A 72,089-nucleotide genomic window follows, 5' to 3' on the forward strand; every position below is an offset into this window, starting at 1 on the left:
CTCTTAAATCTTCTTTTACAATCTCTAATTCATAGCAATGTTATAATTAAATAATGCAATGCACAAAAAGCCTTAGCTTCAATCTTTCATGTATTTCAAAAGTCTCTTTAGAATAATGTATATAGGGCACCTGGGTGACTGAATCAGTTGAGTGTCTTCTGACTCTTGATTTCTCCTCAAGTTGTGATCCCAGGGTGGTAGGGTCAAGCCCTATGTCAGGTTCCATGCTGAGCTTGGAGTCTGCTTGAGATTCTCTCTTTTCTTCTCCCTTTACCCACTCATGCATGCTCTCTCCTGCTCTTTCTCTCTCTTTCAAATAATAAAATAAAATAATAAAGTACAATAGTATTTAAATCAATAAAAAAGAATATAAACTATAGAATAATAGTTATTGATACAATTATTGTATAATTTTGGTATTCTTACTGTTTACTGAATAGAAGAATTAGAAAAGATTTTGAACTCTTCTCATTATCGAAAGAATCAAAACATTTATAAAGCTTTGTATGAATCTAATTAGGAATAACATCCTCTTTCTGTAGAAATATCTTACTTAAAATTGTTATCTACCATAAATTTAGGTACCCTGAAAGTTATATAGGCAAGATCTCCAATGAAAACCTAATAACCAAAATCCTGTTCTCAATCATCCCGCTTGCCATTTCTCTGAGGCATTTGGCACAATTGGGCTTTCTCTTTGGAAGTTTCATTTATATTTAGTTCTCAGAAGACTTTATTAGTCCATTTTCTACCTCGTTGATCATTCTTTCGTCTGATTCTTTTTCTGTCTCCTTTGATGAGAACTCTTCCTCCTCTCCTGCCTTCAGGGAGAAGTTTATTCAGTTTGTCCTAAACGTAAAATTTCTGTCCCTCTCTCTCTCCCTTTTCCCCCTCATGCCTCCCACACTTCCCTCCCTTTCTTCTTCCCTCTTTCTCTGTCATTTGGAACTTGCTGAGTGGTTTGTCATCCCTCTGGCTGTTATTCCTTTCATACAATCTCTAATTTGGAAGAATTTTAAAGAGAAATTAGAAAGAATATATGTATATTATAAAACCAGATTATATAATATGTGTGTATATATACACATATATTTAATATGTATGTATACATATATATACACATATATATATACACTTATATTTACAATCTTAGAAAACTCATTCCTTCCCATAGATTAAATTATCATGCCTACAGGAATAATTTCCAAATCTTATCTCCAGTTTTTACTTTTTCCTGAGTACCAGTATCTCATTTTTCTGAAGACACTTTCTACTGGCATCTCAAATTTAGCATGCCTAAAGGATAATGCATTGTCTTCCTCTGAAACAAAGCTTTTCTTGAAATTCTTTTGATTTATTGTTTTACCCTTTTTCTATTCTAATTCCAAAATAATATTCACCACCCATTTTTAATATTTTCAGATCACATCATGTAGACACTCTTTATTTGCATTGCAACTACCATAATTCAAAAGTCTGTCCCCGTGCACCTGAATATTTCCTTAACTCAATGAGTATTCTATCTAGTGTTTCTGTAAAATCATATTTGGTCAGGAATTTTTTTTCACACCTACCCCAATGTCAATCTTCTCTTTGATGCTTTTGGTGAATATCCTGGTCATAAAAAGCAAAAGTTGGGAATACACTAAATACAGTATTCTTCCTTGCTTTTAAAAACAAAAACAAAAATGGCTCTCCAAGGTAGAGCAGGCTGTGAAAACCATCACCTTTGTTGAAGGAGAGGTCTTACTTGATCTGGTGTAGAAGATGAAAAATCTAGCAGTTTTCAGTGAGTGATCTCAGTGAGAAGCAAACAGGGAAGGTCAGACACTTAAAAGATATGAGAGAGCCATTGAGGGGCTTGATAATCCCTCATGTATTCCAAGGGAACTGAAAAGGGCCCAATCTTTCCATGCATGCCTGACTTTCAGGAAGCTGACCATGTATGCAAAGGAAACAGGACAGTTTAGCAAAACCTAAAAGCCAAGGTAGATTCTAAAAATGCCCACATTTTGAAATGTGCTCTTAACCCACACTAAGATTTACTGGTAAAGGGTAGAAGCCTTGCCTTCCTGGTTTGAGATGTTTGAAGACAACATAAGCTCATCTGTAGGTGATCACTAAGTTATATAGAGACAGGGGAACCCCTAAGTAGCCAAACAAAAATGATTAAAATAGACGATTATGCAAAAATATTGAGCAGAAACATTAGTGGCCACATACCATGGGAGAGACAAATTCTTTAAGTTTAGTCCAAGCAATTTAGTAAACAAATAAATCAACAAAGAAATAAAAAGTAAATAAAAACAAACACCCTGAGGAAAAAAAATTCAGATTGCTATATTTTCAAAATGAGCAGTTTTTAAAAAGTTGTATATAGTTAGTCTTAAAGATGTCCTGCACAGTTCCCATGGAGCTATGAGAGCTGGAGAACAGGAGTCTCCAGAAGCAGTGATTTGGAAGGAAGGAAGTAGACTGCTGCAGGAAGTATGCTTAGATACATCAAATGTAAATATAAACTGATATCTGAAACTCCCTGAAATATAAGTCAGAATATTGTCATTTTGCATAAGAAATTAAATTGTGAGTATTGAACTAAGCAAAAACAGCACTTCCCGAACTCCCCAACTCGAGGAAGAGCATTAGCCACATATGTCTTGCTCCCAGACCACTTGATACAGATTCCTTTGCTTATTACTTAGGATAAAGTTCATTTGTGCCTTTCTTGCTGGAATTTAAACTTCAGCAAGGCAAGGACTGTATTTTAACCGTTTTTCTATTCCCATTGCCAGCACTAGTGTCCAAAAATAATGTTAGTTAAAACAAATAATCAAGGAGTACCTGCCACAATTTGACACTGCCATTGCAACTGCCATCTCGGTTCTGAAGTCACTAGAGGCTTGCGTAGGCCTGCGCTCTCTTGCATAACTCTTTTTATTGTGTTGATTTCATTTGTTTTTATATAAATTATATATATTTAAGATATACAACATGATGACTTAATATATCTATACATGATGAAATGATGACTAAAAACTGATTACATATCATCTCCTTACATAGTTAACTTGTGTGTGTGTGTGTGTGTTTAACGGCACATGAAATTTCCAGTATTCAATAAACTATTATTAACTAGAGCCATCACGAATACATCAGAGCAACTTTTCAAATAACCTAAACTAGGTAGAAACTGCTTTCTCAGTCTGTAAGAAGGAAAGTGAGATTTATATGTGTCTAAAATTGAAAACACTCTTGCCTCTAGTACTCTGTGAATGCAGAACCAAATATTATGGTGTTACTTCTTACAAAATTAATAAGGCAGCATGATAGATCGGTTAGAGGCATTAACAAATACTTCCAGCTTAGATGGTTAAGGATGAATCTCCTGAATTCAGATATTTATACGCAATCTATTTTAATCTATTTTGTCCTGTTTTAGTGCTTATGAGCCAGAAAACATTCCAAATTTTTCATATTCTAAATGATATTCTAATATTAAAGATGAACTCCTAATTTATCTATTGTCAAATATTTTACCTCATAATGAATTCAGAGAACCTATTATCCAAGTTCTCAAATCCACTTTGGCCTAATGGTGCTTGTAAATAATACATTTGCATAATGAGCAATATTTATAAAAGCCAATTAGTGCTAATATGGATGACCTTTTGGCATCAAGCAAGCTAATAACCTTTGAAATATGGACTAAATTACACAGTGCTAAAGCAAAACTTAGGTAAAATAGAAACCATGACCCCTTGTAAACACAAGAATGAAGGTTATTTTCTATTTTGGCTACACGTTTAAAGATGTGTTAATTAGATATGTGATTTGAATTAAAAAATTAATTCTAGCTCATTTTCAAATAGAGTATTAAAAAAGAATCAGGTACAAATGATTAAAACTCAATGCAAGAGGCTTATTCTTACAAAATAATTTCTAATGAAACAATTAACTTTAATTTTAAATACTATGATTCAGATATTTTTAAGATATTAATTTGCTAAAGGTAATATACATTTATATCTATAACCAGATACAAAATTTTTGGGTTGTTGTTGATTCACATAAACTTAATATTAGCAATAATGATTAATTAGGTTAAATTTTTACTTACCTCTTAAAATGGCCAAAATACAGCATCTGGAAATCTTAATTCACTATTTTCATATGCTATAAACTAATCTATTTCACCTAATGCTACTAGAACTATAGTTCATTTTATTAAGACATTTTCATATTTGTGCATTGCATTTTAAATTGTTTATTTACAATTATGTGTTATCAAATATGGCAGCTTAGCCATGGTGCAGTCATGTAATGGAACCACAGAACCACTTGTGTATTATAGCTGCAAAGTATTAATGCAAATTACACTGGAAACTCATTTTTGCTTCACTGCTATAATCTACTCTACTTGAATTATTTAGGAATCTAAATTCAATTATCCAAAATACAAATAACATTTAATTATATAGCAAATCATTTTCATCATCAATACTATTACTACAGACTTTCTTACTTCTATCAGGTCTAAGCCTAGTAAAATTGTTCAAGTAAAGTTAGTTATTTTTCAGTTATCCACCCACTTAGATTTTTTGCTTTATTTTCACTTTGTGACTTTGTACTTGAAGACCAGAATTTCACAATTATTCAGTTATTACTCAGGTCCACCCTTTGGCATGGTAGTAAAGCCATTATGCCACCCCCATCCATCATTCTGCTGTGCAATTTTCTTGTGTTGTGTTTTTTTTTTTTTCCCTAGAAAAATCACATATATCCAATTATCGCAACAATTTGCTTTGGTAACAAACATCTAATGTGGTGAATTAACTGCAGCCATTTAATTTTTAAAGTTATAGTTATGTACAAGCCCACTGGAAAACACGTAAATGAATTGGAATTTTACTTCTTTTAAAATTTAAATTCAAGTTAGTTAGTATATAGTGTACTGTTGGTTTCCAGAGTAGAATTTAGTGATTCATCATTTACATGTAACACTCAATGCTCATCACAAGTGCCCTCCTTAATATCCATTACCCAATTAGATCATCACCTATCCACTTTCCCTCCAGCAACCCACAGTTTGTTTCCTGAATTTAAGAGTCTCTTATGGTTTGTCTCCCTCTCTGTTTTTATCTTATTTGGCTTCCTTTCCCTTATGTTCATCTGTTTTATTTCTTAAGTTCCACATATGAGTGAAATCATATGATATTTCTCTTTCTCTGACTTATTTTGCTAAGCATAATACACTCTAGTTCCATCCACATTGTTGCAAGTGGTAAGATTTCATTCTTTTTGATCGCCAAGTAATATTCCATTGTATATGTATACCACACCTTCTTTATGCATTCATTAGTCAATGGATGTTTGGGGTCTTTCCATAATTTGGCTATTGTTGATAGTGCTGCTATAAACATTGTCGTGCATGTGTCCCTTCAAATAATCATTTTTGTATCCTTTGAATAAATACTGAGTAGTATAATTGCTGGATCATAAGGTAGTACTATTTTTAAATTTTTGAGAAACCTCCATACTGTTTTCCAGAGTGGTTGCAGCAGTCTGCACTCCCACCAACCTTGCAAAAATGTTCCCTTTCCTCCACATCCTCACCAACATCTGTTGTTTCCTGAGTTGTTAATTTAAGCCATTCTGACAGATGTAAGGTAGTATCTGATTGTAGCTTTGATTCATATTTCCCTGATGATGAGTGATGTTGTGCATCTTTTCATGTGTCTGTTAGCCATCTGGATGTCTTTTTTGGAAAAGTGTCTATTCATGTCTTCTTCCCATTTCTTCATTGGATTATTTGCTTTTTGGATGTTGAGTTTGATAAATTATTTTTATAGATTTTGGATATTGGCCCTTCATTCTATATATCATTTACAAATATGTTCTCCCATTCCTTTAGTTGTCTTTCAGTTTTGTTGATTATTTCCTTTGTGGAGAAATTTTTTATCCTGATAAAGGTACTTTGATGAGGTTCCAATAGTTCATTTTTGCTTTTGTTTCCCTTGCCTCTGAATAAGCAAAGTAATGTTACAAAAGAAAAGCAAAGTGGGAGACATCACAATTCGAGACTTCAAGCTGCCTTACAAAGCTGTAATCAAGACAGCATGTTATTGGCACAAAAACAGGCACATAGCTCAATGGAACAAATAGAGAACCCAGAAACAGACTCACAAGTATATGGTCAGCTGACCTTTGACAGAGCAGGAAGAGTATCCAATGGGAAAAATTCTCTTTAGCAAAAGATGTTGGGAAAACTGGACAGTGACATGAAGAAGGATGAAACTGGACCCCTTTCTTATACTATACACAAAAGTAAATTCAAAATGGATGGAAGACCTAAATGTAAGAGAGGAAACCATCAAAATCCTAGGGGAGAACACAGGCAGCAACCTCTTTGTTCTTGGCCACAGGAAACTTACTTTCTTAAAAGACATGAGTCCAGTAGCAGAGTCACAAGTATACAAAGCAAAAATACAGTAGGTGTTATCAGTATTAACGTTGATGGTGGTGATGATGCTAGGCCTTATTTATTGACTCCTGACTTAGTGATAATCACTGCTCAAATTTTAACATGGGAACAGTTATTAAAAAGTGAATTTTTTCTGACTCATCTCGAAAAGCATCATGAATAAATTGTCATTTACTCTGCTCTGAGGAAAGGCTAAGATTTCTACATAGGGAAATAAAATGTAAAAGATTTCAGGATAAGCTGGAAATATGTCAAAGAAGATTACTTGAAAACAGCAATTAATACAACAACAAAGAGATTTCTGATAAAACTATAAAATGTCTAAATTAGAAAATCATAAGTCCCCAAGACAAGCCCAAAACTATTCTGGACATTGAAACTTGTGAATGTGTAGTCAGGCAGAGCTCTAGCTGTGTCCATAGAGGGCAAGAGAAACTTATCATGAAAGAAATAATTCTGTAAGCATATAGTTATTGATGGAAATACTGTGTGATAAACTAGAATGATAACCATGACACAATCAATCAGAAGAAGAGAGGCATAGCAGTTAATGCCACACATTTACACAGAGTCATATGTATATTTAATGATCTAGGTCTTGTGTTTTAAAGGTAGAATTTAAATATTGCCATGGGCTTATTTCTTTACCAGGAGGAGAGGGAATTTGGGAAGAGAATTATAAAAGGAAGAAATTCAGGGCAAGACATGATGTCAGGTCAATAATTATTCAGGTAAACAGGCTTTTTCAACATTTTTTTAAAAGCCTTAAGTATCTATTTTTCATATAATACATCTATGCATAGTGTTAAACATAGTGTGGATTATTTTGTGGATTATTCTTCATGTCCTTACTTTTTCACAAGGCTTAGTTTTTTACTGTGGAAAAAAGAGCTTTGTAGAATGTGTTGAAAAATATACACTGTCTACATTGAATATAGTAGGTGATGATGTTACTAGTTTTATTTTTGCCCTGAACCTTTCTTTTTTGTTCATTTTTCAATTTTGTAACTTTTCAGAATGCCCAACTTTTTAAGCTTGAGGTCAGTAGGCTGAACTGCTGCAGAGACAGCTAACTTATAACTCAAAGCCTGAAGACTATATCATACTCTCAGAGAGATCAAACGTCTTTAAAAACCCTGCTAAAGGGAAAAGGGGAAAAATGGGTCAAAATTTTGTGTTTGTGCTATTTTCAGTGAAAACATCCCTATTATCTAAAACCTCTGAAGAGCAGTTAGCTATCAATTCAGCAAGAGTCACTCCATGACTAAGAGCAAAACATAAGGATCATCCCACGGCAAAGGAAGCTTTATACATTGGTGTTAGTGAACACTCATAGCTAGTATGACATTAGGCTCTAAAGGCCACATTCCGCACTGCAAACTCCTCCCTAGTCTCCTAGAGCTATATCCTCATTCTTTAAAGCTTCCTCCCACACACATCAACACAAAAAGTCTTTTCTCCACATTCTTGTTCTTCTTAAACTTATTTTTATGAAATCTAAGATAGAGAACTTAGAAGTAAACTTTGAAATACAACTTATAGGTAAATTGCTTGATCGATTTTCACAAACTGAACACACTCTTGTAACAGCATCTGGGTAAATAACTGAATATTACAACATTCTGGAAATGGAACATGTTGAAAATAAATTATTCTCCAACTTTGTGTCCATGAGTAATAAAGGTGATATTTGGGGAGCTGTTAGCTACATTTGGGTTTTTTTCCTAATTTGTTCAGAAATCAGTCTAGACAGAAAAATGGTATTTTTTGAGCCCTACTCAGAGATTCTAACATCTACATGTAGGAGAAACTACACAGATGCATCTGATTTCTAGTTTTTCTTGGAACCGGAATATATACATAACTGATGAAAACTGAGTAAACTCTGGGGACACCTGGATGGCTCAGTCAGTTAAGCAACAGACTCTTGGTTTTGTCATGGTCTCATAGTTCAAGACTTACATCGAACCCTGTGCTAACAGTGAGGAGCCTCCTTGGGATTCTCTCTCCCCTCTTTCTCTGCCTTTCCCCCTCTTGTGTGCTCTCTCTGTCTCAGAATAAATAAATAACTTAAAAAAAAAAAAACCTCTTAAAAAACCTGAGTAAACTCTGGATGTGTCAATGTCAATTTCCTGGTGTAGATAATGTATTGTACTGTGAGGAAACTGGATAAAGTGTGTATAAGACTTTCCAGTATATTCTTTGGCAACTTTCTATGAGTTTCTAATTATTTCAAGACAAAAAGTAAAAATAGCAATTCCAAATTTATGAACGTTATTTTAATGAAATTATTCTAATTCAGTTATTGACTGAATATGGTGATAATGTTAATAATATTTAAATTAATAACATAATAGTTACTATGTGCCAAGTATGCTAAGAGTTCTCTACAGATGATTGCGTTTCATACTCACATGACACTGAGTTAAGTATTCTTATAGAACTGAGGCAAAGAGACATTGAATAGCGTTCCTAAGATCACCAATGAGTAAATTGCAGAGCTGGATTTAAGTTCATTTAGATAAAGTACTGTCATGTTAGATAACATTTATCAAATCACAATTTCATCTGACACATCAGATAAACTGCTCTGAAGACAGGCAGTCATCCAAACAGTATGGCTTCTTGATCTTTGTTTTCCTTACTTATAGGAATGCAACTTGCTGATCATAACTTAAATGAACATTAAATGTTGGCTTTAGTGTGGCATATCAAATGATATTTATTATCATTAAATACTGATATCTATCAAGGTTTATGGCATTTTATACTCTATTATCTCTATAGGGAAAAACAAACAATTATAGTGAAAAACTATGTAGAATGAGATTAGTGGAAATTAGAAACTTGAAACAAAGCATTTCTGAAATACAGAAATAGTGATTTTAACATTGATGTATGTTTTATTATCATTTAAAATATAAGCAATAACTAAAATTTCTAAAATACATAGGAATTTTCTTATAAAATCTGTCTACTCTCTATTGCTCAAAATATTCCCATTTGACAATAGTATAGACACTATTTTAGCCATGTTCCTTAAAGTTTATGAATAATGAAACAAGTAACTATTTTTAATCTGTTTATTTGTCAAGGAAATGTTAAAAAATACTTTGAATGCTTACATATTCAAATATATACATTTTTATTATGAGAAGAATCCAAAAGCATAGTGTTTTTACTAAATCCTATATCTTACAGAATTGAAAAGATCACCAATAGTTACTATTATGTGTTTGTGTGTTTATGCACACATTTGTGTGTTTAACTGAGTAATTTTAGGAACTTTATAATTTTGGAAAAACTCATTTTGTTCATAAATATGACTGAGCATAGTAGAGATAAAGCTCAGTGGTTGATGTTCAGTAAAGATTTTTATAAACACAAGAACTACAGAGAAATAAACGGCAACATTTGAGACTACCAAGGAGATAAATGAACTACTACAATTTTATATCCACTGAAAGGAACAGTATTATAAACTAAGTTTTGTTTTTAATAACTGGAGAGAATTGATAACATTGTAGACTTTAGGATAAAACTTAAACCACTAATGCCACACTAAGCTACACATCAGCATAGTTTCTCCAAAGGTCCAAAATCACTTCAATTAAATTGCAACCATCTTTTAGGACCATGAAATTCCTATTGTAACGTCAACTATTATCAATTTCTTTTGCTTTATATAGAACATCTCACTATTTAGATGAAATTCATGAAATCCAGTATTTAGATAACTGTTTCCTAAAGAGAATGATAACCAACCTATGTATCCAATAAAGATGACTCTCTAGAGAGTGAATTTTGGAAAACTGATATCAAAATTAATGACCTAGTAATAGTATTCAAAGATTATTCCATGAACTATAAATTTACATGCTGACCCATGAATAAAATATCAGTTGGCAGTTCATGGTTCAATTGGCAGTTCATGGTGCATATTTGTATTTGGGAAAACTGAGATAGTTAAAAGAAGTCAAATTGGTTATAGTTTAGAGAAAAATCTTCATTAGCAGGCATAGACGTTCAGATTGGGCAGTGATTCAATATGCTTTTAATTAAAATTAATTTTAATTAACATTTGCTAGTGTTATTACCCACCAGGCTATACTTTCTCTAATAATTCAAGATACTTTATTATACACCATTGCCACCCTACCAACAAGTGATTTTTTTAAAATACTGTATCCCCATGTTCTGTTTCCTTTAAATGATGCTTTCAGTATTTTTCCATGCTTTTTCCTTTGTAATTTTTTTATTTGATTATAGTTGAAATGTTACATTACTTTCAGGTGTACAATATAGTGATTCAACTTCTCTATATGTTATGCTATTCTCATCACAAGGGTGGCTACCATATATCATCATATAATGTTATCACAATATCATGGATTATGTTCCTTATGCTGTACCTTTTAGTCCTGTGATTTATGCATTCTATAATTAGAAGCCTATATTTCTCACTTCCCTTCATACCCATCCACCCACCCCTCTTCCCTCTGACAGCCATCAGTTTGTTTCTGCTTTTTGCTCATTTATTCATTCATAATTTGAAATGTGGAATCAAAATGTGGAATTTTTTAGATTCCACATATCAATGAAATCACAAGGTATTTATCTTTCTCAGTCTGATTCATTTCACTTAGCAGAATACCTTCTAGGTGCATCCATGTTGTCCCACATGTCATCATCTTGTCTTTTTTATGGCTGCATGATATTCCAGTGTGTGTGTGTGTGTGTGTGTGTGTGTGTATGTGTGTGTGTGTACACCACACCTTCCTTATTCATTCGTCTGTCAATGGACACTTAGTCAGTGCAGTGATTTGGCTCAAAACATTCATTCTTCCCAGGACACCTTTCTTGCTTTGTTATATCAACAAAATATAACAAAATATCCCTATGCTTTAAAGTCTAACTCAACAGCAGCTCATAGATAAGATCACTTATGGGCAAGGCATTGAACCAAACATATATCCAAATTACCATTTATAAGTTTCCAGTGTGGTGAGTAAATTATTAACCTTACTTCACAGATGAAGAGATTTGGAGTTTGGAAATGTTAATAAATTTGCCCCAGCTCCTAATCAGTAGGAAGTTGTGAGGCTAGACTATGTAAGAATCCTGACCATCAACTCTGGAGGAAATGTGGAGAGGCCCTGCCACTCACTATAAGGAAAGAGAGCAGGTTTGGTCATCTTCACCAAAGCATCAGTTATGAAAATAAAAGCAACTTGGTTTTTCAAGACCAGAGCATCTGTGCCAAGTCAGCAAGTAACCACACTGAATGTCACACAGAGATGAGTAATTTTCTAGCTGAGCCCTTTCCAAATTCCTGACTCATAAAATTATGAAAGTGAAGAAAATATAAACGCAAAAGGAATTCAGACATCTAGCCAGTCATCTAAACTAATATTCTAGTATTTCATCACACTCAAGGCTGACATTCTTAACTCTTTAATTTACTCGTTTAACAAATTTAGCAAAAGGCAGCTCTGCTTTAGAAGCTGGGAATCTAATAATGAGTAGATAAAAATCCCTGCCCCCACAGAGCTTTCATGGGTGTGGTGGAGCAGGGATCAGACAATGAATAATAAACCTAAATAATAAATGGCTTTTTCTTTCAGTGAAGTATTTCAATATGTTGAATTGTTTTCTGTAATCCTATTTTTGTTATAGAGTGCACAATTCTGTATTTAAAAGTTTTAGTCCATCATTCTTTAAATGTTTATTTATTTTTTGAGATGTAGAGAGACACAGAGTGTGAGTGGGGGAAAGGCAGAGAGAGGAGACACAGAATCCGAAGCAGGCTCCAGGCTCTGAGCTGTCAGCACAGAGCGGGACTGGGGCTTGAATCCACCAACCATGAGATCGTGACCTGAGCCAGAGTTGGAGGCTTAACTGACTGAGCTACCCAGGCACCACTAGTCCATCATTCTTAAAGAATTTCATAACAAAGAGAGTAGAAACTCTTACTTAGTATTCCTAAAGGGAATTTTTAATATAATCTGCATTCTTTCATACTCTTGAGTTCCCCACGCCATATTGATTTCCCCAGTGGATTCTCTTATAAGTGATGGTATCTGGAGCACTAAAGGCATACACTTTGATAACCCCCAGATGCAAACTCTCATGGTAAAAGTCAAATTGAGAAGGCAGCAGTATTCCAAATTAGCACCTAGTTTATTTTTCATTTCTCTTTTCTGCATACATTTATTTTTAGATTTCTTTGCCCTCAGGAAAATGTCTTATTACACAGGTTTTCTTTTTTTAATGGCAACTTCTCTAATTAGCATGTATAATGTTCTTAAATAGGGAACTAAGAAAACCTACTTAAAATGAAAAAGGCGTTATATGCCAAACACATAGTATTATGGTGGTTTTAGGAATACAAAGAGTACCTAGTGCCAATGTAGAGATAATAGGCAAATGACAAATTGTCTTTAGTTCTGCCTATTGCAGAGCCTAAACTACTACTTTATGGAGTTTAGTTCTTAATTCTTGAAGGCCATTTAAACACCCACAATGTCCGAGTAAAATGTAAATAATGTTTCTTTCTCAGGATAAAAACATTTAATATTTCTGAATCCATCTGTTGGTATAAAAGAGAACGTTTTCTGAATTGAGAGATAGTATGAAGTAAGACTGAGAAATAGGGGTGGGGAGTTATTTGCTGCTTGTAGAACTTCTTTAACCACCAGAAATATTGATCCATATCTCAAGTTTTAGATAACTGGGAAAATAACTGCATACAGTTCAAGACCTACTTGTCATTCTAAATTTAAACATGAGAGAAGGTTGCCTAAACCATTGTTAATGGCAAGTCTGGCTAGCAGTTCAAAGCAGAGACTTTGAGATCAGACTTACGTTGTAATTCCATTTACGTTGTTACTCATTGTCCATAATTCAGAGCCTTAGTTTTCTCATTATACAAAGATAATTGAACCTATGTTTATTCTACTTTTTAAAAACCACATTTACTAAATAAGTGCTAGACATTATTGTTTGGCATGTGCTGAGGATCCAGCAGTAAACACAACAGACAAAACACATGGAACTGACATTCTTTTAAAACAAACAAACAATATAAAGAAGGCAAGTAGTGCTAGGGAGAAAAACAAGCAGAGACAAAAGATTAGAGATTTCTGGGAGTATAGAGTATTGAAATTAAGCAGAGACAAAAGAGTATTGAAATTTTAAGAGGTATTTAGGGAAGTCCATATTGAGAATGTGACATTTGAACAATGTATGAAAAGGAGGGAAGGCACCATCAGGTTCCTATTTTTAAGAAAGTGTGTGTGGGGGACTCTGGGTTAAGCACTCGACTTTGGCTCAGGTCATGATCTCAGGGTTTCTGAGTTCAAGCTGTGAAGGTTCTAGCCCCATGTCAGGCTCTGTGCTGACAGCTCAGAGCCTGGAGCCTGCTTCAGATTCTGTGTCTCCCTCTTTTTCTGCCCCTCCCCCCACTCTCTCTCAAAAATGAATAATAAACATTAAAATATTTTTTAATTTAAAAAAGGAAGAAAAAGCATTCTAGTGGAAAGATCCAGAGGTAGGATGTGTGAACACTGCACTACTGAGCACAGCTCCAGGTGAATAGTGAATAGAGGCAAGGAGAGCTGCACCCCCTTTTCTTAGAGTTCTCACACATTTTACTTTTCAAAATAAGAACAAATAATACATGGGTCTTAGGGAAAACAACTTGGAAAAAACTCAGGAATAATACAATGAAGTTTCAGAAAAATAATATATTTTATTTATCCTGATACACGTAATTTTGATATATTTTGACATGTTTGGAATTGAGATTCAGATAACAATGAGTGTGTTAAGAAATGTTATAATTTAATTAACTTTTTTTCTTCCTCATTCAAAAACAAAGTATCTTGTAATTGATGGCATTGTAGGAGCAATGAAATATGGTAGCTATGTAAATTACTTGAAAAAATAATGAGAATAATTAGAAGAAAAAATTGTATCCTTAGTTGAAGTCAAAAGTTCCCAATTTCTTGGTAACAAAAGAAACAGGCAAAAGGACATAACAGTCCAAGTTCAAAAAGATGAGAGAGTAACACAAACCAAGTTGAAAAGAAGGATGGAACATAATGTAATATAATGATCACATGAAAAACCATATTTCATTTTGAGAATTAAATGCTGCCCTGGAGATTGTAAAGACTGGAATGCCTATGGAGCAGTTATAAGGAAGATAAGCTTAAAGAAATTTTCCTTTTCCTATAACTAAGCAGAAAAGAGCAAAGGTATGAAATTAATGAGTGAGAAGGTGATAGGTGATAGATTTGCCTCCATAAAAAAATGGAGGCTTCATAATACGTATTCCTGAGGAAAAAAATGCAGACCAGGAACAAAAGCAGTATTTAAATATAAAACAAAATACATATTCTTGATTAGAAATGACACAAATATACAAACAGAATTATTTACCAGTTGCTGAGTGCATACAATATTTTTCGAAACAAAAACCTACATGCATTTGGTGAGAAAAAAAATGAAGAAAGTAAAACTAAATGTCTTATAGATGAACAGAAACCAGGATAAACTCTGGCTTTCTTCTGTGTTGGTAAATGCCTAAAATCAAGCATCAGTGAATACAAAAGTTGTTCTAAGAATTGTTTAAGAAAAATGGTTAATAAAAATTGTTCTAAGAATTTCACACTCAACCAAATTATGTTTCCAGTGTGAAAGCTACATACAGTAGCCCTCCTTACAGTTAGGTGATATCTGTGCTAGGTACACTGTTGCCACAAGGAGAGTTACTCTTAACTTTAGTCAAATAGCTACATTTGAAGAATTTGTCAGACTATAACCTGGAATTTGCTTCCGCTCAAGGAATTTGAAAAACTTGACTGTGAGACACAATATTTATGGAGGACTTTCTTTCAGATATACTGCCATCCAATTTTGTAGATTAGTATTCCTCAAATTGTGTTCATAGAAACATAAATATTCTCAGAGTTATTAGTAGAAAACCACAATGAAAATGTTGTTGATTAAATATGTCTGTCAGGAACTTTCTGAGCTAAACAAGTTAAACAGAATTCTCTACTACAGTACTCCTCAGAGCCTGTAAGAAATGAATATGCTTTGTAAATCTTCAGGACAAGTATAAAGTGTCACCATTCAAAAGTACTCATTTCATATTACATTCCCCAAACACACAGCAATCACTTATGATTATTTCACATAATACTAATATTCCACAGACCATACTTGGAAATGTCACTTGAGTTACCTTGGGAGATATTATAAGAGATCTACCTGTAGAACCCTTGATGATGGCAACTACTTTACATAGTAGTGTTGTCTTTATATGAACCATCAGAAGACACATTTCACTGGTCTCGACACCAAGAGTGGCTGCAATTCTCCCAAAAAACAAATTGGTTTCTTTTGGTTACTATGAACCTTATAACTTACTGTGTTTTCCCTTTCTCATTGCCTGCTAAAAATCTTACAGGAAAAAAAAATTGTAGTCAACTTCTGTATAAAAAATGCAAACAAGGAAGGAACAGCAGCACAGTGATGGGACATGACGTGTCTGTTCTTCCTCTCTGGTCTAGACTACACACTGGACTTCGCTCTGTGAGTCCTTCTGGAGTGGTGAGCAAAAACTTCAGAAATGGCTTTTCAAGAGAGATCTTGTGAGATTCTGGATACTAGTGCTGCTGCTCTGGCCCCTGGTGACATGACAGGAGAGTCTTTCTCTTCCCATTCATGCTCCAACATGATGAAGTAGGGCTGAGCTGATGTTCAGGCACAATGCAAGTTTTGCCATAGTGAGATGTCCCGGTAGAAAAGGGGATGGTCACACCTTTTTCAAACAGTATGGAGTACGATATGTACTTCTATATAATTGAAAGCACACTGCCTTAGGAGCTAGAGAAACATTCTGCTAGATTTAGCATTGCAATAGCCTTTTCAGTTAGGTTTCCTGAATTCTACAAAATGGGAAAAAATGGATTAGATCAATGGTTTCACACTATCTTCCCTAGAAACCCAGAGATTTTTTTTTTTATTTTTTTAATGTTTTTATTTATTTCTAGGAGAGAGAGAGAGAGAGAGACAGTGTGAGCAGGGGAGGGTCAGAGAGAGGGAGACACAGACTCTGAAACAGGCTCCAGGCTCTGAGCTGGCAGTCAGCACAGAGCCCGACGCGGGGCTCGAACCCACGAACCGTGAGATCATGACCCAAGCGAAAGTCGGACGCTCAACCGACTAAGGCACCCAGGCACCCCAAAAACCCAGAGATCTTTAGAAATCTAACAGAAGGAGTGCAACTCTGCAGACATCCTGAGTTTAGCACTGTAAAACCCATTGTGGGCTTCTGACCTCCAGGACTGTAAGATAATAAATGCTGTTATAAGCTATTAAATTTGTGGGAATATGTTACAGCAGTTATAAGAAGCTAATAAGTTTCAATGAGATACACTTTATTCCTATTCAAATAGGAATTATCTTTTTTTTAGTATAACACTTTTTTAATGTTTTATTTATTTTTGAGAGGAAGAACATGAGTGGAGAAGGGGCAGAAAGAGAGAAAGACAAAGGATGGAAGGAGGCTTTGTGCTAACAACTTTGAGCCTATTGTGGGGCTTGAATTCACAAACCATGAGATCATGACCTGAGCCAAAAATCCAATGCTCAACTGATTGAGCCACCCAGGTGCCCCAACCTGATTTTTTTTTTTAAGAGAGAGAGAGAGAGCACACATAGGAGCAGGGGAGAGGGGCAGCGAGAGAGAGAGAGAGAGAGTCAGAGAGAGAAAGAGAAACAGAGAGAAAGTGAGAGGGAGGGAGAGAGAGAGAGAGAGAGAGACAGAGAGAGAGAAGAGAGAGAATGAGAATCTTAAGCAGGCTTTATGCTTAGTATGGAACCTGACTTCAGGGCTTGATCTCATGACCCTGGGATCATGACCTGAGCTGAAATTAAGAGTTAGATACTCAGGTGACTGAGCCACCCAGGTGCCTCAAGGATAACACTAAATTTGTATAAGAGTAAATTTTGTGAATATAAAAACTCATACATCACGAATGAAACATAAATTGGTACAACATTCCCAGAAGGTAAGCTACATGGACCAAGTACTAACTCCTTAAGGTAATTTTAACATTTTGACCCACTAACTGAACTTTAGGAATTAATGAAGACAAAATTATCAGATATGTACACAAATAGTTTTGCACAATAATATGTATTCAAATATTATATATTCCCAAACCGGAACCAACTTAAATATCCAATAGTATGAAAGTGGCTTATACAAACTTCACTATATCCATGCAAAGACATATTATACAGTCAACAGCTCCAAAAATGCCAAGAAAAATAGGTACCAAAATTTGAACTACAGTCAGAATCTTAATGTCAGGCACTTATACTACCAGCTGATATGTCACAGTCGATCTGTGTGACATTTCTCTTATTAGGGATTTTCTTGTTTCCTATAACTGCACTATTACAGTATTTTTCTCCTAACCTTAACAAACAGGATCAACATGTTCTTTGTTATATTTTATTATACTTTGTTATATTTTATTTACATATTGTTGTTTTATTTTGTTCATAATAGATATAACTTAGATACTAATTTGGTGGATTTTTTTTCAGAGAAATAATTCTAAATGTTTAAATTCATTTTAAATTCATTTATCAAGTTTTTAATTTTAATTCCAGTAGAGAGTTAACATAGAGTGTTATATTAGTTTCAGATGTACAATATAGTGATTCAACACTTCTATAAATCACTCAGTGCTCATTATGATAAATGTAATCTTTAATCTTCATCACCTATTTCACCCATCTCACCCCTCAACTCCCCTCTGGTAACCATCAATTTGTTCTCTATAGTTAAGAGTGTTTCTTGGTTTGTCTCTCTTTTTACTTTTTCCTTTGCTCATCTGTTTCTGAAATTCCACGTATGAGTGAAATCTTACGATATTTGTCTTTCTCTGACTGACTTATTTTGCTTAGCATAATACTCTATAGCTCAATCCATGCCATTGCAAATGGCAAAATTTCATTCATTTTTTAATGGCTGAATAATAATCCATTGTATATATGTACCACATCTTCTTTATTCATCAGTTGATGGACACTTGAACTGCTTCCATAATTTGACTGTTGATAATGCTGCTATAAACATTGAGGTGCATGTATCTATTTGGATTAGTATTTTTGTATTTTTTGGGTACTCAGTGATGCAATTAAGGGATCATAGGGTAGTTCTATTTTAACTTTTTGAAAAGGTCCATACTGTTTTCTACAGGGGGTGGACTAGTTTTCATTCCCACCAACAGTGCATGAGTTTTCCCTTTTCTCACCAGCACCCATTGTTTCTTTTGTTGTTGATTTTAGCCATTCTGACAGATGTGAGATATCTCATTTTAGTTTTAAATAGTTCTAAATTTAAATGTATTCACATTAAATTTTCTCCTCCTTCATTAGTTCATTATTTCTAAATGTAGCAGCAGTTCACACTTTACTGAAAAACACATTTCATAACAATCTCAATTCTGTTTTAAATTATTCTGAACAATTTATATTGCACATGGAATATCGTGTGTGTGTGTGTGTGTGTGTGCACCCGCCTGTGCATGCACGCAGATTATCTTTTGCCATGTAACAAACCACCTAAATTAAAGGATTAAAAGCACCAAGATTCATCGGTTCAGGATTGTGTGAGATGGCAATTTGAACTAAATTCAGCTGAATAGTTTTTCTGCTAGTCTTGCTTGGGTTCACACATATGACTGCAGTCAGCTAGGGGTTCTGCTGGGGCCTTGGTCTAAGACAGCATCATTCTCATAACTGACAGTTGTAATGCAATTGGCTGAGCTGCCTTGGCTCTCTTCAAGGGATTTTTCTAACAGGCTAACGTGGGCTTGCTCAGCAATGATCTAGAACAAGAATAGAAGCTACAGGCCTCTTGAGGCTCAGGCACAAAATCGCCTTTGCTGCATCCTACTGATCAAAGCAAGTCACAGTTCCACTGCAGATTCAAGGGAAGGGGACGCAGACTCCCCCATTGATGGAAGGAATAGCAACAATTTGTGCCATTTGTAAGCATCCATAGATCCTTACATGTGGAGTTTCATAACTCTTGGAATTAAATTTAAATAATAATTATTTTAGGTATAATATCAAACACAGCAGAGTAAATATTCTGAAACCATAGGAACTCAGATAAGCATGACATAAAGAATTCTTTGTATTTTTATAAACAAATTTTATTTAAAACAGGATACCCTGTGTGTCAGACATAGAGGTGTGCTACCCAGATTTCCACTCAAGGGAGCACATGCTGCCTGGAGTGCAGTTAGCTAACAGCCTTCAGCTTCAGCCTCACTGAGATTTGCTGCTGCATTCATGCCAATGCTGTGTTTGCTGGGGGCAGTTCTCAGCCAGTAACAGAGTCTAGTGATACTATGGCCTGGCCATTTGTATCCCATGCAAGACTGTCTTTGCACCAGAGGCTGTTAGGATGGCTGCACACCTCTCAGAATTACCAGTAGTTGGAAACTGTTACTACCCAATCCTTTCTCTCTCGTCTCCTTTAGCAGATGTCACATCTGCATCACAGTCTAAAGGCTTTCTTTGCTCTTTCTACACCTCTTTCCCTTTTTCTTTTGTAAGACTTACCCCTGATTTATTTCTCGTGCACTGCAGTGTCTGCTTTCTTGAAGTCCCAAACTGACACACCTGCTCTATATTAGCAGAAAAATCTTGGTAATTCAGAGCAAATTCAATTACTCCACAGTATTCTCACTGTCACCACGACCACCACTTCTAAGAGTTTTTATGTTTCAGTACATTTATGAAACATTACAACATTAGTTTCTGGTTATCACCAGAATTTGGCATTTGCTGAGAGGTTCAGTATCATGAAGTCTTTGGACACACTCAACCCTACATACCAGTATCAACTCCACAGAGGGAAGGGAGTTTTCTTTCATATTCTGCCAACTATTACAAAGTTCCTTCCCTTTATACTGCAGTGTCCCTTCATCAGGATCATGAGACATCTTCAGATTTCTCAAGTCTTTTATAATACTTGATCTACTAAGGAACATGGAAAATCACCACTTCACTAGATCATACCATGTGCACATGGTAAACTACTACAAGATTTGCATCTTGCATCATGTCAGAAAGAGGTCAGGGACATCTCTTGAATTATCAGAATATTCTTATTCTTAGGGCTAATGTGAGTGGGAAGACAGGCAGGACAGAGGGACCTTTTTAATTACACAAACCAGACAAGCACCTAAATCTCTCAATTCCTGTATTGGTTCATTCGGGGTGCCATAAGAACTACCACATTCTGGGTGGCTTAATCAACAGAAATTGATTTTCTCAAAACCCTGGAGGCCAGAGGTCTGAGATCAAGGTGTTGTCAGGGTTGTTTCTTTCTGGCGACTTCTTTCCTTGGTTAACAGATAGCCGTCTTCTTTGTGTCTTCACATGGTCTAATCCCTGTGCCTGTCTGTGCCCTTATCTCTCCTTATAAGGACATTAGTCATGTTAGATTAAGCCCATTCATGTGACTCATTTTACCTTAATTGTTGCTTTAGAGTTCTTTCTATAAATACAGTCACATTCTGAGGTACTAGGGTTTACAACTGTGACATATGAATATTGAGGGTGCACGATTCAGCCTATAACACTTCCCTTCAGTATTTCTCTCTCCCCTTGTGGCAGAGGAATCTTCCCTTGGATGGGGAAGAAAGCATTTTTGTGATCACATATTTTTCCATGTTTATTGCTTAGACGAAAACTGTCACCCCTCAAAATTTGAGAGGTGATGAGTGGCTCAGTCAGTTAAGCATCCGACTTCAACTCAGATCATGATCTCACAGTTCCTGAGCTCAAGCCCCACATCAGACTCTGTGCTGACAACTCAGAGCCTGCTTCAGACTCTGTGTCTCCCTCTCTGCCCCTCTCCAGCTCATGCTCTCTCTCTCCCTCAAAAAATAAACAAACATTTTTTATAATTTTTAAAAATCAAAATCTGAGAAATTTTTTAAATTCATTTTGTTTCCTGCTACATCAATCTTTATCTAAAGGCAGTATGTTTCTGGTTCCTTCTGTTCAATATTGTCTTTGGGTCAAGACAGTATGACAGGTAGGAAAAAATGATGGAAAAAAATAACACTTAATACTTCATAATAACACCCCAAAGCTAAAGCATAACTTAGCATAATTTAAATTGTCTGTTATATTTGTTTTAATATGTTAATTATAATGTCAAAAATACCATAATCCAAAAACTTAGCAAAATCAACACATTATTAGCCTGTTACTTCCCCTATTTTGATGACAATTATGTCTGATAGATACTCTCCTCACAAAATTATATATCCTTGTTGCTCCATGTCATAAATTGGCTTTACATTTAATGTAGTTAGAACAGGTAGTTGACATTTCTTAAATAGATCACACCTTGTTCAGTTTGAATGTGAGTTTACTGCTATTTTCACACGTTCAAGAAATTTCTGCTTTCCTCATGTGTATTCCCTGATGAAGCAAATAGATCTATAATAGCTAACTAGTTTTTGAAGTACCAAAATGATTCTGAGTAGCAGAAGGAGCACAGAATAAGAAATTAGGATATCATTTTGCCAGTAGTTATTGTAGAGGTCTTTATCAGGTTATAAGTATGCTTGAATATAAACCATAGATGACTGAATTTTACTGCTAATTATATTCTATATTTCCATAATATAAGAAAATATTTATTTAAAATGTAAACTAAGTTGTCATTGTTATGTAATTTAAAAGATCAAACTAGGTGTTAAGAGTTATAAATAATCATTTCAGGGTTGCCAATAATAAGTTGTATGACCTTGAACTCTTTCACAAACTTTCTTGAATTCAATTTCCCATCTAAAAAACAAAGGTGCTAAACTAACATGATCAATTTATTAATTATCGTTCTCAAATGGTGACTCTTGTACTGATGCCACCCACCCCCTCCAAGATGAACCTATTGGTATAATAGTCCTGCCTAAATCTTTCTTTTTCAATGTTTATTTATTTGAGAGAGAGAGAGAGAGAGAGAGTGCACAAGTGTGGGAAGGGCAGAGAGAGAGGGGGACAAAGAATCCAATGTAGGCACAAACAGTCAGCCCAGAGCCCTATGTGGGGCTTGAACTTAAGAACCATGAGATCAGAACCTAAGCCACAGTTGAGAGTCAGACACTTAACCAACTAAGCTGCCCAGAGGCGCCTCCTGCCTAAATCTTGATCTTCTCAGCAAATTATCTAGAATATTGCCAATAATTCTTTATCACTTTATCACTGATTGCATGTCTTCATATCTCTTCTAGTAGATTAGATAAGAGTTAATTGTAAATTCTCCTATTCATTCACATTTATTCGGCAAGGGTCAGCTATGTGCCCAGTGATACATGGGAAAGATTTTGAATTATATGGAAGATATTCCCTTTATGTAGATTATAATATAGTATTTGAAAAAATTAATCAATGTATCCTTACCCAGGAAGGTATATATACATATTTATTTTATCTTTTATTCTATTTTATAAATAAATAATAATGAAAATGATAAATAAATAATAATATATAAATAAATAATAAAAAATAAAAATGTTAGTTAACATACAGTGTAGTATTGGTTTCAGGAGTAGAATCTAGTGATTCATCACTTATGTATAACACTCAGTGCTCATTACAACAAGTGCCCCCTTAATACCCTTCACCCATGTAACCCATCCCCCACCCCCAACCACATCCCCTCTGGCAACCCTCAGTTTGTTCTCTATAGTAAAGAGTCTCTTATGGATTGCCTCTCTCTCTGGTTTTATCTTATTTTATTTTTCCTTCTCTTTCTCTATGTTTATCAGTTTTGTTTCTTAAATTCCACCTATGAGTGAAACCATATGGTATTTGTCTTTCTCTGAATAACTTATTTTGCTTAGCATAATACACTCTAACTCCATCTATGTCATAGCCAATGGGAAGACTTCATTATTTTTGATGGTTGGGTAATATTTCGTTGTGTGTGTGTGTTTGTGTATGTGTGTGTGTGTGTGTGTGTGTGTGTGTGTGTACCAAATCTTCTTTATTTATTCATTTTTTGATGGACATTTGGGGTCATTCCAAAATTTGGCTATTATTGATTGATAGTATTGCTATAAATATTGGGGGGGGTGTTCCCCTTCAAATTAGTGTTTTTGTATCCTTTGAATACAAAGTAGTATTTTTGTATCCTTGAATACCTAGTAGTGCAATTGCTGGGTCATAGGGTAGTTCCACTGTTAATATTTTGAGGAACCTCCATACTGTTTTCCAGAGCAGCTGCATCTATTTGCATTCCCACTAGTAATGCAAGAGGGTTCCCCTTCCTCCACATCCTCACCAACATCTGTTGTTTCCTTAGCTGTTAATTTAAGCCATTCCGACAGGTGTGAGGTGGTGTCTTATTTTGGTTCTGATTTGTATTTCCCTGGTGATGAGTGATGTTGAACATTTTTCCATGTGTCTATTGGCCATTTCTTTGGAGAAATGTCAGTTGATGTCCTCTGCCCATTTCTTCACTGGATTATTTGTTATTTGGGTCTTGAGTTTGATAAGTTCTTTTCAGATTTTAGATACTAGCCCTTCATCCAATATGTCATTTGCAAATATCTTCTCTCATTCTTAGGTTGCCTTTTAGTTTTGTTGATTGTTTCCTTCACTGTGTAGAAGTTTTTATCTTGATGAAGTCCTAATAGTTCATGTTTGCTTTTGATTCCCTTGCCTCCAGAGATGTGTCTAATAAAAAGCTGCTCCAGCTGAGGTTAAAGAGGTTGCCCCAAAGAGGATTTTGATGGTTATTTATGCCTTTCATTCATTTTGAATTTATTTTTGTGTATGATATAAAAAAATGGTCAAGTTTCACTCTTCTGAATTTCACTGTCCAATAGTCCCAGCACCATTTGTTGAAGAAACATTTTTTCTTTGTGTATTCTTTCCTGCTTTGTCAAAGAAGAGTTGACCATATAGTTGTGGGTCCATTTCTGGGTTCTCTATTTTGTTCCATTGATCTATGTGACTGTTTTTGTGTCAGTACCATATTGCCTTGATGATTATAGCTTTGTAATACGATTTGAAGTCTGTAGTTGTGATGCCTTCTGCTTTGCTTGTCTTTTTTCAACATTGTTATGGCTATTTAGGGTCTTCTGAAAGGTCTATTAAGCCATTGAGAAAAATAAACCAACTACCTGCTATAAAATATATAATTCCATATACATATAAAATTAAATACTATAAAATCCCTTGGAGATCTACATTTTTTATCAAAACAAGTAAGCCAATTTTTGTGCTCTTTTCAGAAAGAAAGAGTTTCATTATGTGATACAGGGAAACTTGGAAGCATTTTCCTTGAAAATTATCGAAAACCAACTGAACAGATGAGTGAATAGAGGTTATAAAGAATGTTTTCAAAAGTAAATCAGTAAGAAACATTATTCTCAAATGAAAGTTGACCTTGATAGTAGATATCTGCTTATAGTATATTGAGAAGATAGATACCTCAAACTATAATGAAAGTAAAACATTTTTTTTCTCTTTAATCAAGTTGATAGAACGATCTGCATACCTAGTCTAAATAGTTCTGTGGAAAGTTACAAAGAGAATATCCAGAAGAGTAAGTACAAAGAAATTAACAAAAATCCATCGTGGTAATTGTGGACATTTTATTTTCATCTCTCAAAAATTATTAAATTAGATAAATCAATTCTTTTTTCCATGTTAATAATCTTAGCTGATAATTGGACATGTAATCAATAAAATGTACAGAGGAGCAAATTCACCTAAAATTTCCTTTATATTATTGAACTCATAATTCTAGGCCATTACTTTTTTTTTTCCACAAAAAGTCAGCTTTCAATGAAACCCAGCAGAGAAAATATGTATGCCTAAGGGAGAGAATATTTTTCACTTTTATAGGCACTGAAATTGAATCTATTTTACTCATAATCTATTGTTCATAGCTGGTGTCATAAATTTTAAAGGTTCAAGAATTCACTTTTCAAATGAAACAATGACAATTCTTCTTCTGAAATCCCTCAAAATGTCCCCAAAGAAAACACTTCATTCTACGTTTTCTAAAATCATTTTATGTATATTATTTTCTTGATATGGGAAACAGAAACTTCACACTGCAGAAACTAAATACTGCTTTCCTTTTTGAAGGTTGAGTAGAGTTTGGCTTTTTGGGGAACTGTAATATAAGAGACATGGGTTTAGCCTGCATATCTGCAAAGCAGAATAAAAAGTTCAAATGCAAAGCAAGAGGAACAAAAATTTGGAGAGCTAAGCATTTTGTCCAGAGATAAACAAGAGATTCATTCCTAAGAAAACATCAAACCAGGTTTCACAGAAAATGAATGAACCAGAGAGAACTTTTTTCCTCTGAAAATGGTATCATGGGTCTTGTCCAGAACAGTGTACAACTAGATTGAATGACCACTGGAATGGAAGACAGAAGACTGAAGTAACAAGAGAGCAAGAACAAAGGCCAGTACCTCATGAACAATGAATATAGTCATGAAATACAGGAAAAGAATAAATTCAATAAGAGAGGAAAAAAAACTTTTTTAATTTTTAAAAAGCCTTACTTCAGATTCACTGATTGAGATGTTAAACCAGTTAGGACTTATGAAAACATTCCTGAAAAATAAAAATGAAGGTTTAGATAGAAGGAAGAGATTTGTATCACATACTTAATAAATGTCTGTTAAATTCCTATCAGTACAAGGGTTTGTGAGAAATGTGATCTTCATATCCTGTTAGACAAACTGACAATATAGTCATATTTATTTTGACACCAGTTACTCCTCAAGATTAAGATCATGGAATAAGGAATATATTCAATGTAGTCAATTTATGGCTAGACTTGGGATTTGTTGAATGGATAATTTTTTAATTAACTATGGTCTATCCCTTGTTTCCCTTCCAATGATATATTTTTCCATGGTAAAAATAAAAATGTTTACAAGTAGGAACTCAATTTTTCTACTGTGCTGTTTTTTTCATGTATATTTTGAGAAAATAAAGTGGAAGATAACATACTGAAATAACATTACTTGTGGTTTTGGTCAATGTAATGTTCTATAATAAGAATAAATATATGTGTAAGTTTGTGTCATGGTATATGATGATATCTTGTTGATTTTTCTAAAGGGAATGAGAAGCATGGCATAAAAACGTGCAAATATTAAACAATTCAGTTGATTTTGAGGAATGACATAGAACAAGAATCAAGTCTCAAAAGAGAAGAGAGGAAATAATAAATGTGTGTAATATATATTATAATATACTATATAATACTATATGATATATTAATATGTAATATAATGTATTGATATATAATAGAGCATCTATATGTTCTATACATACACACACACGTATATCACAGCCTAAAGGAAAGTTAAAAGTGAGGCTAAAGAAACAGAAGATATGTTTGAAAATACCTGGTAATCTGGTTTGCCACAGGTACAGAATCTAAAGAAACTAGAGCAATGACTCTCAGCATGGTCTCCAGATCAGTAGCATTAGCATCAGGGGGAAGCTTATGAGTGCAGCCACTCAGGTCTTAACCTCAGTTCTACTGAATCAGAAACCCTAAGGGCAGAGCAGGAAATCTTTATTTTACCAAAGTCTTTCAGGGGATTCTGATGCACTATTAACACTGAGAATACTGATCTAGCATGATGTATCTCAAAATACATCCTGTGGAACATTAGTTCTATGAGATGTTGAATAGCATTTGGGGGGGTTGATTGGTGGGAGGGTGGGCGGATTATTATTCCAGCTAGAAAACAACAAAAAACACTTCAGGTAAAAGTTTTCTTTACTATAGGATTCTCTTGGGCTTTATGTAATAAACTTGCTTTAATACCCTTAATTTGGTTTTCCAACCAACAGCATTAGTATCACAGGAAAGCTTGTTAAAATGCAATTTTAAATCCCATCCTGAACTTACTGAATTTGTATTTTTATGCACATAAAGTACATGGAGCACTGTACTAGAGTGCAGACCGGGAGTATGGCAGAATGTAGACATGATATGGAGTATGGAGCCAATAATGGGAAAACTTGATCTAGAGATGAATGTCTCATGCATGGTTAGAAATCATTCATGCCTAGAATAAACTGGATTACAAAAGGCAGGATACAAGGCATTCCCTTGTACAGTATTTCTTTTCACTATAAATGCAGGAGAGCTCAGAGCTAGGATTAGGGGAAGAAGATGTCTTAGAAACAATGAAAACACCTGTTTTCAAGACCTATCCACAAGCAAAACAGAAAGTAAAAATCTCAGTCCTGAAAATAAAAAATAAAAAACAGACATATGCAAAGGTAGTTGATCTAACAGAGCATATTTAAAATCTCTTTTTATTACATGAATTGACTTTAAACATCAAAACCTTACAGTAGTTCACACTAAAAGAATGATTCTCAGGAAGTATGTAGGTAGCCTAGGAATTAATGCAAAGTGAGAAAGGCCTTCTTATAGTAACTTACATCCAGTGGTTTCTTCTTTAAGGACACATAATATTTTCCACAAATTTCCAAAAAGGCACCAGCTGAATGATCTGTAATTTTCAACATATATAAATAGCTAAAGTATTAAAGTTAACACTAAGATATCAAAAATATAATGTGGGATTTTTTTAATGTTTATTCATTTATTTTGAGAGAGAGCACGAGCATACATACAAGCGAGGGAAGGGCAGAGAGACGGGGAGAGAAAAAGAGAGAGAGAGAATCCTAAGCAGGGTCTGTGCTGTCAGCTCAGAGCTGGAAGTGGTGCTCAGTCTCACAAACCTGAGATAATGACCTGAGCTGAAACCAAGAGCAAAACACTTAACCAAATGAGCCACCCAGCCGCCCCCAAAAATATAATGTTTTTTTTGTAATGTAAATGCATGTATTTACTTTAACATATGTAATTGATATGTGATAAAAAATTTTTTTTTTGAGAGAAAGAGCACATAAGAGAGTGGGGGAGGGACAGAGGGAGAAAGAGAATCTTAACCTGGGTGTGGAGCCTGACACTGGGCTCAATCTCAGGACCATGAGAGCATGACCTGAGCCAAAATCCAAAGTCGGATGCTTAACTGACTGAGCCCCCCAGGCACCCTGATATATGATACATTTAGAAGCAGAAATATAAGGAAGATAATTCATGTAATTTTTATAAAATTGTCTCTATGATATTAAAAGTAATTGTATTTTGGAAATTTTGCTTACTTAGGTAAAAACACTAGCTATTATTTCATTATAGTAAAAGTGACACACTGTGAACCTAAATAGGATACAATTTTATTGAGCTATTAATTAAAAAATACAATGATTTTCTAAAAAATAGAACTATCTAGAAAGTGATCATTCTTTCAACTATTATTAGAACATAATGATGTTGCTCTGGGGTGTTGTAAATATACCAAATATTTTCAATTAGAATGGATTATATATAATAAATATATCTAATTACTTTAATAGAAAATAATATTTTTCTTCTTAATGTCTTAAGAAAATTAAAGCACTTAATTGTACATATTAACAGTGTATTTAATTAAAACTGGATCAACTAATCAGGGAAAAAAATAACTAGAACTTCGATTGGTAACACCTGGGTCCAGATGACAACTAAAAACAAAATCCTACTTTGGAATCCAGTATTAATTCTAATCATGTTTAAATTTATTATACATAGGAGAGACATTTAAAAGCTACGCTTTTGGCATAATAAAAGAATATGTATTAAACACTTACCTTCTGAGTTATTGAAAGACAAGACTGTGTCCCTTGAAGCTGGTGAACACTAAAAGAAAATAGGTTTGATGCATGCATGCTGTCTGTTCTTCACTCTTGGCTTGAGAATTTTTCTTATATTTAAAAGAATTGTTTTTTTCTTTCAGCCTGACTTCTAAAAGTATCACTTACATGAGATCCCTGCTGCCATACAGCAAAAAAATAAATGTATTAATCATGCAAGAGGTGAGGTTTTTTTCTTCTACACACTGTAAATACTGCTTCCAAAATTGCTTTACAAATTTCTAAATAATTATGCAGGAATTGAATGACCATGTATCCATGCTTTATTATTATCATTATCATTATTATTGTTATTATTCAGTGTATAAACTTTGACCTGAGGGCAAGAACTGTGTCTTTTTATCTTAATATCCCTAACACTTACGAGACTCCTCAGCATGAGGAGACTCATGTATCTGTTGAATGCATGAATAGCTGGATGAGTAAATATCTGAGTCACAAATCAAAAGGACCCTCTGCAATCTAGGTGTATTAGAATGATATTTGATTATATTGGGATTCATGAGTCTAAATACAATTATTATTTATTTAGTAGAATTATTGAACTTGAGGTCATTTAGTACTGTACTTTTTTTTTAAGATTTTATTTTTTTAAGTAATCTCTACACCCAACTTGGGGCTCAAACTCACAACCCCACGATCAAGAGCTCCACAGTCTTCAGGCTGAACAAGCCAGATACCCTAGCTGTACTGTAGTTTCTTGTTTGGGGTCTGTGGGCTCCTCCACTTACAGCTAGAGTATTGGAAGTATCCGTATTATTTAAAATTATAAAATTCCAAGATTCTTTGCATTGGCTGAATTTATTTCAATTATGATGATTTGTGAAGGCAAGCATATATGACACTAATCAACTTTAATTATATGTAATTTGAAGGTGTATATGTATAGTATTTAAATAAAGAAAAATGAAAAGGTAGGTAAAAAATCGGAGAATTACTTCTTCAGTGTTAGTGGCTTGTCTAAGTCAACATCTACTTGGTAAAAAAGCAAAGAGAAAATTTATTTCTTGGAATAATAGGAAAATTATTTCACTACACAATAGAAACTGCATCTAAGGAGAAAAAATAACATTAACTTTCAAATTTAATAAAGTTACAAAGGTTGAAATCGTGACTTTATATTCCCTAAATAGTAACTAGGTTGTAAAAATATATAAGGCAATTATCTTTAATTGCCTTAGAGAAAAAGAATTCAGGATGAAAGAGTAGGTTACAGGCCTAAGACAAACAATTCATTCCATCTTAAAAAAAAAACAATAATTATTTTTTTATTTTAGAGTAATTTTAGATTTACAGAAAAATTGTTAAGATAATACAGGAGTTTCCACATAATGCACAACCAGTTTCCCCTATCATTAGCAACTTATATTAGTATGGTGCTTTGGTTATACATAATTAACTAATTTTGATATATTATTATTAATTAAAATTCTATATTCTGTTCAGATTTTCTAGATTTTTATGCAATGTCCTTTTAATGTTCTGAGATCCCATCCATGGTAACATAGTATATTTGTCATCTCTCTGTAGGCTCCTCATAGCTCTGATAGTGTCTCAGACTTTTCTTATTGATTATTTTGATAATGTTGACAAGTTCTGATAAATATTGATTAGGAGTTTTGTAAAATCTTCCTCAGGGTTTTTATCATGATTTTAGTTTTTCAAATCAAACCTATTTTCAAATAGCCCACCCCCACCCAGGTGGGCTCGTAACTCAATATGGTTAGGATTCTTAAAAAAAGGGGATATTTGCGCATAGATAAACACAAAAAGAACCCTGTTGCTTTAAAACCTCAGAAGCTTCTCAGGTGAAATCTGAAACTGACTGCTATACACAGAGAGTAGAGAGAGACTATAGAAAGGAGCCACTCCAAATTGATAGGTGGCAGGTTTAATAAACAAGGGAATTTCCTTACCAGGCTTATCTTGAGCAACCAACAAGATTAATAGATCTCTACACCTGCCCACTAGTATCTTAGAAATCTATATGGAAGCCGTAACTGGGTTCCGTCACACATACCATCCAGATGGTTTCAACAACACATTATTTCCCCAGGGCTATGTCCTCAAAACCAGCTCCCACTTTGGGAATATTGCACAGGGCATCCATTCAAAGGACAGGGGAGGGAGTGTGGAGCCTTTGATTGCTGAGATACAGCTTGTAGGTCAACTCTGATCACATCTTCTCAACGATCTCCTTCAGCAAAGGCCACGTTAAGAGTGGAATAAATATCTTCCAGCTACAAGCTAAGGAACTATCAGGATCTAGGAGACAATCTAGAGCAAAACCTTCCCTATTTCCTTCAGAGGGAACATAGCCCTAAGTATACTGTGATCACAGATTCCTGGTCTCCAGAACTGCGAGACAGTAAATTTCTAGAGGTGAAGCTACCCAGTGTGTGGTACTTGTTATGGCAGTCTCTAGAAAGTAATACAAGCAGCTCATAGTTGTTGACATGTTCTGCAGGAGAAAACAGATTCATCATTAGAGTACAGTGCTATTGTACAGTTTCTCTTGCATTGAGTCCTTTTAAAATCCACTCATTTCCAGAGTTATTAGGTGAGCAACCTATTTTCCACCCTTTCACCAAGGTTATTTCATGAGTGTTTTGAGTGGTTAAATTGTTTTGTCAATTCTGCATTTTATCCTTGTATCATTCAACTTCCTAAATGGCTTTTTTTATTTGTATACAATGAGGTTCAAATTTTGTGCTACAAAGTCCTAAAGAGTTTGACAAATGTGTAGGTTATTTACTCAACATCACAGAATCATACAGAATAGTTTCATTATCGGAAATAATCCTTTGTTTGACTTATTCAAACTACCCTACCTCCCCACCAGTCCACCTCCTGACAAATGCCAATCTGTTTATTGTCTTTGTTTTGCCTATGTAGAATGTCATATAATTGGAATCATATATTAAAGATCTTGTTCAAACTAGCTTTAACTAAACAACATACATTTAAGATTCATTTGTGGGGTGATAGCTCACTTTTTTATCACTAAACTATACAACATTACGTGACTGTATGGCAGTTTGGTAATCTAGTCACCTACTGAAGGACATCTTAATTGCTTCTAGTTTTGAATACAACTGATTTAACCATTTATGTGCAGGTTTTTGTGTGGGAATAGTTTTTATTTTTTAATGTTAATTTATTTATTTATTTTGAGAGAGACAGAGAGAGAGAGTGAGAGAGCGAGAACCTGCGTGCATAAGCAAGGGAGGGGCAGAGCAAGAGGGAGAGAGAGAATCCCAAGCAGGCTCTCTGTTGTCAGCAACAGAGCCCAACACTGGCTCAATCCCATAAACCAGTGAGATCATCACCTGAGCCTAAATCAAGAGTCAGACACTTAACTGACTGAGCCACCCAGGCATCCTAGAAATGAGTTTTTAAATAACTTGAGTATATACCTAGGAGTGCAATTGCTAGTTCATAAGACTACATTTAGCTTTGTAAGAAAGCTCTAGACTGTCTTCCAAAGTGGCTGTACTACTTTGTATTGCCACAAGCAATGAATGAGCATTATTGTTGCTTCATGTTCTTGCCAGTAATTGGTATTGGTAGAGTTTCGGATTTTAGTCATTCTAACATTTGTACAATGGTACCTTATTGCTTAAATTTGCTTTTCAGTCATGACAAATGATTTTGAGCATCTCTTCTTATGCTTATTTTCCACCTATAGATTTTCTATATTGAGGTACCTATTCAGACTTTTTAAATCATTTTCATTAGTTTTCTTATTGCTGTTTTAAGAGTTCTTTTTATATTTTAAATATAAGTCCTTAGTCAGATATGTGTTTTGCTTCCAGACTATGGTTTGTTTTTTCATTCTCTTGATAGTGTCTTTTACAGAACAGAAGTTCTTAATCATAATAAAGTTCAACTTATCTATTTTACTTTCATGAGTAACAGATTTAATATAAAAATATGTAAAGAATGCATATATACAGCAACAACCAAGCATTCCATCTTTAAATGGGCAGAAGATCTTAACAGACATTTTTTTTAAAGAAAACCTATAGATGGCCAAGAGACACAGAAAGGTGTCACAGAAAAGGTACTCAACATCACTGATCATAAGAGAAGTACAAATCAGAGCTACAATGAGATGTCACGTCACATTTGTTACAATGGCTTTCATCAAAAAGACAAGGGATAACAAATGTTAGGAAACAGTATAGAGGCTCCTCAAAAAATTAAAAACAGAGCTACCATATAATCCAGCAGTCTTACTTCTAGATATGAATTCAAAAAGTTGAAATCAGGATCTCAAAGAGAGATCTCCACTCTCACGTTCACTGAAGCATTATTCACAATATCCAAGATTCACTGAGTTCCCAAAGTCTATTCTCATTTTGCATAATTATTTTTCTCTCTTTTGTTCAGCTTGATTACTTTTCTTTATCTTTTAGTTCACTAATTCATTCCTCTGCTTCTTCCATTCTGTTCATTCTATCAATTATGTTTCTCTTTTCATTTATTGACTCCTTTATCTTTGCTATGTGGTTCTTCATCTCTGTGTTAAGGGTCTCACTCATGTCTTTCACTCTTTTCTCAAGATCTTAAGATTATTGCTTTAAATTCTCTACTAGACATGTTACTTATATCTGTTGCGCTTAGATTCTGTCTGTGGCCTTGTCCTGTTTGTCTTTCATTTGGGATAAATTTCTCTGTCTCCTCATTTTGTCTGTATGTCTGTCTGTTTCTGTTTTAAGAAAGTCAGCAATGCCTTCTGTTGTGTATAATAACACATAAAGTAGTGACTTTTTGAATAACAGGTCCTAGAGTGCCCTGTGGTGCAGTGTTCCCCATTGACCATAAACTGGCACTTCCGGAGAGTATCCTAAGTACATTGCTTGCACCTTGCCATTTTGTCTAAGTCACTTTTCCTTTCAGTGCAGTCATCTGCACTGACTCTCTGCCTTTTGTAGGTTGTGCTGGCTGGCTGTGGTATAGTGGCATCTCAGTATGCCATCTTTGATGGGGTGTGTTTGTTGGGGGACTTGGGTGTTGGGCAGTGTTATTAGCAAAATTTGTACTGAGCCTTTAGACCTATACCAGATCCCCTAAAGTGCTACAGGGGCCAAGGTTTGTGCGCTGAAGTATACAGGGATCTGAGGACGGGCAAGGCTGGGTGCAGGATGAGACTGTGGCTGAGGGCACACAGCCAGATGTGGAGCTGCAGCTATATGTGGCATATGGTGGCAGCTATGCACCCAGAGGCTGGGCATACTGTGTGCAAGGCTAAAACAAAATTTGCTCTGAGCCCAAAGCCATGACTTATAGGTTTGGAGTGGGCAAGTCCTCAGGAGAACTCCTGGACATGGCACACTGCTAGCGAGTTATCTAGTAAGTGTCTGGGTAGCACTATCTCCTACAGGTGGCTCTTTTTTTATGCTAAGGGATAGGGAAGGAAAATGGTACCTACCAGCTCCTTATTTTCAGAGAATTCCCGCAACATGCTCTGAAATCAGTATGAACAGACCTGTCTCCTCTTTGCCCCCGGTAAAAATGGTGTAAACTTCTGTTTTTATGTTGCCTTTCTGTGTAGCCCACTGTCTCTTTAAGGGGGGTAACCCTGATATCATTTGCCTTCCTGCCTTCCTGTGCTCAGACAGCTGACCTTTAAACTCTAGGCTCTAAGTCCCTTTGGTTCTATTTTTAAATTTTTTTTAAATTATTTTGAGAGAGTGCGTACATGCGTGCATGAGCAGGGGCAGGGCAGAGAGAGAGGGAGACAGAGAATCCAAAGCAAGTTCCCCTCTGTCAGTGGCAGAGCTCTCTAAACATGAGATAATGACCTGAGCCAAAATGAAGAGTCAGATGCTTAACTGACTGAACCACCCAGGTGCCCCAAGTCCAATTGGTTTTAAAAACCTCATGGAATTTAGCCCCTCTGATTTTTAAAGCCAAACGTTATGAGGATTAGTTTTCCCTGTGTGAGCTCCCTGGTACTGGGGACTGTTTCTCTGCCCTCTCCACATGCACAGCTCCCTCCCACCTATGGGCAGCCTCCTCTACCTTTCTGACCTTCCTAACCTTTCAGATGGAATTTATTCTCCATATTTACTTGTGGAATTTGCTCCACCAGTCTTCAGATCTCTTACTGAGATCTCTTTATTGCATTGGATGTGAGTCGATATACAGAATTTTAGTTCAACTTTAAATTTACCTAAAAACTGAAATTCCAATGTAAGTTTAGAATATAATCTAGTTGAAAACTCAGGATGGGATCCTCCTATTCCACCATCTTCCAAAGCTCTCTTGAAGTATATCTCAAAGTCTTTATATTCAAAGTAGTTTCTTGTATACATCTTATAGGTGAGTCTTGTTTTGTTATAGACTGACAATTTCTGTCATTTTATGGTAAATGTATATCATTCAATTTAAGTGATTTTTTAATTAGAGTCAGATTAATATATACCACACTTTTGTTTTCTATTAACTGTATTTCTTTTTTTTCCCTTCTTCCATCCCCTCTTTTTCTGTCTTCTCTGGATTTAATTGAGTATTTTTATATGATTACACTTATCTCACTTTTTATCGTATCAATTATACTTTAAAGGAATCTCTTAGTGTTTCACTAGAGTTTCAAATATACATTTTCAACTAGTCTAAGTCTGCTTCAGATAATGCTAGCATATTTCACGTATAGTGTGGATACCTTATAACAGAATATTTCCAATGCCTCCTTCCTCTTCTTTTTGACGCTGCTGCCATTAATTTCCCTTATCCATACCCTTTAATCACCCCAAACATTGCTCTTTTTATTATTGCAAGCAGACTTATCTATTAGATCAATTAAGAATGAGAAAAATAAAGGATTTTACTTTATTTCATTTATTTTTTGGACACTCTTCCTTTCCCTGTGGAATCCAGATTACTGACCTATATAATTTCTTTCTCCCTGAAATTTTTTTCTTGAATATTTCTTGCAAGAATGATCTATTGTCACATCCTGCAGTTTTTTGTTTATATTCATCTTTTTTTCTTATTTTTGAATTATTTTACTGGATATGTAATTCTTTTGGTGGGGAACATTCTTTCAATACTTTGAATAGTTCACTCCACTCTCTTCTTGTTTGCATGGTTTCTGACTAAAAGCCCACTGTATTCTTATGCAGGTTTCTATGCTTTATTTCTCTGGCTTCTTTTAAGATTTTCTCTTTGTCTATGGTTTACTACACTTTGAATATTATATGTAAACATTCAGATTTTTTTTGGTATTTTATTTGCTAGATGTTCACTTTTGCTCTTATTTCTTTTTTCTTTGCTCTTATTGCTTTAAATATTTCTTCTGTCTCATTGTCTCTCCTTCCTATGGACATATATTCTACCTTTTAAGGTAATCACATATTTATTGAATATCATGTTCAGGATTTTTTCTTCCTTTGCTCACTTTGCATGTCAGTGTGAGAAGTATGTATGGACCCATCTTCAAGTTTACTGCTTCTTTCCTTAGGTGTGTCCAGTCTGCTGATGAATCTACCAAGGGTATTCTTTTCTGTTATTTCTTTTTTGAAATGTAGAATTTTCTTTTGTGATCTCTTATAATTTACATCTTTCTGCTTTCATAACCATGACATTTTTTCAGATTGCCTGCTTTTACATTACAACCATTAACATATTAATCATAGTTATTTTAAGTTCCCTGTCTGGTAATTCCAACATCTATATCATATCTCAGTCTAACTTTGATGCTTGTTTTGTCTCTTCAGACTGTATATATTCTTTGCATTCCTTGCATTGCCTTTCTTTGGTATGCCTTATAATTTTGTTGTTGTTTTTTATAAAGTCTTAGATTGGATAATGAGAACTGAAATAAATAGACCATTAGTATACAAGTGTATATTAACCTAGATAGGAGCTGAGCTGTGTTTAATGTTTCATGTTTGGAGCCAGGAACTTTAAATGCTTATAGTGTTCTTATTTTTGTCTCCATTCTTGAATTTGTGCTTCCTATGTACTCCTCTTGAAACAAAGTCTGTATCTTTCTGCTCTTTTAACTGTAATCCATTCTTATATCGATGCCCAATTGATGTCGTGTTACAATGTGGGACAGGGGAAGCTTTCTATAACTTTGTGATTAAATCTCAGTCTTTTAGTGGGCCTGTGTCTTTTGGCTGTGACCTTCACAGGTATTTTTGTAGTAGTATAAATATTAGATATATCTCTCCTTAGATGATGAAGGAAGCCTAGAGGAGGCTGAGGTGGGTGGAGATTCTTTCCTCCAGGTGAGATAGGGCTCTGATTTTTCCCCTGGAGAAGAGGCCTTTATTATATATAACACATTGGATATACTTCACCATGATTACTCTTTCCTTACCCCCTGACAGAGCTAGGAAGGTATCTTTGTCAGATCCTTACCAAAAAAACATTATAGAGTTTCTGAAAGGAAAGCCCATGAAAATGTGAAGGACTCTATAAAAGTGTGGTCCCCAGAGTTTCTAACTATCATGCTAGTCCACACTCAGCCACCAGAAATATGTCAAGATTACCATTTAAATGTTCCTACCTGCTTGTTTGTTTCTCCAGACAAACATATATTTACAGTGACTCCACAAATTCACCTGTGAATCTAGATATAGGAAAATAGTTTGTCCTGAAACCTCAATTCTCTGATGGGTCCAAGAAAAGTTGTTGATTTTTAGCTAGTACAAGTGTTTCTTGTAAAGAAACTTGAAGTCTCATTCCTTTTTCAGTTACATAGAAAGCTGTAACCTTCATATTGCTATTGAAAATTTTGTTCTTGTTTTGATAAGCGTAACTTTGGAACTTTTTTTTTTAGAAAAACCCTGTAATATTTCCTATTGCAGTTTGGAAAAAGTCTGGAAAAATACCATCAATTTTAAGGTAGTATTATAGACTTTACCTTACCTAATGTGGCTAAGTGTTTATATTGCCGTTTATGCCAGTAAAGAGCACATTTGTTTTATAAGAAATATATGCTTTTTCCATAATGGAAAGAAAACTTCATATAGAATCTATTTCCTAGATTTTTTTTTCCTCTTACGTGGCCAAGTCTTAAGTGATAATACCTTCTGCTCTACTCATATTACTTGCATCAACCATTGATACTCTTTGAATCAGACCAATACTACCAACACACTATTTGGCCAATAGCCAATATCCTGACCCTTGCTTTCTTTGCCTATTTCAAAATAAACCAAGCTAAAGCAATACTTTGTTAGAAATGTTGTTTTTGGTTTGACTATGTAGGACAATAGAATCATGAAATAAAGTTACAATTATCACCATTTGAGTATGATTCTATTTTCCACTTAAAACCTAGTGCAATGTGAAAACTAAAAATAAGAAATAAAAACCTAATTTATTCTGTGTTTCATTCTTCCCAGTTGCCTTTCTTTCCTCCACCTCAAAATAGAATTGGTTTCTTCAGCTGGTATCTTCTTTTCATTCATGTATGACTGTAGTGATTCTCCTCCAAGGATGAGCTTCCTTGAACAGCTCACATCACTCACAGAGACTTTAGAAAAAACTACTCCTACTAGGGCCAGGCTCTCCATGAAGTTTCCCAGGCTCTGTAGGGAGATGCTGTGGGCTGGGCTTCCAGAAGGCATGATTACTTACAGAAAACAACATGTGGTTTTATGACATTTACACCATGCTCACTTTTGTCTTCTCCATATTTTAATATTAGCTCTTCACCACTGTGAGTGGGGCAAACAATTCCTACACTTGGTGCTTAAAAATAGGTCAGTAGAAAGGGTCAGCCCCTCACTTGAACCCTCTTTCTTATCCATACTCAGGAGCAGAAAACTTTTCTGAGGAACCAAGCTATTCTGTTCAGACCATCAGGTCAATCCATCTTCTACTGTACTATCATGTTTCCTTGGTTTGAGTCTCAAGTGTTGTTTACTATCAGGATAAGAAGCCAAATACCTTCATTGTGCCTAATACTGAGCTACCCATTGTTGCTGCATACCCTCTTGAAAGCAGCTCTTCTCTTTAGAACTATTCATCCACTTCTTCTTCCTAAAAATGTTTCCAACCATTCAATATAAGTCTTGTTTTTCCATGCAAGTGTTTGCTATATTGCTTTGTAGGATAAAAGGAAAGGTCTAGATGATACCTGAGTTCGCTTCAAATAGTTAGATTTTATAATTAATACAAACGCCTTTGTGAGAATGTGGTTATGGAGAATCTGCTCATAATCTCAAATCTTATGTAATTTTCTTATAAGTTACATTTTACATAAATTCACCAAATAATTAGTGTCATAGATAGAATAGTCATTTTTTGTTCACTCCTTTCACAGAGATATTGGGATGCAAGCAACTGTAATTCTTATACTTTATCTAAATAGTGATTTAGTAGGAGAATAAATGAGAAAGTATTATCTCATGTAAAATAAAATCCACACAATGACATTGTTTACAGCCTTTGCATGTTCAATTGTCACATAGTCTTAGAAGGTTGGGATAACTTCTTGGCCATCCCCCAAATTTAATTTTTTTTTTTAATTTTTAATGTTTTATTTATTTCTAGGAGAGAGAGAGAGAGAGAGAGAGTGAGCAGGGGAGGGTCAGAGAGAGAGGGAGTCACAGACAGAAACAGGCTCCAGGCTCTGAGCCGGCAGTCAGCACAGAGCCCGACGCGGGGCTCGAACCCACGAACCACGAGATCATGACCCAAGCGAAAGCCGGACGCTTAACCGACTAAGCCACTCAGGCGCCCCCAAATTTAATTTTTTTAATGTTTATTTCTGAGAGGGAGAGAGACAGAGTGAGGACAGGGGAGGGGCAAGAGAGAGGGAGACACAGAATCAGAAAACAGTCTCCAGGCTCTGAGCCGTCAGTACAGAGCCTGACGTGGGACTTGAACTCATGAAACGCAAGATCATGACCTGAGCCAAAGTTGGATGTTTAACCAACTGAGCCACCCAGACACCCCTTGTCATCCCCCAAGTTTAATATCCAGTACCTCCAAAGAGTGCAACAGCTCTCTGGCTTTATTCACTTATTCTTTATTGTTTCTTTTATCCATTTGTTCAGAAAGTAATTACTATACATTGGAGGGAAGACATAGTCCCTCTCCTCATGTAGGAGATCCACAAGTAAGCAATTATAATTCAGTGTGGTCAGTAATTTGTTAGGAAACAACATGAAGGGCTAAGAAAGTGCGTAAGAAGGACACCTATGTCTCCTTCAGGAGGTGTGGACAGTCAGGAAAGACTTCTTAGAGATAACCTGAGCATAATCCAAAAGGAGAAGTTGGAATTGGCAAATAAACAAAGGTTAAAAGGGTATTCCGACAAAAATAATGAGCATGCACCAAGGCCCAAAGGAGAAATAGAGTAAAATTAGAGGAAACAAGTTCTGTGGTCAGGAATCTTGGAACATAGAACAAAAACAACAAAAAACAAAGTAGTGTGATAGGTGTTGGCAAGGGGCTTGGGAGAGGAAGAGCATAAATGAGAGTAACAATTAGAGTCTTCTCCTGCCCTCTTTCTTCTCACTCCCCAAGTCAGAAATCCAAGATGTTTCTCCCACAGTATTCTTGCTATAATCTTGTTCCAGGGTTTATTACTCTAAAGTAGTCTTATTAAAACAGTTTAGGGGCACCTGGGTGGCTCAGTCGGTTGAGCATCCGACTTCGGCTCAGGTCATGATCTCAGGGGTTCGTGGGTTCCAGGTCCGAATAGGGCTCTGTGCTGACAACTCAGAGCCTGGAGCCCGCTTCAGATTCTGTGTCTCTTTCTCTGCCCCTGCCTTGTTCATGCTCATTCTCTGTCTCTCAAAAATAAGTAAACATTTAAAAAGTTTTAAATTAAAAAATAAAACAGTTTATATATGGAGCTTACTTAATTAAGTATCTGACTCTTAATTTCAACTCAGGCCATGATCTCACAGTCATGAGATTCATCCCCACGTCAGGCTCCACACTCAGCATGGATTCTCTCTCTCCTTCTCTCTCTGCCCTTCCCCCCATGTGTGCATGTGTGCTTTCTCTTTCTCTCAAAATAAATTAATACACATTTAAAGCAGTTTGTATTTTTATTTCTAAATCTTTTTATGTTCTATTCAAAAAGTTTTTAATCTGGCACTCTGGTAAGTCTTCAAGGAAATAAAATAGATGAAATTATTGATCTGAAAGGAGCAGGCGAGGCTGGAGGTTGTCTCCTGTTATGGTAACAAGATGAGGCCTAAAGCCCAACAGATTGTAGAAAACAACATTACATTCCCTTTTTTAACTATGTCAGTGTAATATAAACTGTGTGATCTTTTTTCTTTTTTTTAAAATTTTTAATGTTTATTTATTTTTGAGACAGAGAGAGACAGAGCATGAACAGGAGAGGAGCAAAGAGAGAGAGAGAGACAGAGACACATAGATCCGAAGCAGGCTTCAGGCTCTGAGCTTTCAGCACAGAGCCCGATGTAGGGCTTGAACTCACAAGCTGTGAGATCATGACCTGAACTGAAGTCGGACACTTAATCAACTGAGCCACCCAGGTGCCCCTGTGTGATCTTTTCTTAATTTCCATCCTTTCTTTTCTACTTTTAAGATGGTGAGAAAGTTGGTGAGCAAGAGAGAAGTTGGCAACTTAGAAGCCTAAGTCTTTTTATTTACTTTTTTAACATTTATTTATTTTTGAGAGACAGAGAGAGAGAGAGAGACAGAGCATGAGTTGGGGAGGGGCAGAGAAAGAGAGAGGGAGACACAGAATTCAAAGCAGCGTCCAGCCTCTGAGCCGTCAGCACAGACGCAACACAGAACCCAACACAGGGCTCAAACTCATGAGTCATGAGATCATGACCTGAGCCAGTCGGGTACTTAACTGAGCCACCCAGGTGCCCCTAGAGTCCTAAGTCTTGATAAGTCCTATTAAAATGAAAATGATAGTAATTTAAATTTTATAACATGAAAAAAATAAAAATGTTGGCATTTAGTAATACTATTCATATGTCCCACATCTAATAAACTTATTTCATATAGGGAGAAATGACATATGGACATATGCCAGAGCAGGATTTACTAACCTTGAGACTTTTCACATTTTGGGCCAGATAATTTTTGGTTGTGGTAGCTTGTCTGTGCATTGTACAATGTTCAGTAGCATCATTGGCCTCTATACCCTGGATGCCAGGCTCACTCTACCCACAGGTCATGGTAAAAAAAAGTGTTCCCAGGGATTGCCAAAAGTTCCCAGGGAGACTAAATCACTCTAGTTGAAAACCACTTTGCTAGACTGTAGTAGAGCATACCATCTTGTGGGGAAGAAAGATTTGCTAACATCTTATTCTCGTTTGCCCAATTTAAAGCAGATTGTGATTAGTATAAGAGAAACTTCAAGACAATTTTATGAGAATACACAGTAAAATAATTCTGAGAAGAAAGTAGGAAGCAAAATCAATAAATATTCCACAGAGGAAGTGAAATATGAACATGGACTTGAAAGACAGAGAGAAGAAGCATAAGGAAACTACAAAACACAACACACACTAAGTCTGGGAAACATGAAAGTAATGTATTTGAAAAATAGTATAAATCCATTATGGTCAGCTAGTTTAGAATAACTGGTGGATTGTGCTCACTTCGGCAGTACATGTACTAAAATAAGTGATGGGTTAGGAGGCTGAAAAGATATATTGAGGGCTTGTTTTGAAAGATCTTCAATGCTATGATGAGAAATTGGGTGCTTTTTTCCTTTGAGCACTAAAGGTCTAATTAATGTGTAGAGCCTGTTGGCACAATCTTTGTGTTATGAATGTAATTTTTAAATATTTATTTATTTTGAGAGACAGAAAGAGAGCACAAGCAGGGGAAGGGGCAGAGAGAATGAGGTGAGAGAGAATCCCCACCAGGCTCTTTACACCTGTCAGCACAGAGCCCAATATGGGACTCAGTCTCATGAACTATGAATTCATGAGCTGAGCTGAAATCAAGAGTTGGATGCCTAACCAACTGAGCCACCAAGCACCCCATTAATGTAATTTTTAAATTTTATTTTATAAAATATCTGAAAACAATATTATAAATCAATAATTTACTACCTATTGCTTAGGCAGTGACGCTAGAAGGAAGCCTTTGTTTTGAAACTTCAAATCCGTAGTTCAGATTAGTGATGGTATATCAAATTACAGGTTACACATCTCCAATGAAATGGATAGCTTAATGAATGTTAGCCTTACAAGGAATCTATTTCGAAATGTGGTTTCTACTTTTCAGTTTTGCTAACAAAAAGCACTGACCACTTTAAAGAACAAAGGCTAGGGGCACCTGGGTGGCTTACTCGGTTATGCGTCGGACTTTGGCTCAGGTCATGATCTCACAGTTTATGGGTTCAAGCCCCGCGTCAGGCTTTGTGCTGACAGCTAGCTCAGAGCCTGGAACCTGCTTCGGATTCTATGTCTTCTTCTGTCTCTGACCCTCCCCTGCTCACACTGTCTCTCTCTCTCTCTCAGAAATAAATAAAACATTAAAAAATTTAAAAAATAAAAGAAGTAAATAAAACATTAAAAAATTTAAAGGACAAAGGCTAGAAATTATTTGAAACACTTATCACATGTTGTAACAAGTAAACCAAAAAATATATATACATTGAAGTAAAGACTCTGATTGCATTAGACTATACAGAAATATTTTGGGGTGATGAACACAGTTAACAACTAGATTAGAGTGGGCTTTTAGCCATGAACAGAGTGGAGAGCCACTTGGATCCTCCCAGCAAGAACTCCAATTCTTAATTAGCATAGACAATATTTTGGTTGTGCATTTTCTGCTTGAATTTGGATAATAGTTTGATAATGAAATAATAAGAACGATTTTATTTGGCACTACTCTGTTATCAGTCTTTTGAAAGCCAAGTAAAACATCTTTGTTAATGAACAATTAATATTCACAAGTGAGCCCCCAAAAGTGACACAGAAAACATTCTGTTGTCTTAGCATTGGCATATGAACAAAACAATGTACAAACCATGTTGTCCTTGAACAACATGGGTTTGAACTGTATGGGTCCACTTATACACAGATTTTTTTACAGTACGCTGTAAATATATTTTCTCTTTCTTATGATTTTCTTTTCCCTAACTTTATTATAAGAATACAGTGTATAATATAAATAATGTATAATATAATTTACTGTTTATGTTATTGATAAGGCTTCCAGTCAACTGTAGGCTATTAGTAGGTAAGTTATGGGGGAGTCACAAGGTCTTTGCAGATTTTCGGTTGCACAAGGAGTCAGCTTCCCCAACCCCCAATGTCCAAGGGTTCACTGTATATACTTAAATGAAAGAAGTTGTAATAGGAGTCTCTGGGTGACTCAGTTGGTTAAGCGTCCAACTCTTGATTTCAGCTCAGGTAATGATCTCACGGTTCGTGAGATTGAACCCCCTGTTTTGTTCTGTGCTGCCAGCAAGGTGCCTGCTTGGGATTCTGTCCCTTTCTCTTTGCCCCTCCCCCACATTCTCTCTCTCTTTCAAAATAAATAAATAAACATTTTTTCAAGCTGCAATAAAACAGCCTTAATCTTTTTCATCTGTGTTATTTATATCCTTACTTTAAAAAATAACTTATAGGTGTGCCTGGCTGACTCATTTGGTAGAGTATTTGACTCTTGATCTCGGCTGTGAGTGCAAGCCCCAGTTGGGCATGGAGCCTACTTAAAATTACAAACAAAAAAGGAGAAAGTGATGAAGTCAGTACATCACTAAAATGAGAACAAGTAGGTTAAATAAACTGAACACTGAGAATTGATATGACAGTCACTGGTGATTTTGAGATACCTGTTTTGCAGAATTCTCTGCAAAAGCTTAATTAGGGAAGGTTCGACAGAATAAGAGGAGAGGAGTTATAAATAGCAAATGTAGACTACTATTTTGATAAATTTTGCTTTAAAGTTAATAGATTGAGTAGTATCTGGGGGTATATGTGTGCTCAAGGTTTTTGTTTGTTTGTTTTACACTTGATCTTAGCCAAGAAGCCGAGAAGTGATGTTTGTTTGTTTTAAAACAACAGTATTCAATCATATTTGTATGATCGTGAGATCATCACTGAGTGGAGTGGAAAACTGGATGACACAGATTAGAACAGGACATGTTGCTGAAGTTTGTACTTGAGAGGATAAGAGCCAGTATGACCAAAGGAAGGGTGGTTCTTAACTGTGAATGGGCAACTCAACCATACTAACAGAAGGGAGGGCAGAGAGAGAATACGGGTGGATTAGTAATGTGTATAAATCATTTCATTTCTTTCAGTTTTCTCAGGGAAAACAGCAAAGATCACGTACAAGGAGTAAAGAAGGGGGAAGGAAAGCTAGAAGATTCAAGAGGGGAGAAAGGAAGCAAAAGATTGTCTAAGAGTGGGAGCGTGAACACACCAGGAAATGTATTCAACCTACCGGACTGCCTAAGGCTCATGTAAGTTTGTGATCATTAATTTTATTAAGTGAAAGACAGTTATGTCTTTCTCCAACCATGTTGAGCTACCTGGTATGAACATGGGGAAGGTAGAGAAAGGGTATAACCAAGATTGAGAGTGAGGATTTGTCACAAGTAAACAATACTTGCTGTATGATATGCATTCACATGGAAATTAACTTCATACTGAAAAAATTACTCATCTACATGCACATACATGTAAAAAAACAACATGATCTTGTTTTATCTACTAATCTTAAAAACAACAAATTAAGTTAGTTACTCTTATTTTAGCAACACCATCTCAAATGATCATATTTAAAATACACAGTTGACCCTTGAACAACACAGAGGTTAGGAGTATCAATCCACTGTGCAGTCAAAAATCCTGGTAGAACTTGATTTCCTAGAAACTTAACCACGAATAGCCTACTGTTAATCAGAAGACTTAACAATAACATAAATGGTTTATTAACATGTAGTTTGTATGTTATGCATACCATATATTGTATTCTTACAGTAAAATAAACAAGAGGGGTACCTGGGTGGCTCAATCAGTTAAGCATCTGACTTGGGCTAAGGTTATGGTCTCGTGGTCTGTGAGTTGAAGCCCTGCATCGGGCTCTGTACTGACAGCTCGGAGCCTGGAGCCTGCTTCAGATCGTTCTCTGCCCCTCCCCCATTTGCACTATGTCTCTCTCTCTCTCTCTCTCTCTCAAACGTAACTAAATATTAAAAAAAGATTTAAAATAAATGAGAGAAAAGAAAATACTAAGAAAATCATAAGGAATAGAAAATATATTGACAGTACTGTAATGTAAAAAAAAAAAAAAGTCCACTTTTTGGAGTTGGAGTATAAACTCACAATTCACACTGTTCAGACCCATGTTCTTTGGAGATCAATTGATGTCCTTCTAGACACTGATATTTAATTTATTGTACTTTTAGGACAAGTCAAATATCAACCCCCTCTGCGTCTTTCTCTCTAATCTCCCCTCTCCTTCATCACTCACACCCAAGCATAGTAATTTGTTTGTTTATCTATGATAGAAAAATAAAGGGTGCCTACAAGGTGGCTAGGCATCACAGAAACTGCAGCTCCAATGTGAGCTTCATTATCTTCACATCTGAGAACTAAAGCTCCCTCTAGTGGAAGTCAGTTCTTTCTTTTCCCTAGAGAGTGATGAAAAAAAATCTTTTTTTTTTCTTTAATTTTTATTTGAGAGACAGAGAGCACGCACATGGCGGTGGAGGAACCAGGGACAGAGGGAGAGAGAGAGAATCTTAAGCAGGCTCCATGCCCAGGAATGGAGCTGAACACAGGGCTCAATCCCAGAACCCTGGGATCATGACCTGAGCCAAAATCAAGAGCCAGGAGCTCAACCAACTGAGCCACCAAGTCCCCCATCACCTTTCTTTTTCATTGGTGGCATAGTCATTGTTCATACAGCATTTAAAATAATGTTTCCTATTTCCAATAGCTATTTTGACAAAATGGACTGAAAGCTTCACTAAAAATATAAGACTAATCTGGAAAAACAAAACAAGCAAAAATCTATGAAAATGGCCTTTTTCACAATTGGTTCTCATTGACTGGCAAAAAAACAATTTCATGAAGTTCTTGACTGTTTCCTTTACGGTAATGTGAACATGATAGGAACCTGGCAGGAACTCCTCCCATTTGGAACAATAATATCTTAGAAGGAAAAACAGAACTTGTTCTTAAAAATGTTTTTTTGAAAGGACTCTTAATAGGAGGTTTTTCAAATATACTGGAGGCAATTCAGATGTTTGTGAAGAATAATGCTTCATTATTATTCTCATCACAATCATCAGTATAAAAATAAAGAAAACATTTAGCAATGAGCTGTGTGAAATTTCAAGTGATTAACATTGTTCAACTTCATGCTTTTTAGTACCAAACATTTTTTAAAGAATATTTATTTATTCTGAGAGAGAGAGAGAGAGAGAGAGAGCGAGAGAGCGAGCACAGAGCCCTTACATGGGGCTCCATCTCACAAATGGTGAGATCATGACCTGAGATGAAATCAAGAGTTGAACGCTCAGCTGACTGAGCTAACAAGGTGCCTCTAGCACCAAACATTTCTGAGAGTCTACCTGTATTCACAGTTTTCGCCATTTTGGAGAAGGAATTAATTTTAAGAAAAATGAGTTGAAATATTTGCATATCTACAACCTGCATTCAAAGATGGACTTTCATGTTTTGTTAGGAAATAAGGAGAGTTGCATTATTGTTTGGGCTTATCATTAACTGGTAGTGCAAAACAGAGAAAGAAGATAAGGTTTCTGTGTCTGTTTCTACCTTTGTATTTCATCTCTAAAATAAGAGATGCATTCTACAATAAATTTACATATAATATATGTATACATATGTATACATAAGTATACGTATACATATATGTATGTATATATATATATTTTTTTCTCCCCTGTTTAATAAAAAGCCTTGTGAATTTGATTCCTTTTGTGTATTCTTCTCTGAATATTTATTCAGTCTTGCACTATTTATTTATTAAGAATCTAGCCGTATACCTCTCTGAGTCTCTGTGATCTCACCTGTGAATGGAAACAACAAACTAAGACTGCTGATCTCAATAGATTGCTGATAAAAATCATAAGGCTACATGTAAAACTAAAGCTTCTACCTACAAGAAATTTAGATAAATAAGGACAATTTAAATGTGAAATATCAATATTAAGCTTTTGGTCCTCTTGATGAGACATTCTATTTAGAATAAATTGGCTATGTAAAATTTTCATGGAAATATTGGAGAAAATCTTTTTCTTTTTATCTTTTTATAATCCCCTAAAGGAAAATTTTACTAAAGCCTCATTCTCTTGCTATATCTATTAATAAAAAATTATAAAATAAACTTTTAAGAAAAAAGTTATGTAGATTTGCTTCCAATGGAAAACAGTTTCAGTGAAAAGACTGTTAAAGGTAAACAGGAAAAAGTTTACAAAACTTAAAAATAGAACAGTCTTAAAAAAATAACATTGCTTGTGTTAAATGTCCTTTTATTTAAAAAATTAAGGTGTATTTATTTATTTTAAGAGAGAGAGAGTGAGTGAGAGAGCAGGGAAGGGGCAGAGAAAGATGGAGAGAGAGAACCCCAAGCAGGCTCCACACTGTCAGCACAGAGGGCAACATGGGGCTCAAACCCACGAACTGTGAGATCACAACCCAAGCCAAAACCAAGAGTTGGACGATGAACCAACTGAGCCACCCAGTTGGTGGCTTTTTGTTTCTTTTTGTGGTAAATGACCTTTTTGTTTGTTTTTGTGTTTTTAAGTGTTTACATTATTTACTTATTTATTTACTTACTTACTTATTAATCATTGGAGAACAAGAACAGCTTCGTTCGTTTCTCTGTGTTTTTGGTAGGTAGCTGGCATTATCTTTGTCAACCTTCATTGTTTATCTATCCTGCACCCTGTTATTTTTAGAAAAATTTACTTTATTTTTCTACTTTATGTTGTTACTATATTATTTTATTGATATTGGAAGCTGAACTGAGTAAATATATAAGTATTTTTTCCCATACAAAAGTATATAATCATGGTCAGGAAACCGGGGGGAAAAGATGAATCAAATGAAGTTCAAGTGGCTTAGCGATGGAGTGCCAAGAGAAACAAAGTCAGGGATCAGTGTTCAAGTGCATAAAGGACCAGGTGGATTTCTGATGACTGAATGAGGATCTAGAGGACCCAGAGGGCTAGATCTGTGGTCTGACCCCAATAATAATGGTAATGATTATATTAGGGTTTATTATATTATGTGATATTGTGATATTGTGTGATAAGTTAAAGATAGGAGACAAGGAGCATATCTGTAACCTCAAAAAGAAAACAGATTTTTCAGTGTTAATAGAAACAATTTGCTTGTCTTTCACAATGTTGTGTTTTTTGTTTTAAATAGAACGCAAAGACACTGACTTCATGCATCATCTGGTAGTCAGGGAAAGTAACATTATTCTGTTCTCAAATGCAGTCATTATATCATTCTAAAAACTAATTGGTAATAATAGCTAACAACTACTGAGTACTTACAGTGTGGCAGTTAATGTTCTGAGCACGTTTAATCCATATTACAACCTATGAGATGGTTATTAACTCTTTCCTATTTTATAGATAAGGAAACTAGCACAAAGAAGTTAAATAGCTTATCTAAGGCCGCTTCGCTAAGAAGTTTTGGAAAGTTTTGGGCTTTCACATGTAGACATTCTGATTCTAGAACCCATACGCTTAGGAAGAAGAATAGTGAACATGGGAAGCATCAGTCATTCAGCAGTTTCTATTGAAATCTCATATGTGTTTTCACCATGTGAGGAAGATGAAGAAAAATAATAAAAGTTTTCCCAAGAAGTTTACCATCTACTTAGGAAGTCATAATCTTAACTATCTCTAATTGGAGCCTAGTTTATATAAACTAAAAGAGGTGTTTTTAGTTGTTGATGTTGTTTGGAAGGACTTCAATGTAATACAATTCCATAAGAATTTTGGTATCTATTTATTAATTGTTTCTACTAAATTGGGTTCCATTTGCTTTCTTTACTCAGTGATAAATTATGAACACCGTTCCAGGCAGTGTGTGACAAACCTACCTATTTTGTAGCTCTTGTCTTGCATTCCCATAACTTACTTAACCTGAGCTCTATTAATGGGCCTTTAGCTTGCTCTCAATTTTTCAGTTTCACAATTGATAAAAAGCAAACTAATAAGTGCTTTTGAAGACACGTGTACAAACCCATGCATATGTTTATTCCAAGGGTTTATTCTAAGATTTCTAGGATATGATATATGATGGGTTGGATATTATATATATTGTATATATAGGTTTTGATAAATTAATTTTTTAAATTTTTTTTGATGTTTATTTATTATTGAGACAGAGAGAAACAGAGCATGAATGGGGGAGGGTCAGAGAGAGAGGGAAACACAGAGTCTGAAGCAGGCTCCAGGCTCTGAGCTAGCTGTCAGCACAAAGCCCGGCGCGGGGCTCGAACCCACAAACCGTGAGATCATGACCTGAGCCGAAGTCGGACGCTTAACCGACTGAGCCACCCAGGTGCCCGGCTTTGATAAATTTATAATGGCATGTATCCATCGAGATACTATCATGCGGAGTAGTTCCACTACCCGAAAAATTTTATGTGTTCCCCCTATTTTAGTTACTATATCCTGGACATGTCTTCATATTATTAGTATATATTTTTAAACAGTTAAATAGATTTCTAGTGTTTTATTAAACTTGCTTCATATTGATAAATATTAAATTATTTTCAATTTGCTATTATTTACAAAATCACGGGGTGCCTGGTTGCCTCGGTTGGTTAAACATCCAACTTTAGCTCAGGTCGTAATTTCATGTTTCAGTTTTTGAGTTTGAGCCCTGCATTGGGCTCCACACTGACAGTGCAGAACCTGCTTGGAATTCATTCTGTCTCCCTCTCTCTCTGCCTCTCCCCTCCCCTCAAAAAAACCCATAATAAACATTCGTGTATATAACAACTTTGGACACTTTTGTGAGTATATCTGTAGGATAATGAAAGATTTAAAAGAAGAGAAAAGAAGAATGAGTAAATCAGTGCCTATGAACATAGTCGTGCACAGAAATGTAAAACAATTAAGTCATACACACTTAATGTTAAAAAATAAAAGAGACACAGGAAAGAGACAGGAAACTAACATATGTTTGGTGTATATCATGTGCCATATATATATATGTGTGTATGTATATATATATATACATACACACACACACACTCACATTTTTTCCTGTAAAAAAGATGTTAACAAACATCATCCCACGTTTTAGAGAACTGATCTTAGTTAAATTTACAAGAAAACAAATATATTCATGTGCAGTCATGCATATTGGGAGATGTGGCTGTCATTCAAACCAAAACAAACATACCTGCATAGCAGCCCTTGAAGCTAAGCGATTAGCCCCATTTGCCTCAAGGCTTTGTGATGCAACAGGTTTTAAACCCAGGCTGCCCTCTTTGGTGTTATACCACCCTGTCTGCAAAAGGAAAAGATTGTCAAAAACCAGATAGAATCTACTAGAAGGCCAATGTTCTATTTCAGAGTTACTAAGACAAGGATATAAGGATTGGAAAAAAAGCAGACACTCAGGTATCTGATAACCTGGATAGATTTTTCTTAACCTGGTAGCAAGAGTGACTTGTTATAGAACCAGAGAACTGACCTTGCACATAGAGATCAAGGGGACTGTGAAATATAAATGTCACAGTTACTGAATATAGGTAAGGCTTTGAAAGTGTTATCTGATCTGGAGAAAAAGTGGTATTATAAAAACACTATATAAATGAAAAAGTAAGCTAATATAAGAATACCCAAGTAATATCTGTTATATGATAGGCACTAAATAAAATTCATTAAAATATTTCCTATTTTAAAAGATGGGCATATTTAATAACATATTTTTTAATACATTTCATTAATTCATTGGAAACTTCACAATTTCTAAAATTCCCACATTAAATAATAATAAGTAAAAACATCAAAATAATTTAACACAAAACTGTTGCTAGACCCTCAAAGAGTAAGAAACTTTAAATGCTGAACTGATGAGAAAATTAAACCAGACTAAAGTTTCCTAATAATAAACAGATTTTTCTTAATATACATAAAATCCGGAGCAATTACAGAATTTTCTAAAATATTTTTTAATTTAAAACAAGTTCTAAATTATTGTGGTTGAAGAACTTCACTGTATGTTAAATACACATTTTATTTAATGGAGCATACAACAATTAATAGTTTCAAGTATGGCTGAATTCCATTAACAGAAGAGAGGAGAGATAACATAATCCATCATAGCTGGTCTATTACAATGGTATTTTATACCACTATGCACATAGAAACATGATTTAGGACAATATAGCCAATCAGTGATATAATTATGTGTGATTTTACTGAAATATAGTATATGACTATCCAATCCTACAAAACAGTTCACAATATGATGTCAGACATTCTTGTTTTATAATTTATCATGTTTATCCTATCAAATAAAATAGCTTTATTTTTTTATTTAAAAAAATTTTAACACTTATTTTTGAGAGACAGAGCATAGGTGGGGGAGGGGCAGAGAGAGAGGGAGACAGAGTCTGAAGCAGGCTCCAGGCTCTGCAGCACAGAGCCCAACGTGGGGCTGGAATTCAAGAATGGTGAGATCATGACCTGTGCCAAAGTCAATCACTTAACCAACTGAGCCACTCAGGCGCCCCTAAAATTCCTTTAAGGAAAAAAATTCCTTTAGAGAAATGTACTCTCTAATGTATTTTATTTTAATTTTAAATGTTTATTTTAGAGAGCATGAGTCGGGGAGACAGACAGAGGTGGTGGGGAGTGAGAGAGAGAGAGTAAATATTTTTTTTCTTAAATAGTTTATTGTCAAGTTGGTTCCCATATAACATCCAGTCTCATCCCAACAAGTGCCCTCCTCCATGCCCACCACCCCCTCCCCCCTCCTCCACCCCCATCAGCTCTCAGTTTGTTCTCAGCATTCAAGAGTCTCTTATGGTTTGCCTCCCTCCCTCTCCCCAACTATTTCCCCCATTCTCCTCCCCCATGGTCCTCAGTTAAGTTCCTTCTAATCCTCCTATATGTGAAAACATATGGTATCTGTCCTTCTCTGCCTGACTTATTTTGCCAGCATAACACCCTCAAGGTCCATCCATGTTGCTACACATGGCCAGATTTCATTCTTTCTCATTGCCATGTATTGTTCCATTGTATAGATAAACCATATCTTCTTGATCCATTTGTCAGGTGATGGACACTTAGGCTCTTTCCATGATTTGGCTATTGTTGAGAGTGCTGCTATGAACATTGGGGTACATGTGCTCCTATGCGTCAGCACTCCTGTATCCCTTGGGTAAATTCCTAGCAGTGCTACTGCTGAGTCATAGGGGAGTTCTATTGTTCATTCTTTGAGGAACCTCCATACTGCTTTCCAGAGGGACTGCACCAGTTTACATTCTGACCAACAATGTAGGAGGGTAGCTGTTTCTCCACATCCTCCCAGCATCTAGAGTTTTCTCTGATTTGCTCATTTTAACCACTCGGACTGGCGTGAGGTTGCATCTCAGTGTGGTTTTGATTTGTATTTCTCTGAGGATGAGGGACACTGAGCATCAGAGAAAGAGTAAATCTTAAGCAGGCTCCATGATCAGTGCAGAGCCCAACACGGAGCTTAATGCCATGACCCTGGGATCATGACCTGAGCCGAAAGCAAGAGTAGGACACTCAACTGTTCAAACCTACTGAGCCACCCAGGTGCCCCTAATATATTTTAAAATACTTTTTCAGGCACATAAAAAGTAAGCACAGTTGAATGATGCAGCATTTGAAAGCAAGTGAGGGTAAAATATAATGATCTTTACTATATATACCAAACCAATTTTAGAAACTATCATTCAATGATAAGTTTTTCATAAGCTTGTAGAGGGAAATTTATGATCTCAAGAGAAGAAATTAATACCTTCTTGTCATATAAAGTAAACAGAAGGAAAGAGAAGTTTCTCCACATTGCAGCTCCAAAATTACTCTTCTAGATCCTGAAGCAAAGATCTTTGTAAACTATAATCAGGAAATATGAAGTTACTTATTTTAATTCAACCAAAATTAAATGAAACTGAGAAGCAGGCACTGCATTTTGCAGTGGTTAAGCACGCAGATGCCAGGGCTATCCCGGCTGGGTTCTGGGACTTTATCAACAGTGTGTCTTTAGCACATTCCTTGGAATTCACTTCCTTCATCTGTCCTTCAGTTCCTCCATTAGTAAAACATGGGATGATGCTAATAGTAATAAAAATTTCTTCAAAGCATTATGAATATTTTGAGTTAATATATGCGAGGTACCTAGAATAGTGTCTAGAACATAGCAGGTGCTACATAAAAATCAGCTGTTATTGTTTGTTTTTCTAAATAGAGAAAGATTTTTCTGCTCCAGAAACTCCTAGTTTAGCCTATGTAGACTAGTCTAGAGAGCACCAGGAAAAGGTTATTATTTAAATATGGTAAGCAGTTTTAAGATTCTATATATTTATTAAAGTTAAGTTACTTACGTTGAGGGAGAGAGAGAGAGAAGCAGAGAAAGCAGGGAGGTACAGAGAGGCAAGGAGAGAGAGAATCCCTGGTAGGCTCTGTGCTGTCAGCACAAAGTCCAGTGCAGGGCTCGATCCTAGGAACCGTGAGATCATGACCTGAGCCAAGATGAAGAGTCAGACGCTTAACTGACTAAGCCACCCAGATGCCCCTGTAATGTGATAAATATTAAAATTAAGATAACTTCAGAGTGTCTCATGTCAAAGAGGAAAAGTGAAAGCCATCATCAGGGATATGATTTAATTTTTATATTTGTACTTCTAGGTTATAGCCTGTCAATATTAGCTTTGCAATATTATAAGCCTCCTGGTAAATATTTTTATTGAATTTCAGTTAGAAGCTTTACCTGTGATAATGTTTACCAAAGTTATTTGCCCTTTAGCATTTTCGATTTGATTATGACTGAATTTTCCTTTTGCAAGACTGTAAAGATTCATATAGAAAGAAACTAGAGAATGTCTGTACCAACCAGTAACCCATTGCTATCTAGCTAATTTAATAAAAGATGAGAGTATTGGACATTGATACAGTCTATGGCTTTCAAATATTAAAAAATTACTTAATTATTGCTGCCATCCATCTACCTCACTTTTCTAATCTATAAAAGATCAATGCCTATAATGTTTAATGTTGGAGACAATATTTATAAAAGCCAAGTAATTTAAGTGACATTTTCCAAGTTTTTATTATTAAGGCCACAGCTGTGCTTGGCACAATGAAACTAGCACCACGACTTGTCAGACAGTTTAACTTTTTAGGGCAGCTAATTAGACACTTCGGAGTGGGCTGACCTCTGGATAAGTATCTCTGCAATTGTTCTTACCTTGTTTTAATAGAACATGTATTATTGTTAATTAAAATACATAAGGTGTTGTTTATTTTATAATTGACAATGTGTAGTGTTGTTCAGGATTCTGAGGAGACTAGGCTCAGAAGGTGTGATTTGAAAAATCTCAAATTAAAAATTATAAAGCACAGACACCCTTCTTGTTGAGTGTTCATTCTCCAAACCCTTTATAATCAAACATCAATTTTTTAAAATATTCAATCATTTATCCTTCCCATTAAACTGTAACATGATTTCTCTTGGTAATATAACCAATTCCAGCTCTGGTAATCAGGATTTTACAACACTCAGCTGCCCTAGAGACTTGACATTTATTAATCCCCGGAGGAGGTCTGTGTGTAGTACACGGCAAACTCTACCTTCGCATAAATCATGAAATTGTAGTTAAAACAAGAATGATGGCCTAGAGATTCAGTCAGCAAGGATCCAAACCATATCTTCTAACAAACAGGTGACTTTTTAAGAAATTCTAAAAGAATCCTCAGAGACTACTTTGGAAATGACTCAAGTACAAAGATGTGGAGCCCTGTATTGAGGAGGCCACAAGAAATGAAAGCAGATTGACCAAACTTATAAAAGATGCCTACTAAAGATGGATTATTCAGATTGCTAACGAGCAGGTACTCACGCGCTATAAAGGGAAGAGGGGTAAACAGTGATTAAAAGAAAGCTTTAGAAAGAAAGATATTGGGGCACCTGGGTGGCTCAGGCAGTTAAGCGTCCGACTTCAGTTCAGGTCATGATCTCACTGTCTGAGTCTGAGCCCCGCATCAGACTCTGTGCTGACAGCCTGCTTTGGATTCCCTTTCTCTCCCTCCCTCCCTTCCTCTCCTTCCTCTCTCTCTCTCTCTCTCTCTCCCTCCCCCCCCCACTCATGCTCTGTCTCTCAAAAATGAATGTTAAAAAATTAAAGAGAAAGAAAGATATCATTCTACATTTCATTTTGCTGTAAGTATAAACATCACCTAAATGAAGAGTCCCTGAAATTTAGAACTCTTGGAGATAGGTTTATTTCATAATGAACTACTTCTAAATTTCTCAATATATCCCTTTTAAATTGTTTTATGTTTTTTTTAATTTATTTCTGAGAGAGAGAAAGAAAGCCCGCATGAACAGAGGAGGGTCAGAGAGAGAGGGAGATACAGAATCTGAAACAGGCTCTAGGCTCTGAGCTAGCTGTCAGCACAGAGCCCAACATGGGGCTCGAACCCATGAACCACAAACCGTGAGATTATGACCTGAGCTGAAGTCAGACGCTTAACCGACTGAGCCACCCAGGCGCCCCTCAATATATCCCTTTTAAAAGAGACATTATAAGAAATGTATCCAGAAATAGAGGTTCAGGAATTGGATTACCTTGGTTCTGCAGTGAAAGCCATCTCACATAGAGTCAGAACTTGGCTCCAGACATATCAGGTTTACCACTAATTTGTGTCTCCCACAAAACCTGTGGCAAATGATAACGTCTTCAGAGGGAAACTCAAGGATATATAGACATTTCTACTGAGGATTGAAAAATCCTTTCCTCTTTATGAAATCTAAATCTGAACAAATCTAAATTTAATTGTGTTTGTGTGTGTGTGTGTGTGTGTGTGTACACAATGTTAAATCCATAATAATTATTGTTTTTGGTCTTTTTATACTGTCCCAAATATATTGTTTAAATAGTATTTCTACTAAGCCAAAGTTTATAGTTAATTATGCATAATTATATATGTTCCTCTAAATATTCCTCTTAGTTGGAAGAAAGATAATATTGAAGGAAGATAACATTCTTGGGATCAAGACAGATATGTATTCCTTCTTATTAATTTTCTGAATCTCATCTTTATTCATTATACATATATTATATGTACAATATACATATATTACATTATACATATATTATATTTAGTATATTATACTAAATATACGAAGTGCTACAGCAAATGCTTTAGAGACATTATATTTTTTTAATTTTCACAATAATCCTAAGAGTAGGTCCCATTACTGTAATCATTTTTCAAGTAGGGAAACTGAAATTATGTAATTTGCTTAAGAACACGTCACATATAGAGGAAATGTTGGAGTCAGGACTCGTATCAGGCAGGTTGACATCAGAGTTCGCATGCTTAACTGATATGAGATTCTGCCTTATTGGAACTTACAAAGAAAGGCCTTGGATACAGAAGTCTCCTGTGTTCTGGAGTCTTACAGCCTAAGTTCAGACCCCATTCAGTCATATGTAAGTGTGTTAATTTAATATCTACAATGGTTCTATAAACCAGATGTGTTCCCCTATTTTTTAACAGATAGATAAACTGATGCTTAGAGAAGTTAGGTAAATAAGGTACCCAAGGGAATGCAACTAGTAAATAGCATTAATTGTTTTGACTCTTAAGTCTCTGTTATTTCTAATACATGCACTGCCATTCATTTCATTCTTATTTAGTCATTCCAACAACACTGTGAGATAAGTCCTGATAGCTACATTTTATGAACAATGGAACATGTTAAATGACTTGTCTGAGTTCATCTAATCACCAAGTTTTGGAACTAGGGTTCTAGACCAGGTCTGTTTGACTTAGAAGTCCATTTTCTATGATAAGTCATTGTTACTGAATGACTTGTAGACAAGCTGCCCATTATTTTGATATTTGTCATAGATTAAGACCTTATTCATTTTAAACTTTGCTATATTTACTATTGTAGATAGATGAACCTCAGACACAAAATTGACCATTTTATAGCAGTCTTTGTTTTCCTAGTCCTAATCCAAATGATTCTTGGGAAACATAAAAGACTAAGAAAGACAATAGCCTAAGAAAATGATATCACCATGTAATATTTGGAAAGTTTTGTTTTGGAAATGAGTACTCACTATTCGGGATTTTTTAAAGTGAGTCTATTTAGATTTTCACTTAAATAATTAAAAATGCATATTTTATTTATTTTTTATAAATCTCCCCATTCTACCAAGGAATTATCTAAGGAATATTTAGTATTTCAATTGTTAATATAATAATAATAGATGATTTCTCGAATATATCTTCTTTCAAAAGTGATATTAATGATTTTATTGCTTTTAACATTTATATTTGAGAGAGAGAGAAAGGAAGATACAGAATTTGAGGCAGGCTCATGGCTCTGAGCTGTCAGCACAGAGCTTGACGCAGGTCTGGATCCCACAGACTGTGAGACCATGATCTGAGCTGAAGTTGGTTGCTTAACCAACTGAGCCACCCAGGTGCCCCTGAAATTAATGATTTTAGAAGCAATTCTTGATTTAGAGATTATATTATCCATGACACTAATAACACATTCAAATTAGGTTTATCTGAGGGGAGTGTATTTGTGAAGCAGCTAATTGCAAAGACATGGGAAGGGTGTGGGGGGAATCACAAGGACTAGAGTATAAATTCAAAGGTGTTACCACCCCAGTCCTGTGTGCATAAGGGAAGAGAGAGGTTCCTCGAATTAGGAAGGATGACAGTTGTATAGAAAAAGCCACTCTGAATAAGCAGTGGCCTACTCTCACTACACATACCAGCCTAAGGAAATTGCAGAGGATGAGAATAAAAGTACTAACCCTATATACCTATCCCCTTGCCTTTTAATCTTGTTTCAGTGCCTCAGAATGGCCTAAGCCAGCTGGAAAGTCAGAGAGCATGGAAACTTGGTAGTTAGCCTTATCGGTCATATAGTCTTCTGGGAAAGAATGTGGGATAGAGAAGGTCAGGGAACAGATCTTCAGTGACAGTGAAAATATCCAATACAAAACTTAACACTCATATTTACTAATTATATACTTATGTTTTTATATGTATTTTATAAAATCAACCAAGATATGTATATATGCTGCTATAGTATATCAAAACTTTAGGAATAATAGGAGCACCTGGGTGGCCCAGTCAGTTAAGCCTCTAACTCTTAATTTCAGCTTATGTCATGATCTCACGTTTCCTGGGATCAAGCCTTGCGTTGGGCTCTGTGCTGACAGTTCGTAGCCTGTTTGGGATTCTCTCTCCCCTCTCTGTCTGCCTCTCTGTGTCTCCCTCAAAATAAATAAACTTTAAAAAACTTTAGAATAACAATAATTTTGCTTAATAATGGATAATCATAAATATATAAGCATTTGTAACCTATCTTCTTGTAAAAAGACAAAGGAGTCTAGAGTAATTTTTTAAAAAAGCTCAGAAAACTCTGAGTTAGGATTCCTACATTTAAATTATTCATTGAAAGTGCAATCTTGAGCAAATCAGTTAACCTCTCAATACTTCAGTTTCTGTTCTGCAAAATAGAAATACTATAACCCTACCTCTTTCATGGGGTTGTGGTGATAACTCTATTGGTTACAGTGTATGATAGAGTATTTTGAAAACATAGTATGTTATTTGTGTTCAAGAAAAAAGTGTTACATTGAATTAAGTCATCTGGAAAACATAATTTAGGATCTGTTTTAGGGAAATACAAATCAAAACCGTGATAAGGTACCATCTCACACCTATCAGGATGGCTAAAATTAACAGCACAAGAAACAACAGGTGTTGGCGAGGATGTGGAGAAAAGGAAACCCTCTTGCGTTCTTGGTGGAATGCAAACTGGTGTAGCCAACTCTGGAGAACAGCCTGGAGCTTCCTCAAACAGTTAAAAATAGAACTCTCCTATGATCCTGCAATTGCACTACTAGGTATTTACCCAAAAAATACAAAAATACTAATTCAAAGGGATACATGCACCCTGATGTTAATAGCAGTATTTTACTTTTTAAAAGGAAACTCATAGTAAGAAATTATGTCTGTATGCTATTTAAATATGAATGTGCAATTTTACTTAACCTGAATGCCCTGATTTCTAAGCACAAACAGTTCTCTTCTTTCTAAACCATCTGTCATCTATGATCATCATTTCATCTATCGTAATAACCATATAGTCACGTATATACCTTGTGTATTTCTACATGAAAGTATAGCAAGTGTACTTTGCCATTCTGAACATTTTAATTTCATATTAACAATTGTGCTTATTGATATTAGAATATTAAAATACTCCAGAAACATAAAATAATTTATATGATATAAGTTTTTAAACATGGGTTTAAATGTTAGTCACTTTCCTGTTTTCATTCTATACACTCCTCCTGTCTTACTGCATACCCATGACTCTATCCATCAGCTATAAAGCAATAACTTCTATATTATACAATGCTGGCATCTCTACCTGTATATGTCAGAGGTACCTCAAGCTCTGTATGATGAAATTAGTGAGATTTTTTTTGGTCCAAATGGTGCTGTCTCCTTTATTCAACATTTCAAAAAATATATATCATTGTCTATCCAGTCACCCAGAAATCTGGATACTACCCAAATAGCTGCCACCTCCTAATCACTTACATCTAGTTCATTGTAAAATTCACTAATTGATGCCACTTGTCTCCAGGCTACCATTTTCAATCTCCTGTTCCCAGTATTATTGAAGTGATTTTCTAATATACAAATGTTATCAGTTACTTTTCTGCTGAAAACCTTTGAATATCCTTGTAACAGTTTCATAACCTTTCTCCCATCACTTTTAAACTTACCATTACCTCCACCCTACTTTAGTCCCCTACTAATATAGATATCTCCCACTCTCAGTCCTTTTCCTAATAATCCACACTGTTTCAGGTTTCCATGGCTTTTGGTCACACTGTTCCTTTCCCATATAATAGCTTTCTCTCCACCCCATCACAACCCCAGTCAGGCAGATACAAACTACCTGTCAGTCAAACTATTCTAAGAGCTACCACCACTATGTATGCTCTTAACCACTTTTCTTTCCATCATTTGTGGTCTTTTATCATAACACCTTTTTTTTTCTCTATCTCTTTTTCCTTTTTTTAACATTTTTTTAATGTTTTATTTATTTCTGAGACAGAGCATGAGCAGGGAAGGGTCAGAGAGAGAGGGAGGCACAGAAGCCGAAGCAGTCTCCAGGCTCTGAGCTAGCTGTCAGCACAGAGCCTGATGCAGGGCTCGAACCCATGAACCATGAGATCATGACCTGAGCCTAAGTCGGACGCTTAACCCACTGAGCCACCCAGGGGCCCCAGTCAATCTCTTTTTCTTTACTAGAATTTAAAACTCCTTAAGATCCGCATTGCTAACTTGATGTTTCTAATGTCTAGTAAACAAGGTTGTTAAAAATTACATATTCAGTGAAAGAATGACTTGAAGAACAAAGTTCTGGAAGGATAATGTTCTACTTTTACCAGTCTATTTCTGTATTACCAAGTAGCTGTGATAAACCTGAAAATAATGATTGTTTTTGATATGGTAAGAGGAATGTATTTAAAAAGTAAAAAAGAAATGTTTGGATAACTAACAGTTACAGTGACATAGTTCTAACTTCATACATGGTTTTCCGATAGAAAAAACCTTACAAATAACAACAAATATATTTTATTGTTTCTTTTCAGACTAACTTTAGGGTTTTGTTCATAATTTTATCATGTAACTATTCTTTCACACTGAACTTTCTGCCTCAAAAGAATTAGATATGAAGGGAGATAAATGCCCTTTATTTTTTTGCCAAGATGAAAGAATCTTCTACTAAATTTGTTCTATGCTAAAATAAGATAAGAATTAAAACACATAAATTTGCATTCTCAATATAAAAGCTTGCATTTAAAAAATCAAAGCGTGAGTTAGTCGTGTCTTTTAAGTCTAAAGACATTTAAAATTAGGACGGCAGTTACGGGCACTCAAAAAAATAGACTTTATCCACTTCAAGTCACAATTCTTTTCACTTAGAAATTTCCTTTTCAGGGGCGCCTGGGTGGCTTAGTCGGTTAAGCGTCCGACTTTCGCTTAGGTCATGATCTCGCGGTTCGTGGGTTCGAGCCCCGCGTCGGGCTCTGTGCTGACTGCCAGCTCAGAGCCTGGAGCCTGTTTCAGTCTGTGACTCCCTCTCTCTCTGACCCTCCCCTGCTCAAGCTGTCTCTCTCTCTCTCTCCTAGAAATAAATAAAAACATTTAAAAAAAAAAAAAGAAATTTCCTTTTCAGACCAACATTTCTCTACCTACCATTATGTTGAACTGATAAAATTTTAGACTATTTGATTTAACGATTGAATTTTATGAATATTGTGTTAACTAGCTTAATGTATTTTATTGAATCCATCTCTCTCCAACCATATGTTTTGTTAAAAGTAAAATGTGAAATCTATGTTCTTACTGTGTTTCTTCTAAAACGACACACACACACACACACACACACATACACACAGTATCCACTTTATCCCAGAAGAAAGACTTTAGAATAAGAAATACAGTGAACATATTTTCAGTAAGTTTCATACAGTGTAAAGGAGATGGAATGTCTTAAAGTCCAAGAATTTGTAACAAATTTGAAAAGGAAGAAACATGAAGAGAAATTCCTAGAAATTCTTGTTACAAGATTTATAGAATCTTGTAGAAGGCTCTATGTTAAGTCTGTGCATTGAGGCCTTCTAACAGAAACTGTGAATTATTTTCAGTTATCACTTGATTCTGCTGAAAGCAATGGCTAATAAGCCATAACACAGTCCAGTCAAGAGCATGTAAAAGCAGAAGCTTCAGAGATAAGTGATACAGGCCACTAAACTATAAGAAGGCTCAGGGCAGGGCAGGAGGAGTATTCCTTTTAGCAGTGATACATTCTTGCTGAGAGGAATCCATATCATGGCACAGTCTGATGTGTTCATTGTTTTTTAAGTTTATTTGTTTGCTGGGGCAACTGGGTGTCTCAGTCAGTTAAGTGTCCAACTTTTGGTTTCAGCTCAGGTTTTGTGAGTTTGAGCCCAGCATCAGGCTGCATGCTGACAATGTTAAGTCTGCTTGAGATGAGAGAGAGAGAGAAAGAGAGAGAGTAGGGGAGGGGCAGAGAGAGTAGAGGGACAGAGAGCCCAACACAGGCTTGAACTCAGGAACCGTGAGATCATGACCTGAGCTGAAATCAAGAGTTGGATGCTTAACTGACTGAGCCACCCAGGGACCCCTCAATTTTTATTCCTTTCAATGCACTTTTAAAATGTTTTAAATTGAGATATAATTGACATATAACCTCCCCTAAATTTAAAGTGTCACATAACATCTTGAACAACATTGACTGGTACACATATAATATATATTAGAATATGATCACTAATATAGCAGTAGCTCTAGGACATCACATAATTATCATTTATTTTGCATGGTTAGAACATTTCAGTTCTAGTCTCTTGGTAACTTTGAAATATATAATACGGTATTGTGTTATGTTAATTTTTGAGACCAGCAAAGATAAGTCAAATGTAAATGATCAGTCCCATATTACACGGCCAATATGGACCAATTCAGGAAGAGTTATATCTCCTGGCAGGCTTTTTCTCATGTAGCATTGCATATTTCTTTTTACAAGGTGTTTTTTGAGCAAAATGCCTGGAGCTGAGGTAGAAAAGAAGACAAACTTCATCAAATATAAAAGTAGATGTACACACAATTGTATAAGCAGCTGCTTGTGATTCTGATGTTAGCATGAACATGAGGGCAGAGGCATAGTTAGCTGCAGAGGACATTGTGTAGTAAAAGTCTCACTTCTGGGCATCATGTTTAAGTCTATTTTTTCCCAGTGTCAATCACAACTTCCCATGTCCTCTATTTTCACAAAGCACTATAAAAAGACAAAACCTATTACATAATTACAAAGCATAATGTAAATTTTCTTTTTTTTTTTTATGTTTTATTTATTTCTAGGAGAGAGAGAGAGAGAGACAGTGTGAGCAGGGGAGGGTCAGAGAGAGAGGGAGTGACAGACTCTGAAACAGGCTCCAGGCTCTGAGCTGGCAGTCAGCATAGAGCCCAACGCGGGACGCGAACCCACAAGAACTGTGAGATCATGACCTAAGCGAAAGTCGGACGCTTAACCGACTAAGCCACCCAGGCGCCCCGATAATGTAAATTTTCTAAGTGAAGATAGTAAATTTTGTGAAAAAAATTACGGTATTTGACTTCCTAGCTTCAAATTTTAGCCCTAACCTGAGTAAATGTGGGCAAATTATTTAACCTCTTCATGCCTCAGTTTCCCTCACTGCCAAGTGAGGATATTAGTAGCATGTTACTGGGTTTTTGTGAGGAGTGTATGACTAAGACTAAAAAAACCTTAAAACTTCCAACAATGCCAGGCACACAGTGAGTCACATACCTAAACTTTGATCATCATTTTTTATTTTATTATTAAACTTTAATACCAGTATCTACCTCTAAATATGTATACAGTACATTTTTTGAGTGTTTATGGTATATTTAAAACATATAAACAATGTGTTAGCATTTTTAAATTTTTTCATTTTTTTATTTAAAAATTTTTTAAATTTGTTTATTTTTAGAGAGACAGAGACAACGTGAGCAGGGGAGGGGCAGAGAGAAAGGGAGAGAGAATCCCAAGCAAGGTCCTCACTGTTAGCACAGAGCAGAGAGAGAGAGAGAGAGAGAGTGAGGGAGAATCTTAAGCAGGATCCGTGCTCACTGTGGAGCCCTATACGAGGCTCTATCCCACAACCCTAGGATCATGACCTGAGCCGAAATCAAGAGCCAGATGCTCAACCAACTGAGCAACTCAGGTGCCCCTGTGTTAGCATTTTTAAGGTATAAATTTATGACTCAGAGTATGGAAAATAGAAAGGAATACGATGTAGTGGCAGAAAGGAATACAGTGTATTCTGGTTTATGTTATTAATCCCATCACTTGTAGGCTTATTGAGGGCAGGACAATGGCAATATCATATTATTTTAAATAAGTTAAACTGTCTTCATATGAATCAGTTGATAATTCTGTGTGAAATTGTTGGTGTTATAAGCCTCAGAATTTATAATGCTTACATTTGAAAATTTTTCTATTTTAATTCCCATTATACTGTTTTAAATTATTCCCTGTTTCAAAACTAACAATATCTCACCCTCATTTCCTTATGCAATCTCTTATCTTATTCACCCCTCTTCTTATTGTTTTCCAATCTGACTTTCAGCTTCCACTCTCTTCTAAGCCCCAAAGTGCCTGAAGGACCTTTCTTCACTCCTTGGATGAGTTCTATACCTGGTAAGGGAATGTAAAGAATGTAAAACAGCAAGTACATCAGTGGATCAGCAAAAAGGTGGCCCAATATTCATGAACTATCACTCTTCACAAAGGAATCTCATGTATTGATCTGTTCTTTATTTTGTTCATATGTTCATTTAAGAAACATCTATTGAAATTGATTCCATGCCAGGTACTGTGTTGGGCATTCTCGCATGGCCTTCCCAATTATATTATCTATCTATCTATTAGTAATACTATTTTTATCAATTAGCAATAATCATGCCTTGGATAATCCTCACTGGTATGATACTGCTACTATGCAAAACTGACAGTACTGCCTTATCAACTCCAGTGTATACAGGAAGAAACTAAGATTCAGAGGTTTTAAGTAACTGCCCAAGATGGTAAACATTAAACACACCTTATGGAGTCTCTCTATGAACAATAAGCCAGCCAGATAATATTCATACAAGGGTAGAGCAAGCCATCATTCACCCATTTATTCATACATTCCCTTATTTGTGGGGTTGTTTGCAGAAGTTAATAGTATCCTTAGCCTTGTGCTAAATGTTAGAAGAAAGTCTGCTTTTGGGAGAAAGGGCAGTATAGCTTACAGAGGTGATGCGTTATATATATTAACTCACCTAGTTCAAAATTGGGCTGGCAAAGTTTGGTCCAGAAGACTAAAAATCATCCTACTCAAGAATGATTCCACTCTGACCCAAGTCTAATATCCTATACTATTTGGGCCTGATTTCTGAAATTCGGTCATTCTTTTCGAATAATGCTCCTTGAATTGTTGCAAGCCTTTGATAAATTTTATTGTTTCAGAACAGTAAATTGTTCTCATTGGTTTAATTGAAGAGCATATTTCCACTGGTCTTTACTCCATCCTATCAGAATTCCTTCCATGTTATGGTTTTAAACTCACCTCTTCTATTGCTTTTTGCTTTCATTCTTTGTGATCAAGTTCATTGTTATCCTTCAGTTTCAGTAATTGAATCTTGGCTCTGATTTGTTTTGTAATAGTTCAATATCTCTATTGCTATGGTGGTTCTACCTTGTTTAATCCATCTTCTTAGAATCATGTTGCTAAATCCCAGTATTGATTCCCACTCTCTGTTTAAACACTATTTTAGGGGGACCTGGCTACCTCAGTCGGTGAGGTATATAACTCTTGATCTCAAGATTGTAAGTTCAAGCCCTGCATTGGATATGGAGGCTATTTAGAAAAAAAAAATTAATAAAAAGGGGCACCTGGGTGGCTCAGTTGGTTAAGCATCCAACTCTTGAATTTGGCATGGGTCATGATCACATGGTTCATGAGATCAAGCTCCAAATCAGGCTCTGCATTGACAGTGCAGTACCTGTTTGGGATTCTCTATCTCCTCTCCCTCTTTCTTCCTCGCTACTTTTTGTATATATATCTGGTGCAGAACTTAAGAAAAAGAATCGGGGCACCTGGGTGGCTTAGTCGATTAAGCGTCCGACTTTCGCTTAGGTCATGATCTCGCAGTTCGTGGGTTCGAGCCCCGCGTTGGGCTCTGTGCTGACTGCCAGCTCAGAGCCTGGAGCCTATTTCAGAGTCTGTGTCTCCCTCTCTCTCTGATCCTCCCTTGCTCACGCTGTCTCTCTCTCTCTCTCCTAGAAATAAATAAAAAAATATTTAAAAAAAGAAAAAGAATCATTCCTAATATCCTTTTACATTAGTCCTGGTGTTAATCCTATGTACATTCTAACTTACATAGAAAAGAATGGTACCTCTCTGGGCTCTGTTGTTTAGACCCAAATTTATAGGGGAAAAGTTATCCCAGAAAGAAGTATTTAAAGATAGTTGTTCTCATATGAACAATGAATTTATTAGTAAATTCCCATACAGAAATTTTAGATTGGTTTTTGGTATACAGTGGGAATGTAGTGGAAAGGTTATATAAGTTCATATTTGAATATTAAAAGGAGTACCATTTAAGTCCTGAACTAATGTGGTAGAGAAAGCTGTAATCAGTGAGAGAGCTCTAAGGGAAAGATTTATCTTTCCGAGTAAAAGTAAGGATAGAAGATCCTTCACGCCTCACATAGATAATTCCTCTGGTAACCCTGGTACATTGGAAATTACTTTAAGGAAACCTAGATTTTTCACTCACATAGATATCATGTCCTAATTACCCTTATCCCAGAACTTTTTAGGAAAAATCCTCCATGAAGATCTCAAGTACTTACCTTCAGAAATCTACCATGACCTCCCTCTCCAACTGAAGGCTGGATTAGATGTTGTCATGATGTACCCCCACTTTATTTTGTGCCTATTCCACAATATTTTCCATTAGGCTTCCTTAACCCTACAGAACTACAGGATATTGACTTGCCTTTATCATCTCAATATCTAGGACAAGACTTTCTGCTAATAGATGCTCAATAAATTGCTTGTGGAACTTTTATTTGACATTCCTCTTGTTTGTTCAGGCTGTTTCCCATTACTTTACCCAAATCTGACAAACTGCATTATTCATTCCAGTAGAATTTTCCTAGCCTATGTAGTTCAACCCCTCTGACTTTAAGATTTGCTATATGGCCATCTAGATTTCTTTTCACACTGGCATTTTATCTTGACTCAGCTTTTCCTACAAGACACACTAGTATTCTTTTCCTTTTCCTTTTTTCTTTTTGCAAGGATCATATGGAGCAGTTTATACTTCCTGAATCAATTTCCTCTTCATCCATTTTCTGCTTCTTGTCGTTCTTCTCTTTAATACTCTGAAATCATATATTAGTTAGCACAAACTCTTAGTCTCTAAATAAATAGTTTATTTCCTCATCTCCTATAATTCTAAACACTGTTTCACATTACTGATCTCTCTCACTCTTTTGAAGGTTCTCTCAGATTTGCAAAACTCTTCTCATGCTTGAATCTCTATCTGGTTTGAGAGAGCTCCCTTGTCAGTGCACGCAGAGTTTATACTCTTCAAAAACAGCTCAGCCTCGCTGCAGCATCTGTGACATTAATCAGCTGTGATAAAAAGAACTGCTTTCTTACATCAGGTTAGAGGGCAGGTGGCCACTTTCCCATGATTCGCTCACTTGCTTAGATGGTCTGAATCCTGAAATACTTCTCTATCTCTCATTGCAGATTGCATTTTTTTAATCAACCACATTGTGTCTAATTTGAGTCCTGTGTTTCATACAACATTGTTAGTTTACACTGTGACCGTAACTCTGCCTGGCATCACTGTCTAGATCAGGGGACTGAACAAAGACTGTACTTCTGTTCAAACGTTGTGAGCTACACCACATAGCTGCATGTACTGATGATGTGGATTTCAGCCTCAGTTTTTCTGAGAACATACTCATCTCCTCCCTCTCTCCCTTTCTTCCATTCTGCTGACACTCTTTTCCCTTTTCTGCCTTCCTTCTGTTCCCACCATCACTCACATATCTAGTCTAAGCATAGCTTTACCCATTGTGCTCGTTGGTTGGTATCCAGCTTCTCTCCATTTTTCAGGACCACAAATTGTTTTAAGTTTTATTTTCTTTGCTGCTTGCTCTTAAAACAATATCTGGCTCATTAATGCCATTCAGTAATATCAACTTCTATTATTATTTTATTTCTACCCATTCCAAACCCTGGGAAGACCCCAGATCCAGGATTTTATCTGGCATTAATTGCCTGTGCTGTGTAGCCTACCTTGAATAATTTCTTCTTCTTTAACCAAAATGTGTGTTTGTTGGGGGTACAGAGTGGTGGGGGAAATGTATAGAACTATTTACTGGCATGTGGAGGTACCATATAAATTCCTCCTGAAGCTTTTTGTTTGTTTGTTTGGTCTTTTTGTGCTCATCTTTGCCTTCCAAAGGCCATTGATCTTCTGTTCAATACACAGAGCCTACCTCTTTCATATCTTCCCTACCCACTACAAGCCATAGTATTGTTTTCCTTTGCTTTCCTAAAAATATTCCACCCTTGATGCATCTGGGTGCGTTAGTCAGTTAAACATTCGACTCTTGATTTCAGCTCAGGTCATGATCTCATGATTCGTGAGTTCGAGCCTCGCATCAGGCTCTGTGCTGACAGCATGGAGTCTGCTTGGGATTCTGTCTCTTCCCTTCTCTCTCTGCCTCTCCTGCATGCTCTCTCTCTCTCAAAATAAATAAATAAACTTTAAAAAATATTCCATCATGTAGTCCCTTGCATGATTGCCACTTTTTGCTATGCTTTTGCCCCCAATTTAATCAAGTGTCTTGAGGACGCAGTCTATTTTCTGAGCTAAGTGCATACACACAGGTATATGTATTCATGCTCATACCCCCATGAATATAAAATTTTCCTGAAGTCCAGAATAATTAGTCAGAATCTAAGACCTTATAGCAAGTTAAATCAGAAAGACCAAATAAAGCACAAATTTACAATTGTATCTTGAAAAACTTCGCATGTTCATGAGCATACATACTGATATATGTATTAATGCTTGTACCCCCATGAGTGTAAAATTTTCCTGAAGTCCAGAATAATTAGTCAGAATCTAAGACCTTATAGCAAGTTAAATCAGAAAGCCCAAATAAAGCACAAATTTACAACTGTATCATGAAAAACCTCGCACGTTCATAAAAAAAAATTCTGCCAGCCCAAGGACTGTTCAATTAGACTCTTTGATGGTAGAATTTTTTCTAAAAAAAACCTCACCTCCATGCTGTGCCATTTCTACATAAGAATTGGAGAGAACTATGCAGATCCTGCACCTGTTGAGTTATACAGAAAATCTACAGGAAACCAAGAGTGCAAGTGCATGTGATTAAGTACAAAAGATTAGAATAAAAACCTTAGGTGGCTATGGTTTCTGCTGTTATTTTAACTCTCCATGCTCTTGTACATCATATATCATTAGTGGGCAAAAATCACATAATAACAAATTACTAGCCTTATGCCTAAAGTTCTTAGACAATGCGTATTATGTGAACATCTATGGCTATTCTGAGCACACCAAATGATTAAGCCAAACAGAAAGGTTATCACGTTGTGCTTATGAATTTTGGTAACGAGTGGCCTTGTGTTACGCATGTCTGTGATTCTGGAAAGCAGATTTAAGATCAGCCTTGTGGCAGCTCCTGCAGGGGCTAATCAGGAGAGCTGCTGTGACTAAAACTGAAGTTGCAGCTGCTTGGGAGATGATTTTCATTAAAGCTGCCTGCCAGTGTCAACACAGAATCCAGACCGACCAGATTTTAGAAACAAAATATGACACTTGCAAGGCACTTGGGCACAGTATTCATAACTTTCTAATGGTGGCATTGTCTCTTTTCACCAAGAATGGAAATAAAGTAAGCAATTATTGACATAGAATTCAACCTATAACAAGCTGGCTAATGTGAACATTCCCATTATCTCTTCCTATATAATAATAATAATAATAATAATAATAATAATAAATGTGGAGATTTTGTCATGGAATATGCAGGTCTTCAGCATTTGAAAATGAATTACAGCTATTGACAGATTGGAGTATAATCCTAAATTGTGTTAAAGTCATGAAGTTCTGAGTAATGATGTACATGTAAAAATCTTGGTAAAATTTTTTTGGTTTATTTAAGGACAAAAGTTAATCTTAATTTTATATATCGCTGCACTTTTTTCCTTGGTTTAAAAAAAAGTAGCTCTATTTATATAATTCTTTCTGGTAAGTTAATAGATCCTTAGGAAAAAAATAGATGACTTTCAGGAAACCTCTAATAGATATCAGAATTTCTATGGCCATTAAGATATTTAAAAGTATTTATGGGGCGCCTGGGTAGCTCAGTCAGTTGAAGTTCTGACTTGGGCTCAGGTCATGATCTCACAGTTCATGGATTTGAGCCCTGCATCGGGCTCTGTGCTGACAGCTCAGAGCCTGGAGCTTGCATCCAATTCTGTCTCCCTCTCTCTCTCTGCCCCTCCCCAACTCTCTCTCTCTCAAAAATAAATAAACATTTAAAATATATATTTGTTAAATCACATTATCTTAGTTATTTTAGTGTTAGTATACAGATTTCAGATGGTAAGATGATGTCTATAAAATCATATAATTCTTTGTTACAATAAATTTAGTGCTTAGAATCTAGGTTGATGATATAAAGACAGGAAGTATTATTTTCCAAGAGAAATAAAGTTGATGATGAGTCACAGAAGTGCTGTATTATGGGGCACCTGAATGGCTCAGTCAGAAGAGTGAGCAACTCTTGATCTTGGGGTTGTGAATTAGAGTCTTAGGTTACTTTAAAAAAATAAATAAGTAGACGTTTTTTTAAAAATTCTATATTATAAT

The 72,089-nt window shown here is 35.6% G+C and overlaps 1 long non-coding RNA gene across 1 annotated transcript; it reads right to left on the reverse strand.

Moving 5' to 3' along the window:
* Positions 1 to 29,280: 29,280 nt before the first annotated feature.
* Positions 29,281 to 57,181, reverse strand: LOC120220636. Its single transcript, XR_005525637.1, has 3 exons — positions 57,097 to 57,181; positions 51,673 to 51,780; positions 29,281 to 29,330 (listed from the first exon to the last, which is right to left on the reverse strand). It is a non-coding gene; the product is annotated as an uncharacterized LOC120220636 (long non-coding RNA).
* Positions 57,182 to 72,089: the final 14,908 nt, after the last annotated feature.

Source organism: Hyaena hyaena, unplaced genomic scaffold (assembly GCF_003009895.1).
Source record: "Hyaena hyaena isolate Hyena2069 unplaced genomic scaffold, ASM300989v1 scaffold_719, whole genome shotgun sequence".
Classification (NCBI taxonomy): domain Eukaryota; kingdom Metazoa; phylum Chordata; class Mammalia; order Carnivora; family Hyaenidae; genus Hyaena; species Hyaena hyaena.